Source organism: Acromyrmex echinatior, chromosome 9 (assembly GCF_024713525.1).
Source record: "Acromyrmex echinatior isolate Ae372 chromosome 9, ASM2471352v2, whole genome shotgun sequence".
Lineage (NCBI taxonomy): Eukaryota > Metazoa > Arthropoda > Insecta > Hymenoptera > Formicidae > Acromyrmex > Acromyrmex echinatior.
In genome coordinates this window covers 2,133,548-2,205,636 of record NC_141860.1, presented here as the reverse complement: position 1 = coordinate 2,205,636, position 72,089 = coordinate 2,133,548, and the positions used below count along the sequence as shown (strand labels likewise).

At 33.8% G+C, this 72,089-nt stretch overlaps 3 protein-coding genes across 6 annotated transcripts; 2 read left to right on the top strand and 1 right to left on the bottom strand.

The window, feature by feature from the left end:
* Positions 1–3,772: 3,772 nt before the first annotated feature.
* LOC147908491 (histone-lysine N-methyltransferase SETMAR-like) lies at positions 3,773–4,222 on the bottom strand. Its single transcript, XM_087409447.1, has one exon. The coding sequence runs from the start codon at positions 4,220–4,222 to the stop codon at positions 3,773–3,775; it is 450 nt and encodes a 149-aa protein (XP_087265573.1).
* A 12,408-nt stretch (positions 4,223–16,630) lies between these two features.
* Positions 16,631–20,500, top strand: LOC105146295 (DNA replication complex GINS protein PSF1). Of its 4 annotated transcripts, none has more exons than XM_087409448.1 (5): positions 16,631–16,927; positions 17,200–17,270; positions 19,405–19,469; positions 19,699–20,005; positions 20,329–20,500. In XM_087409448.1, exons 1-5 carry the CDS (start codon positions 16,681–16,683, stop codon positions 20,470–20,472), a joined length of 834 nt encoding a protein of 277 aa, XP_087265574.1. In that variant the 5' UTR covers positions 16,631–16,680; the 3' UTR covers positions 20,473–20,500. The 4 variants fall into 4 exon arrangements, with proteins under 4 accessions (XP_087265574.1, XP_011054753.2, XP_087265576.1 ...); XM_011056451.2 differs by having other exon boundaries at positions 16,633–16,873; XM_087409450.1 differs by lacking the exon at positions 16,631–16,927 and adding an exon at positions 16,933–17,052.
* Positions 20,501–32,650: 12,150 nt separating this feature from the next.
* Positions 32,651–44,216, top strand: LOC105146294 (NF-kappa-B inhibitor cactus). The gene is made up of 3 exons (XM_011056450.2): positions 32,651–34,326; positions 36,017–36,369; positions 42,038–44,216. The coding sequence occupies exons 1-3, from the start codon at positions 33,710–33,712 to the stop codon at positions 42,454–42,456; spliced, it is 1,389 nt and encodes a 462-aa protein (XP_011054752.1). The 5' UTR covers positions 32,651–33,709; the 3' UTR covers positions 42,457–44,216.
* Positions 44,217–72,089: the final 27,873 nt, after the last annotated feature.

Sequence of the window (72,089 nt, the reverse complement as noted above, 5' to 3'; positions counted from 1 at the left end):
CCCGTAAAAATTGCCGTACTCGCGCGATACAAAGTAAGTGACTCAGTATGCGTGAGCAAATTCAAGACAGTCTTTGATAAAGGTTACACGCCGAATTGGAGCACGGAGGTGTTTAAAATTATCAAAGTACAATAAATCCAATGACGTATCTTCTGGAAGATTCTCGCGAAGAGCCTATTGCTAGAGGATTCTATGAATACGAAGTGCATAGCGTCGCTAATCCTGACGTGCATCTCGTAGAAAAGATATTGCGCAAGAGGGGGAACGAGATTTACGTGAAATGATTGGGATTTGACAATTCACATAATTCGTGGATATATAAAGATAATGTGTTGTAAAACTTATGTTTATTATAAAAATATAAATACGTATTATACATATTATAAATATCATATCCATATTGTATTTACATATTGTATATATTATATTATACATATTATATATATTATACATATTATACATATTATATTATATTATACGTACTATATACATAGCATACATATTATACATATTTTACATATTAAACATACTATACAAATATGTTTTATTTACACCGATAATGTCCCCATGGCAGCGTGTCGGTAGAACCTGGCACGATATACCGCTTATCGTGCGGATTTTGAACGATTTTTGTTTCTGATATCGTGTACATCTCGTGCAATGTGGATCTTATGCATGACTGCCTGCGTGTCATTTCGATTGCGTCATTCAAGCACCGCGTGTAATCCTTGAACGTTATAGACTTCGCTACAACGTTGCTCTTGACACCCTTTGACGTATGACATAACGCTGTTTATCGCATAATGTTGCGAGGAGCTTGTCATCGCGCTTGTCAGATGGTTTCTCGCGGATAGAATAGTAGATCAGTGTGTGCGTCATGAAGATGTTGCGGGTACTCCACGTCCTCCTCGAGAATATAGTCTGTTGCCGAATCTAACGCGATGGTCGTAAAGTCAAAATTTTGTACGTTGTCGATCCATCGAAAATCGACGTAAGGTAATTGACACATTGCCCAGTCGTACAGATTTTTGATGTCACAGACACGATGACGGTTTCGATAAATCGTACGACGGCATGTATTTGTTGTTGGCTCGCGCGTACCTGTTTGAACATTGACTCAGACCACCGCGTATACCACGCTTGATAAACATGACCATGTCAATGTCTGTGAGCAGTTCAAATCTGACACTCGTATGCTTTGACATGACGTCCCACGTAAAACCCGGTAAGGTGTAATAATATGCGGGTGTAATAATATAACTCGCGACGCAACTGTCACGGAAATTTTCAAAGACGTCGGCCAACAACAATATGTCCGTTTTCAGATATAAGTCACTATATTCATCGAGTGTCTGGATGGAAAACCGCTGCCATACGTTGATGGCGTACGCGTAAGTGTTCTTAGATACCGTCGTCAATGAACTGTAAAACGATTCGCGAGACGGTAAACACAGCTCCTCCAATTTTTCGACACAGTTAATGTATTTATATGAAAAGACTCCCTTTCGTGTCAAAAGATTAAAATTTTCTTCTGATAAATTGCAAAATTCGTGTTGTAGTATCCGTAGCTTATCTTTACTGAGAAAAGATGCCAATTTGTTCACAATTAGATGCGAGAAATCTGAATGAATCTATAAACTGTAATTTTACACAATTTTTTTTATCAATTTTAGTACAATACTATCGACATGTTTACTAAACGAGATATATTTTTCTTTAATTATCGGTAAAAGATCAATGCATCCTTCGTACGCAGTGGAAATTTCCTTGATAATGAAATGCGCGTCGTAGCCTGATAAGTTATGGAAAATATACGGGTATGCGAATCCCTATAATTTAAATTACAATTTGGCCTCTGTATCGCTCACTTAAGTGATCGCGTACTCGCGTATCGTCTAGCGCAAACGGTTTCTCGTACATGTGACAATGAGCTGTTAAATGTTTGCCAATCGTTTTGTGTGAAATCCATCATGAGTACGTTAGCCGACATAGACTGTATACTATGCGCTAAATTTCTGAGTTCTTCCGTGAACTATACAATCTTTATCACGGCGAAAACGATAGCCCGACAGTGAGCTATCGTAACAGTGTAGTATCCGATATTAAATACATTATGATGATAATACGTGTACGTAGCTGATTCAGGATCCCATCCGTCTTTTCCAATGCACACACTAGGTCGGCGTAGACAACGAATGGGACGTGTTCCTTCTTGCAATGGATGTCGAAACTTAGCCATTTATCGTTCTCGCTTGGCAGCCTTATCGCACAATCATTCAGTTTCCTCACTGTGGATTTTCAATTTTGCATTTGAGCTAAAATAATAGAAGCATCTGAAAAAAAGTATATATATGTTATATATTATATTATATATAATATATATATATATATATATATATATACATATATATATATATATATATATTAGGTGTATAACTTTGCTTATACCTTTTTCGTATAGATGACTTTAGCGGTAAATGGTGATCGAAATAAATAGATCATAGACGTCACACAATAAACTTGGGCATCTGTCAACATAACTCCATAGAAACATTAGTTGATTTGTGTCTGAATCATAAAGTTATTCTCAATTGAAAATGTCAGTTTACGAGGCAAATTCTTGTCATTTGCGGGAGGTTTTAATTTTCTGCTTCAATATGAAGAAATCTGCGGCTGAGGCTCATCGAATGCTCTCAAATACGTATGGTGAGGCCACTATTAATGAAAGAACGTGTCGTAAGTCGTTTCAACGCTTCAAGAACGGTGATTTTCACGTCGAAGACCAGCATAGCGGTGGAAGAGAGAAGGTTTTCGAAGATGCAGAATTGGAGGCATTACTTGATCAAGACTCGTGTCAAAATCAAAAAGAAATGGCACGATCATTGGAAGTGACTCAACCAGCCATTTCAAAACGCCTCAAAGCTATGGGAATGATTCAGAAGCAAGGAAATTAGGTGCCGTACGAGTTGAAGCCGAGAGATGTTGAATGGCATTTGTTTGCTTGTGAATAGCTGCTTGAAAGGCAAAGACAGAAGGGATTTCTGAATCGCATTATGACTGGGGACGAAAAATGGGTTCATTACGATAACCCCAAGCGCAGAAAATCATAGGAAGTTCCCGGCCATGCTTCCACATCGACAGCCAAACCGAATATTCACGGCTCCAAGGTCATAATTAGAATGATCCGATTTAGGTCATAATTAGAATGATCCGATTTATGCACCGTTTTGTTCGATAACTTGTTGCCATTTTGAAGATAATTCCATTATGCCTCTCTCATAGAAACCCTCGTCCCTATTGGCAAAAAACTGGGACAGTCGATTTTCACAAGCTTCTCTTGAGGCGAATTTTTCACCAGCAAAATCATTCGCCATAGACAGGAACAGGTGCTAATCACTTGAAGCCAGGTCCGGACTATAAGATGGATGCATAAGAACCTTCCAACCAAGCTCCCAGAGCTTCTGGCGAATCACTATTGATATGTGGTCTTGCGTTGTCCTGATGGAACACAATTCCTCTCCTATTGGCCAACGCTGGCCGCTTCTGAGCGATTGCTTCCTTCAGACGGTCCAATTCTTGACAGTACAGATCCAAATTAAGAGTTTGGCCGTAGGGGAGCAGCTCATAGTAGATGATTCCCTGCCAATCCCACCAAACACACAGCAAAACCTTCCTGACCATTAATCCTGGCTTGGTCACCGTTTGCGCCGGCTCACCGCGATTCGACCACGACCGTTTTCACTTGACATTATCATAAGTGACCCACTTTTCATCACCAGTCACCATCCGCTTCAGAAATGAGTTGATTTTGTTGCGATTCAGCAACGATTCGCAGGAAATTCGGTCCATGAGGTTTTTTTGCATTAACTCGTATCCTTACATCGAGCTTCTTTTTGTATCCGGCCTTATTCAAGTGGTTCCAATTGGTTTTTTGTGCAATGTTTAGCTCCTGGGCAATCGAAACAGTGCTTACATGACGGTCGGACTCGACGATTTCCATTATTTTATCGACATTTTCGACAATTGGCCTTCCAGAGTGTGGTGCATCTTTGACATCAAAATTATCGGAACGGAATCGACGAAACCAAAATTGCGCGTGATTGGCTGTTACAGTATCAGGACCATAAACACTATTCACATTTTCAGCCGCCTGGCTTGCGTTTTCGCCTTTATCGAAGAAAAACTGTAAAATATGGCGTATTTTCTCTTTGCTGATGTCCATCTTTGACGCGCGTTCAAACAATACTGAGTCAAGCAATCACAAAACTGTCTGAAAAATTTTTTTAGTACGAAATCTTATCTGTCTAACGCCATCTAGCGTAACCCGATCGCACTTATACAACGCGAGATACAGATTACTAAAGCCATCTATTGGAAAAATAATGGATTTCTTTTTACTATACCTTATATTATAATATATTATCATTATTATTATTATGTACCTATCGCAGAAATATTTCTTTTTTGATAAGTTATGAGCTGACTAATCGAGATAGATTCTTGATGAGCGCAAAATGTCCCGCGTTGTCATCCTCCATGTACAAGAGATTTACATGCTTGCTCCTCTTTCGGTCGGCGTATCGGCACAATCCCCTTCTCATTGGTGTAGACATTGATGGAAATGTCATTCAAAGTTTCAAATTTCTTAATTTGACTCAACATCATTGGAAATTCGACGCGAGATTTAGATCCGACGTATAATGTGGATACGAGGATTCCCGTTCCACATTTTTTTGAGCCGAGTGTAGAGCGGCAACAACTGATCATGCGAAACACGCATTGTCCACGGTTTGCACGTTGATTACTCTCTTTAGCATAATTTCTCGAGAGTTTGATATGACATCCTGCGTGCAGAGGATTGTGCTTGTTCATGTTCACCGTTAAATTTAATGTCCGCGACAATGCTCATCCGCATATCGTGTTCCTGAAACTCTTCCAGCGATGCTAGGGTAGGCTCGACAACGCGCGACACGTATCACTCGTGCAAATTGGTGCATTAATATAGTTCATAGTTCTGGATGGCAATACTTTTGTCGCGTGTTTATTACCCGCCAGGAACTCGCCATTAAAAACAATGTTTATTTTTATAGAGTCATATCGTTGTATTACACTATGCAAATGCTCAAGCACAATTTCGCTCGCGTCTTCGAGGAATCGGCGAGGCTCGATATGTTTAGAGTTTATCACCGCGCCCGTCAGAATACAACTTTCGAACGTCGTTTCGATGACAACGGAGTCCGTATTCGGACTCCACGCCCACATGTACGAATCTTCCACGCACAGATTCCTTCAGACTCTCGAGTCACGCGATACATACGATTGTCTATTACCAATTGATAATCGCGGATTTGATATGGTTTGGCTCCTCCAATGATTCGATAAACTATTGGCATTGCTGTTCCCAAACGCTCGTCTATAATACTAAAACAGGATAATTTGCTCAATCAAATCACGCTCCATGTTGTCACTTGCGCTGTCGAATTGACTAATGACGTTATTTGACTAAATCTTATTATTTTTATATCATTATGTGCGGGAATGCACCGCGCGGAAAGATTCGAGTGAGAGAACGGCACAAGGTTGATGTGATACACGACAGTAGAGAGAACTCCGTTTCTTTGTAATTTAACAAAAGAATTTTCTTTAATATGCTCAGTTACAAATTCAGAAAATATAATTAATTAAATATTAGATTAACAGAATATTAAATGCGGTCACCTTTTCCAAATTGTATTTGGAATCGCGGTGATGGAAAATCTCGGCGATTTTCTCGGCACTTCTCGAAAAGATTCGTTTTATAGCGGTTTTCACTAAGCGGTTAGCACGACGGTTTTACAAAGCGATATAGTAGCGAGACTATGACTCTAAGAACTCTAAGAAATCTAAAACTCTAAGAACTAAGCAATCTAAGCACTAAGGAACGGCGAGATCGAAGCATTTATTGCTTTCGGCCTGGGCTTTCTTCTTGGGAGAAATCCAATGAAATTTTGCCACAATCGTAATTATTACGTGGCATTAGTTGTATAAAATTGATTGGCGCTTTGGATTCTTTTCTAACGACGTTCAACGTAACAGTCATGAGCGACAGAAAATCCGTACGTGGGATTGGTGACAGCGCGTGACGTATTCGTCGGAGCGCGGCGCTCGCGAATTGAATTGTTCTAGAACTTTCGATTGTCCGTTGCCGGAGCTTGTTTGCGTGTACCGAATTGGTTTAAAAAGAACAAAGAATGCCAAATCGATGATTTTAACGAGGATTAAGATCATGCTCGAGATGAAATCACGAGCTCACTTTATGCGTGCGTTCAATGACAATTACTGTCGGTCGACTGAAAGAATTCTTGCTTTTCCCGAATTAACGATCTCAAACACATTATGTGTGCTATTTTTATTAATGATATTATCGCCTAGACATCTCATGAAAAAAATCTTAAAATTGCTAACAAAGCAGCTATAGTTTGATGAAATTGCAAATGTTGCATTTTTGCAGGTGTTGTATCAAATTACATTAATGATGTTATCGCCAAAATATTATATGTTAATGTCCTTGAAAAGATTTCTTATATTACGCTGACAAAGCAACTGTATATTAGTTGATATTGCACTATTTGATAACGCCGCATTTCAATTATTTCATATTATATATATACACACACACACACACACACACACACACACACACACGAGGGCAAGTCAATAAGTTCTTAGAAAATCTGTTAAAGGACACTCGCAGTGTCATGTCACATTACTTTTGACAAGTAGCATCTTTCAGCTGATTACTATCAAATTTTCAGCGGAATTCATCGCGTGGTTTCATTTCTGTAGACGATTAAAGCGAACAACTTTCGTATTTTTTAGAAAATGGAAAAAAACGAGTTTCGTGCGGTAATCAAACATCTACATATAAAAGGTTTAACGCCAAAAGAAATCAAAGCCGAGTTGGATAATGTTCATAGCACATCTACACCAGCGTTTGCGACTATATACAATTGGGTGAATGAATTTAAACGTGGTCGTACATTCACATGTGATGCACTTCGTTCGGGACATCCACATGTGATGCACCTTCAATTGAGACCGCCAGAAATTATCGATAAAGTCCATGATATTGTTTTGACTGATCGACTAGTGAAAGCGCGAGCTTGTTGAGGCCATAAGCATATCACATGGCACAGTGATTTCAATTTTGCACGAACAATTGGATATGAAAAAGCTATCGGCAAGATGGGTGCCGCGTTTATTCACTGTGAATCATAAGTGCGACCGTGTGACGATTTCAAAACAATGTTTGGAGATTTTTTAACATAATCCAGATAAATTTCTGATTCATTACTGTGGACGAAACATGGATCCATTACTTCACACCTGAGAACAAAGGAACAGTCAAAACAGTGGACTTCATCGAGTGAACCAGAAGGCTCCAAAGAAGGCGAAAACCGTGAAGTCGGCCGAAAAGGTGATGACCACAATTTTTTGGCCGGATGCACGCGGTATAATTCATATCGATTATCTTCTGTCGAAGCAAATGATCAATGGCGATTACTACGCAGCCTCATTGAACTGTTTCAACAAACTGTTTTTTAAAGAAAAAACGTTCACATTTGGCGAAGAAGAAAGTGCTTTTTCATTAAGACAATGCACGGATTTACACGTGTCCGGCATCGATGACCAAATTCAATGAATTCCGCTACGAATTGCTTCCCCATCCAACATATTCGCCAGATTTAGTGCACTGTGACTATTTCCAAACCTAAAGAAATGGTTCGTAGGAAAGAGATTTATCACCAGAGAGGTCATCGCCGAAACAGAGGCTTATTTTGAAGGGTTGGACAAATCATATTATTTGGACGGCTTGAAAAAGTTGGAGAATCGTTGGATCAAGTGTATCGAACTGAAAGGAGATTATATTGAGAAATAAAAATGAATCGATAAAAAAAAATGTGTTTTATTATGTTTTTCTAAAAACTTATTGACTTGCCCTCGTATGTATAAAGATTATGCGTTTCGTAGGTTTCCTCCGTGTTCAGATCCATTCTTGGAATGCCAACATTTCGTGAACCTTGCAGCCCACTTCATAAGGGCGAGGAGCAGTCTGATACTGTATCAGCTCCCTCTCAGAGGACTCGAGTTAGAATCGGACTTACTTACCTATTATATTGAATACAAGCATTTTAATCAATAAATTCCGTTAAAAATTAATAATTTATAATTTCCCGTTCCATTTTTCCGCTCAAATTGTGCTCCATGTAATATTAGGAATTATTTTCCCAAATAAAGTATGTATATACAAATCTATTAATTTGAAATGGCCGTGTTATGCGTCAAAATAGATGCGAGTTTACAGTACTTTATATATCTAGTTATTTTAGTATACACCATTTATACAATCCTTTACATTGTTTTGAGCGAGTTTTTCATATGTCAGAATTGAATTGTTTGCTGGTCATTTTATTCGACAAGTCATTCAAATTGAGAGGGAGACGTGAGTGGCGAATAGATTGCAGTGGAATTATATATATTCTTTTAATAAAATAAGAACATGAATTTTTTGTGTAGTTATTATAACTTAACCTGTTTGTTGACACATTAGAGTTACAATGCCTGGCTGTATAAGGGTGCGGGTTGACGTTATACGCTCTACCAATAGGAGAGCACGAAACATCATTACTTCAATCCAGGTTAGTACAAACTTGGTCAAGCCGAAAACACTATAAAATTGGTGGAATAGAATGTGCGGAGAGGCGGAAAATGTAGTAAAATTTAGTTAATTTTGTCTTCCGCGTTTCCGCATTTCCGCACTCTATGTAATCGCAAAAACTCGCTCGAAACAGTGTAAATAGTTGTGTGGGGAATTCTTAATGCCTCACTAGCGCAGCGAGCGTAGTAAGCTTAAAGATTGTGTTGGTAACGAGTTGCCTAGCAGCGTAAAAAAATAATAAAAAAAGAAATATTATATTAATAGATCAATAGAGGTGTTCGTCCTGTACGGTCATATAAAATTGTGCTCGTGAAATAAATATTATATTTACAGTTACAAATTAAGTCTCGATTATTATTTTCTTTATCACATCACACGACAAGCGTGGGCTTGTCAAGAGAACTCTGACTTATCCATTGAGTCACATATTCCCACATTGGTGACCCCGACGTGATTGTGATACGAAAGGCCGTTGTGATACGAAAGGCCATCGTGATACAAAAGGCCGATGTGATCGAGAGGAAGAAGCGATTAACTGGTAACTGTCGTTCGAGCAACATCGAGACGAACTTGGTTTCGAACCGAGCAGAAGTGCACATTGCCGACGTCGTAGCCGATAAGGAAGCTTGTCGCCGACGTAGTAGCCGTCAAGGAGGCCCATCGCCGACATCGTAAGCAGCAGCAGGCTCATCGCCGATATTGTGACCTGTCGCAAGGCCCCACCGTTAAGGCCAGGGCCAGTGGAAAATTCTCGCCGTTGGAAAACCGCAGAGACATATCCAACGACAGGCGCTCAGCATTCCGCCAACGTGGGAACTGCACGAATCAGCCCAGGAGCCGGCGTTCAGGACGTCATCGCCGTCGCCACCATTCGCCATTGTGATCTGTCAAGGACGACCTCGCCGCTATTGTGACCTGTGAAGGACGACTTCGCCGCATAGCAGTCGGGCAAGTTGTGTATGCAGCGCGTTAGTTTTTAAGCGTGCGTAATCCGGTAAACAAGAAAGTAGATCCTCCGCGCTTTTCTTCACGAGGTCAATTATACGAACGTCAATTAACAATTTCTCCATTATTGACAAATTAGCATTGAGCGATCGAAATTTTTATAGTGCGCGCGTAAGCGATTAATATTTAAGGTTGTTAGGAAGTACTGATTGTTCACGAGCTTCGTCACGTATAGTCATGGCTCCTCCCACCAACGAGGAATTGCAGGAGCAAGTGATGCAACTGCAAGCGATGCTTCAGCAGATGCAGGGCAAGGTGGCAAGCAATGTCGCGCGCGTGGATTCATATAGGGTTCCGAAAATTCCGCCGTTCTTAATTAAAGATCCGGTGACATGGTTCATTCAAGTCGAGGCCACTTTCGAGGCCGCTCGAATCACAGAGCAAAAGACTAAGGCGCATCACGTGATTATGTCTCTGGACGCAGAAGCTATCGCATGCTGCAGAGATCTCATCGCGGAACCCGATATTAATGAACCATACACCAAATTAAAACAGCGTATCATTGAAAATTTTTCAGCGTCAGCAGAAAGTCAACTGCGACAATTAATAAAAGGCCAAGTGCTTACGTCAGGGAAACCGTCGCAGATTCTCAGTCGACTTCGTAACTTAAACTCTGACAAACGATGTGACGACGCCATAATAAAAACTGTGTTCTTTGAATATTTATCACCGCACATTAGAAGCATTCTTGCGACTACCGAAAGTACGGATCTGGATAAATTAGCCAAAATGGCGGATAAAATAGTTGAGACCGTGGGTGATTCTGCGCAGTGTGCCGCCGTATCGTCGTCAGAGTCTAAACCGTCCGACTTAGAAGCTAGGATTGACGGTTTGGCCGCTGATATTGCTACCCTCGCTGCTGAGGTCAAGCGATACAGCAGATCTCAGACGAGAGACAAGGCAAATAAAAATCGTAAGCGTTCCAAAAGCAGAAACTCTCGTGTCTGCTGGCCGCATCGTACTTTTGGGAAACAAGCGCGAGTCTGTAAGGGAACTGAAAAATTCCCGTGCCCTTGGCCAAAGCCCAAAATTTTAACGAACGAAAAGGCGGGGAAATAGAATCGTCTGCCACCGAGGAGACAGGTATGGCGGGCGTCGATTCTTCTGTCCGTCTCCACATTCGCGATCGAGTCACCGGAGAGTTATTCCTTGTAGATACGGGGGCGGAAATTTCGCTGCTTCCCAGCACTTACACGAAGAACAAAACTCCGACCAATTTCAAACTTTACGCGGCAAACAATACGTGTATAGATACATATGGGGAGTCGTTCCGAACGCTACATTTAGGGATACGCCCGATCACATGGAATTTCTGCGTAGCATCAGTTCCGATTATTGGGGCTGACCTGATTGCACATTATGGTCTCCTTCCGGATCTTAAAGGTCATAGACTCATCGATTCATAAAATAATGTGTACGTGTCGGGCATTGTTAAATCGGTACCACAGCTTGCCATTAGCACAGTTAAACCCAGTACGAAATTCGCGAGTATCTTATCTGAATTTCCGGAGGTCACCGGTTTAGAACAGGTAACTCCGAATTGCAATAGCGATGTTCGTCATCATATCATTACCACGGGCCCGCCGGTTGCTGAGCGCCCCAGGCGGTTAAGTCCGGAAAAATTAAAAGCGGCAAAGGCTGAATTTCAACGGCTAGTCAAAGCCAGTATTTGCCGTCCGTCCAGTAGTCCATGGGCAAGTCCCATTCACATGGTACCGAAAAAAGACGGATTATGGAGGATCTGCGGCGATTACCGTCGTCTTAACGCAATTACCGTGCCGGATAAATTTCACGTACCGCATTTGCACGATTGCTCCTCCAATTTGCGTGGGAAAGTCATTTTTTCTAAGCTAGATCTGTATCAGGCATACAATCAAATTCCAGTGGCGCCGGAAGATATTCCGAAAACGGCTGTCATTACGCCTTTCGGGTTGTTCGAATATAAATTCATACATTTGGTCTTAGAAACGCGAGTCAAACATTTCAGCGTCAAATCTTCCGCGCTCTAGGCGATCTGGAATTTGTGTTTGCATTCATCGACGACATACTCATAGCGTCGACGTCTCTTGAAGAGCACGAAGCTCATTTACGCATAGTGTTACAGCGATTAAAAAAATTTTATTTACGACTCAATGTAAATAAATGCGAGTTCGGCAAGCAGGAATTAGAATTCCTCGGATTTACGATTAACAGCGAAGGATGTAAACCACTCGATAAAATTCAGGCTATTCGCGAGTTTCCAAGGCCTAACACTATAGTCGAATTGCGTCGTTTTCTTGGGCTTGTCAATTTCTATCGTAAATTACTACATAATGCAGCTATCGGTCAGGCACCATTGAATGAGTACCTTCGCGATTCACGCAAAAATGACAAACGGCCAATCGTATGGACGCCGGTGGCTGAAGAAGCGTTCAATGAGTGCAAGGAGAGTCTGGCCAACGCGACTATACTCTCTCACCCCTCCGACGCAGCCGAGACGCGCCTCGTTTGTGACGCGTCAGATTTCGCCATCGGGGCCGCCTTCGAACAACGTTTAGACGATTTGTGGAAACTGCTCGCATTCTTTTCGCGCAAATTAAATTCGGCACAACAGAACTACGGCGCGTACGATCGGGAGCTTACGGCGATCGCCGAGGCAATCAAATATTTTCGATATTTCCTCGAGGGGCGAAATTTCAAAATTGTGACCGATCATCTACGCGTTTATGCAACGTTCTGAAAAAGCATCACCTCGGCAACAGAGGCAACTTTCGTTCATCTCGCAGTTCACTACGCGTATCGAATACCTATCGGGTAAAGATAATATTGTGGCGGATTCCCTTTCCCGCATCGAAGCCATTCGTTTACCTGTCGAGATCGAACTTAATGAGCTTGCACAGAAACAAGAACAAGACAAGGAACTACGGTCTATTCGCGAATCTCCTGATTTTCCGCTTTCTAAGCGAATTCAATGGGGGCCGACGCATACTACACTGTACTGCGAAATGACTGGCGAGGCAATCCGTTCCTATATACCGGCATCTTTACGAGATCGCGTTTTTCATTTATTCCATGATGCGGCTCATCCGGGCCCTAAAGTCACGGATCGGGTAATTCGTCAACGATATGTGTGGCCCAACATGCATCGCGATATTACAAAATGGTGTAAGAATTGTCTTGACTGTCAGCAATCAAAAATATTCAGACACGTTTAATTACATCCTGAAAAATTTGTCGCACCCGACGGGCATTTCGAGCACGTTCATATGGATTTAATAGGTCCCTTGCCTGAGTCGGACGGGTACAGATATTGTGTGACGATGATTGATAGATTTTCGCGTTGGCCAGTAGCAATACCTGTGAAAGATATTGAAGCCATTAAGTGGCACGCGCGTTTTATGACAACTGGGTAGCAAATTTTGGAGCACCCAAAACAATAACTACTGATCAAGGTACTCAGTTTGAAGCGCAACTGTTTACGGCATTTCTTCAGCTGATCGGCTGTCAACGAATTTGTACCACGGCGTATCATCCCGCTTCGAACGGTATGATTGAGCGGTGGCATAGAAGCTTAAAAGCTGCTATTATGTGTCATGCTAATAAAGGTTGGTCACGAGTACTTTCGACCGTATTATTAGGTCTGCGTACTCATGTCCGCCTTGACACCGGCGCATCGCCTGCGGAATTTGTCTATGGAACGACACTACGCGTCCCCGGAGAATTTATACTGCCGGACGACTTCACTCCTAGTCCGCAAATTTTCATAGAGGAATTCCGCGAGCATATGCGCAAAGTTAAGCCAATCTCAATAAAGCATAAGCACAAGAAACGCGCATTCGTATTTAAAAATTTATATTCTTGTTCCCATGTTTTTCTACGGGTGGGCGGTACCAAGAGAGCATAGAGCGTCCTTACACCGGCCCTCACAAGATTATAAATCGTGTTTCGGATCGAGTTTTCGATATTGAAGTTAATGGTGCACAGTGTATCAGTCGAGAATTTGAAGCCAGCGTATGGCATACGCGATGATTTGTGTAGTGCGATTCTAGAAACAGGGCAAACAGCTAATTCGTCTAGCAACGAGCGACCAACTTTGAGAACGTATGCGCGCCCGAAGAGGAAGGTGACTTTCGCCTTATAATTGTAATAGATCTTCCAAAAATGTAATTAATTTTTGTCAGATACTTTTAAGATATTCTATATGACACGTTGTATATATTTTATAAGGTAGACCTAAGTGCCGGATTCGTTGTCACTCGGGGGGGAGTATGTAGGGAATTCTTAATGCCTCACTAGCGCAGCGAGCGTAGTAAGCTTAAAGATTGTGTTGGTAACGAGTTGCCTAGCAGCGTAAAAAAATAATAAAAAAAGAAATATTATATTAATAGATCAATAGAGGTGTTCGTCCTGTACGGTCATATAAAATTGTGCTCGTGAAATAAATATTATATTTACAGTTACAAATTAAGTCTCGATTATTATTTTCTTTATCACATCACACGACAAGCATGGGCTTGTCAAGAGAACTCTGACTTATCCATTGAGTCACATATTCCCACAGTTGTATAAATGGTGTACACTAAAATCACTAGATATATAAAGTACTGTAAACTCGCATCCATTTTGACGCATAACGCGGCCATTTCAAATTAATAGATTTGTATTGTATATATTGGGTCATTTAAAAAGTATCCGCGGTTTTTTGTCACTAGATGTGTTGACCATCAATACCATCTAGTGACAAAAAACCGCGGATACTTTTTAGATGACCCAATACATACTTTATTTGGGAAAATGATTCCGTCAAGCATTTAAATCAATGTTTTTGATTATAATTAGTTTATTTATGACCAAAAGAATATATACGGTTGTTTAATTTATGTGTTTTTTAATTTAATACGAATTTATTTGCTGTAAAAATTTAATGCATAAAAGTGCACAAAGGGTACATGTAAGTACAGTTCAGAACACGGAAGTACACATCACATGTAAAGTTAGTGGCATCCAATTGTACTCACAATGTATTGATTTTAAATCGTATACTATATGCACTTTGGCCATTTTGACACATTAGTTCTGAAATCAATTGCAGTACTTTATAGATGACTTTAATGACTTTAATGTACACTGTATGCATGTACAATGATAATACACACGGGTATGCAACTTTCGCTCTTGTCTCAATTTAGCGGACCAATCACCGATCGTTATCTTATTGGCCATATTTTTATAAGTATTCTACATCAAGTGAATTCTTTTCTAAATGAGGGCTATCTCTCTCTTTCCTCGAATCGATCTAGAGATACTATGTTTATGATGTAAACTAGATCGATCTAGAGATACTATATTTATGGTGTAAACTAGGTCATACAATCTACGTATATGAATCTATAGCACAGTATAATCATATCCAATAGCGACAGTGAATTTTTTTGAGGTCTGCAATTTTTAGTGTGCATGTGTAAGTTTGTACACTTAGGAATATAGCGGACGTATTAGGAGCTTAACAGAAATTCAAATTTAAGAGCCTGTCCTATCATAGTTCTACTGTGTACAACATGGCGGTGAATGTGATCTAAGAACATCTACATCAAAAGTGCCGACACAGTGTCGCTACTGTGTATGATTATATTGTGTTTATAGTTTATACAGACATATTGAGTCAGTCGGTAACAATCGTCGGCAAACATCAAGTGTGATCGATCAATTAGAATCGGCAGTCAAAGTCAACAGTCGGGTCGGTCTACAGAATCGATAGTCTGATATGGCCTTTAGAGAAAGACGCTTACAAACTAAGTACTCTATATTATCCCTTCCACCATATATCCTACCCGCCTAAAGCGGGGAGCACAAGCCTAGTTTCCACCGAGGGTGGAAACAGATCAGAATGTAAGGGTGAAATCACACGGTCCGCAATAGGACTGCGGAATACAGAATGCGTCATTGAAGCAACCAATCAGCGCTATTCCGCACTTTTTCATCATGCAAGTTTTGTGCTATGTTTACATGATACGTCAAAGATGTATCCAGCATGAATATAATTTAAAAATTACTAACTTCATATTAATAATTTGCTTATTAAAATAAAATATAATTTTTCAAATTGTAAAAACAATTATCACTGATGTAATATTTAATGTTTTACAATTAACATTTACAATCTCATAATAATTTTTTGAACTGCTTTAACACATTTACTATTATTTTTCGCATCGTGTAAACATAACACATAAAACTAGCGTGATGGGAAAGTGCAAAAAAGGGCATATTGAAATCGCACGTAATGCATCATTATTTTTTTTGGTATCTATATGTATGCTTAGATTTTGTCATTTTGCTTCATTCATCTCGACATTATGCAATTCTATCATATCATTCAGCATCAAATTATTTTAACCTCTCAAAATATGACGATTTATTATAAGAACAATGAAGCTAGGTTTTCATTTGACGCTACGACTCATTTTCAGCATCAAAACAAGTCATGTGATCAAAATTGACGCTTGATATTCATCTATTGGGTCATCTAAAAAGTATCCGCGGTTTTTTGTCACTAGATGGTGTTGATGGTCAATACTTTTTAGATGACCCATATTTTGATCACGTGACCTGTTTTGATGTTGAAAATGAACGTAGCGTCAAATAAAAATCCAGCCTTACTCGCTATTCCGCAACATTAAATGGAATAGCGCTGATTGGTCGCTTCAATGACGCATTCTGTATTCCGTAGTCTTATTCCGGACCGTGTGATTTTACCCTACGAACCGACCAACTATAGTCGAATATTCCCCTGTTACAGTCGAACAAGAGAATGCTCGACTGTAGTTGATTGGTTCTTACATTCTGATCCAATTTACATCTTTGGTGGAAACTAGGTCACAGATTCTTGTTTAAAGCGGGGAGCACAGACTTTTGCGTAACACATAAAGCCGGTTTTACATTAGTGTAAGCCGATCGCAAGTTTGTTGCGACAGCCAATATGAAGTGTTGATTTCAAAATGCAAGCTTCAGATTGGCTGTCGCAACAAACTTATGATCGGCTTGCAACTAATGCAGAACCGGTTTTACGTAATAACACTTTAGTTAACTTTAATGCTCAATTTTATTTCGCAGAAGAGTCCCGGATTTTTTCAAATTCTTTCATTTTATGCAAAAACACGTTGAATGAGCCTAATTTCATCGAAATCGGAGGTAGCTCTTCCGAAGAATTACCCTCATTTTGTTTCTGTGACAGATTTCCTAACCGTAATAGTTGTCAACTTTAACGCTTAATATCTCAGTTTGCGGGGCAGAGCGACACTTTTTTTTATCAGATTCTTTCATTTCATGTAAAAAAGCGTCGAATAAGCCTAATTTTATTGATTTTTGAGGTGGTTGGTGCTAAACTGTATAATTACCAGAATGGCTAATTAAGTGTCTTTTCACTTAAATAAAGACAAGTTGAAAGTTGTGACGTCGAAATATTAAATAGTGGTAAACATAAATTTTATAATGAATATTTTTTCTTTATTTTACAGATATGTTTGGAAAAGAAGTTGTTAAGCTCATAACGGAGCTCGATATGCATGAAGATATTCGACCATTTAATGTAAGCATTACAAATATTATCCCGGATAGCAAAATGTTAGCAGGATGTCAACAGACTGGTAGCAGATTTGATAGAAAATGTTAGCAGACTAAGCACAACTGATGTCGCATTCTATTCCTGCTCTGCTGTTCTACTGTTCTGTTAACATTCTATGCAAGAAGACAGACTGGCAGCAGACATCAAACAGAATCCGCTGATAGAATCTGATAGCAGATTGTGAGCAAAAACTGAACAAGATCTGTCATTTTCATTTAAATCTATCTGGTTTCTTATAAGAAATTTTGCGTACATATATAAATGGTTATATATAATTATACATAATTATATATTTATGTAATAATTATATATTTATGTATATTGTGAAAACTATAAGATATATAGTATAGAAACAATACAATTTTATTGCTAAAAAATAAATATTTTAAACAAGGGCTCTCTCTCTTTAAAATAACAAAAAAAATTAATCTAGACTGAGAGTCAGCATGAGAAGAGGTGCGCAATAAAATTTTAATAAATAGTTACTTTATTTGATGTCTTCTTTATTTAAAGTCTTAAGAAATAATTGAACTTACTGAACTCATTGAACTCATTGAATGTTTCGATTCCCTTTGGAATCTTCTTCAACAATATGCCTAATCCATATTAGATTTTGTGAGTAGACAAGGTAGAGTCACTCACAAGTTGCCAAAACTATAGTGGAATCTGCTTAAATTCACATACTTGAGAGATTTAAAAAATCAATCAAATAAATAATAAAAACAGTACCCAGCAAGTTACCTACACGATCACAAAATCTTGTCATGAAGCTTTGAATGCTATTAATATTCACAAATAATTTTTTAATATATTTTACATGAATTTGATTGAACTCACAAGACAAAGGTCGGATTTCGAAGGAAAAAAGTCATAATAAATATAAAGACATTAAGTTGCTGATTTTACGATATATAACATATTTAACATATGTAATGTCAAGTCATAAATATAATAAGAACGGAAAATTATTGTAATAGTTTCAAATATAATTTAATATAAGAATTGAAGAGTTAAAAAGAAAATCTAAAATAACGAATCAAATTTTAAACGCCGCATTAACATTGTGTAAAATTATGTAATAAAATTATTATCGCTTATTGTAATAGTTACAAATATAATTTAATACAAGAATTGAAGAGTAAAGAGGAAAATCTAAAACAAGTCAAATTAATAGCATCCAAAGCTTCATGACAAGATCGTGTGGATGAGTTACTTATACTCGCTACTTATTTGATTGATTTTAAGTCTCTAAAGTAAGTGAATTTAAACAGATTCTACTATAGTTTTGGTAACCTTTGACCTGTGAGTGACTCTATCTTGTCCGCTCGCGAAATCTAATATAGATTAAGAATATTGCTGAAGAAGATTCCAAAGAGAATTGAAACGTTTAATGAGTTCAATGAGTTCAATGATTTCTCAAGACTTTAAATAAAGAAGAATCAAATGGAGTAACAAATTTATTTGTTAAAATTGTATTGCACACCTCTCCCGCTAACTTTCATTAGCCCAGATTAATTTTGCTTTTGTTATTTTATTGCTAAAATATTATTGATTAGCTTCACATTTCAAAATGCACATGAGAAAGTTATAAAATAATAAAAAAAAAATTGGAGATTAGAAAACACACTAAGAAATTAGCCTCTCTAAGAGATTAGCCTGTTTGATTCACATACACCAATTCTTATAGGATTCCTGGACGTTTTCTTTTTACGAGAAGCAAATCCATCTCGTAGCGAGGCCGTATATGAAAATAGCAGATCTTGCTCGATTTCTGTTGCCAATTTGCCGTCAGATTATGTCAGTAGATTCAACTCGGTTTCTATCCGCAATCTGCTGTCAAGTTATACAGCAGACTCTGTTTCTGTTACCAACTTGCTGGCATAGCATATCATCAGGCTTTGTCATATTTTTGATAACAGTTTTGCTGACATTGTCTGATAGTACAAACTATGTATAATTTGTTGTCTTTCTGCAATCAGAAACTGATAGCAGACTTTGCTCAAAATTTGTCTCTTCGAATTTGGATAGGAGATTATAGATGGATCTGAGATTATAGGTTATTATTAAAATTAGGTATAAAGTTTCTCCTAATTTACAGGAACAGGTGATGCGACAAGTTTTTGAAGAGATGCAAACACTTTATAAAGCCAATTTAATGGACAGGTATAGTATATGTTCATTAAAGTCTTTACAAAAAATATGAAAAGTAAAATCATAAAGAAAGTAAAATATTGTATATAAACAATGTATGATAACAATATAATTTAATGAAATAACATTAGCTGTCTTGTAATTTAACAGGAAAAGCTACATTTCACTAGTGATTAGATATCAATCTTAATAAGTTTTCTTTACTTTTTGCAAATGTTTCAGACTTTCCGAAATGTTTCAGTAACGCAATACAGAATGAAAGAAACAATGCATTGTTACCGTCGGTACATTTTCGCCATACGGCTCTGCTCAGGAATAAAAGATGCATACTGGCGTATCTATATCATCGGATCAGACGATTACGGCAGATGCGCTGGGAATTGGGCAGCATCCTACCAACCGAGATAACCGCTAATTTATTGAATGCAGAGATGCAATGGTTTCAGAATTATAATAAATCTCTGGCCACCTACATGAGATCAATAGGTGATGATCATGGATTAAATCTGACTGTGAATATGAGTCCTCCAAAGACGCTATATGTTGAGGTAAATATTTCTCTTCTAGTCTCTCGTATATGTGGCAGAACATTCATTGTGTAAGAATATTTTTTCATTTTTTTTTTTTCGTTTGAATTTGCAATTTTGCTTCTTGCTTTATAAGTATTTTTATTTATAAATCATGGATTGTACAATTTTGAATGTTTTATAGATATAAATTTTTATTTAAAAAATTTATTTAATAGAAGAAAACAAGCTTTCTTTTGGATATATGTAATATATATGTAATATAAATTATGGATTTTATATATGTACGTATGTATTATACTAAAATAATTGAATGATACTAATAGTTAGATGATTTCTTTTAGGTGAAGTGTTTAAGTGATTTCGGCAAACTAGAACTCGACGATGGTGAGATCATTACATTAAAAAAAAATACATATCATCTGTTACCAAGAGCTATATGCGAACCACTTATCAGACAAGGCATACTCGAACACCATAATGCATAATTGTATAATTAAAAAAAGTTTCTCCCTATTTCTATCATTTCTTTTTTACATTTATTTTTGCATACATTTATTGTGTATTTTAGTGCTGCAAACACTATCCTCACTGTGTGTGCAGCTCAACGTAAAAATGAATACATACGCACGCGCGATTATCGCATTTAAGAAGTAAAACAAACATTTTTTACTGCAAATGAAACATAAATGCAAATTTTATGTTTTACTATTAGTTTCATATTCTTAGTTTGTTCTTTTTTAACTTTTTCCATTATTCTTTAATCTCTGATAAATAATCTTTATTGTTACTGCACATATTCTGAATGTATATATATATATATATATATATATATATATATATCATGTAAATAATAATAATAATAATAATAATAACATAATTCCTCTACTTAAGTTCGAATGCTTAATGATAAGGTATTGGAGTGTATTTGCAACTGATTTTGTCATTGATCATGACTTTCTCATCTTTTATTACATATTTTAATATTTATATGAACTATTATTTAAAACCAAATATACTTGAAATTAATTAGAAAATATAATAATTGTGATACATTATAGAAACTTGAAAAGATATTTATCATATTTTTAATTACCACGGTTATTATTGTCAAAACATTTTTATGAATATTTAAACATGGATGATTCCTGTGAGGGACTGGATCACTATATAATATGTTAAACAACAACAAAACAATATTTATTCCAAAAAGGTATTGCACAGATATAATAATTATGATAACTCTTTCTCTTTATCTCATCTACAAACGTTCAAACTTCTAAAACAAAGTAAAAATGTTCTATTTATCTTCTCTTTTCCTTTTATCAAGTTACTTAAAAATACAGTTTATATTCGAGAGCAGATAATCCGAAACAGTTCCTAAGTTAATGGCATACAAGTACACGTCCACAATATATGCGTATGTACTTGCGTATGTAATAGCCTACTTTAGGCCCAGTTTTACAACTCATGGTTAACTCTTAACCGAGGTCCAACTTATTCATTATCTCTTTTCAATTCTAGAATTGGAAAGAAATGAGAAACAAGTTGAACCTCATTAATTACTTTGCGAGTTATAAAGCTTGAAAGATATAGTACCACCAGCATTAGCATTACATAAGGTGTCCGATCGACAGTTAAAACCTCTTGAATGTTGTTCAGGATCATGTCCTGAATAACATTTGTTAAGATCACGGTCACTGGAGATTGTTTCTTTTATTTTCATTTTTGCACTGAAAATTCATTTTATGTAAAAATCCTGAATAATATTCAAGACGTTTTAGCCGTCGGTCGAACACCTTGCATATTGCTAATGTCGGTGGTACTGTAATTTTCAAGTCTTATAACTCGCAAAGTACTTAATGAACTTAATTATAATGTTTTGAAAAGCTCTCGAGGCAAGCTACAAGAATATGCAATGAAAAATTAAGGGTTCCATTTAAAAAATTCAAAGTAATCTTGCCTTGATCTTGACAACGCCACCCAAAGTCAACCAATAATATCATTTTATCTCCCTCAAAGTTACAAAACTTTTGTCTGAAACACTTTTCGATTTAATGCAGTGTTTTTGACATATTTGAGTGGATCTTTTAAAATGGAACATCCTGTGGGTGTGCGTGCGTTAGCTTGCAAATTATCCATCAATCAAACATTTAATGATAACTTCACAAAAATATATTTAGATATTTAAAATTTAGAGCATTATATACTGTATATATATATTAGGTGCGCAACTAAGTTCTCGCTGTTATTTTGATGCAAATGCCATCAAAATAACAGCGAGAACTTAGTTGCGCACCTAATATATATATATATAGGCTTTGTCACATTTTTGATATACCTGCAGTTTGCTAGTATTGTCTGATAGTACAAATTCTGTCTCTTCAAATTTGTATATTATATACATATACATTCCTGCTGAAAAAGTTCCGCTAAAATTATTTCGTTTTGGAACATTTTAGAGAAATTGCTGAAAATTTGCTGAAAGTGAATTTCAGCTAACATATTGAAAAATCACTGAAATTCAACCGAAATTTCTCTGAAATTTTCTGAAATTTCTCTGAAATTCTTGCTGAAATTACACACACACACACATATATATATATATATATATATATATATGCAATCATATAGTAAATACCTATATATAATATTATACATATAAAAGTATTAAGGTAACATCGAAAGGTAGTATCGAAAAAACCAATAGTTTACGAGATATTTTATATTTTATTCTGGCACATATTGACATAAAATGTTAAATAAACTATTAACTTTTTAATAATCGTATCTTAATACTTTTATGAACAGAATAATGAGATGAATCAATTGGTGTAAAGAAACACCATATAATTGCTTTAAAATAATATGTATGCAAAATGGATAATTTTTTAAATAAACAACTATGTGTTTTTTTTCCACCAACTAATTCATTTCATTATTCTGTTCATAAAAGTATTAAGATACGATTATTAAAAAGTTAATAGTTTACGAGTTATTTAACATTTTATGTCAATATGTGCCAAAATAAAGTATAAAATATCTCATAAACCATTGGTTTTTCGGTCATTATCTTATCATTAATACTTTTATATGCAGAATAGTTAGAGGAATTATATTATGTAAAAAAATTCACATATTTCCATTTAAAAAAACGAAGGTAACCTTCAAATCTCCTAAGCACTTCCATTTGGAAAAAAATGTTCATCATCACAAGATGCCCCTCTCGAGACCGAATAACTTTATTTCATGCATTTTTTTCTATCTTCAAAACTGCGGATGTTATTCGGGTGACTGGTCTTAAGTGAGACACTCTGTATATGTGTATACATTATATTGTATATGTGTATTGGCAACTATTTTTATCAACATGAAAAAATTTGAAAAAATTCTCAGAACTTTATGATAAAAAAATAAGCAACTTTTGTCTCTTGATATTTTTCTGTAAAATTGATAGTATTTGAGTAAAAAATTATTGAAGACCAATATTCGGAATTTTTAGTAATTAATACCTCGTTAATCATTGCGAAAATTCCAAAATGGTACAACACTTTTCGATTCATGGTCAGTTTAGTCCGCTCTATCTACAAAAAGCGTTTGGTAGAAATCTCACCTTATATGTATACATATACATATAGTACCTGTCCTGATAAAAAGCTAAATTCATTTATTAAAGTACTAATGATTCTGCCATACATATACATACAGTGAATACAGAAAGTATTCATACAAAGAAAATATTTTTTTTTAATTTTATTTTTTAAAAGTAAATATTATCTAGCGAGAAATGAGTTATCGAATTGATATTGAATCGATATAAATATGATGATTTCAACATCAATTTGACGTCGATTCGATGTTTAATTGACGATCATTTCTTGTTGAATAACAATTTATTCATAAAGAATAAAATAGACTATATGTTTCTTAAAATTATATATACCAAAAAGATATGTATTAATTATACAAAATATATCATCTGAAAAATAAGAAAAATTCAAAATTGTATTGTTTGATGTTCGAAAACTATTCGTACAAGAAATTTAGTTTCTAAAATCAAGAATACATGCGAAACTCGTTTGTTTATGTTAGAACAGAATGTATTTATTGTATAAAATTGCTAATTAATGTTTATTTTCTACAAATAAGGCTTTTTATATAACAGATTTCCTTGTACGAATACTTTTTGCTCTCACTGTATGTATATTTATGCGCAAATTGAGTTTTTTAAATTATGATATTGCCTTATAAATCCCTTTTTTCTATTCTGTTAAAATATGCGATATGTTTTAAATATATATTTTGTTACGTTATACAAGGAATTCGATTGAATGTAATAGCGTTTTGTAATTGAATGTAATAGCATTTTGCAAGTGCATTTTGATGCATATTAAAACCATTATACACTGATTAGATCTAAACACAAAAGTGAAATACAAATATAATATAATGCTGGAGGTAATATTAATTTATAGTATATATCTTTTATCAGTTAATATTTAATTTTTAGACACGTTATTGAACATTAATAATTTCCCACTGAAGATGATCATTAAAAGTCGGAACATATGGTTATTGTCATATTTTTAATGTTTAATCTTTTAATTTTTAATTGATGTAATTACATATATCGTTTTCACAATAAGAACATCCAGCGTTTGACTCTTATTTATTTTGAATATTTGCATTGTTATTTCAATTGAGCCGTTTGTTATATTTATTGGTAATTGAAATACAAATATTTCAATATTATAAAATACATTTTACTTAACAGCACATTGAAATTTATTTAATGTTTTATGGTTTAATCTATTTATTACGTCATTTAAAAAGTATCCGCGGTTTTTTGTTTAATTTTTGAATGAAAAAACCGCGGATACTTTTAAATGACCCAATATATTAAACATACTTACATTTTTACCAATTTGTGTACGATGATTTAAGTGCACTAGGTGTATCAGAGTATGTCTAATTAAATTCACTATCATATAACATATTGGGTCACCTAAAAAGTATCCGCGGTACTTTGTCACTAGATATATGACCATTAACACGCATCTAGTGACAAAAAACCGCGGATACTTTTTAGATGACCCAATATATACCTTTTAATCGGAAGCTACTTCTTCGTATTTGCGAAATAATTCTGAATGTAATGTGCGGGAGAGGGGGGAGTTGATTAAATAAATTTGACGAAATTTGTTTTATTGTTTTATTATGAATTTTTAATATTTTTTGTTTTATTTCTAAGAAAAATCTTGGAAAAAAACTGCACTTTTAGGGATTAAGATCTTACAAGTTAATTGTTAAGATATTTCACGGTATGTTACGTTAATTCCGATGAGCAACAATATCATTATTTACATTTTCTATCGTTATCGTAGGTTTTTCCCAGATAATCGGGGCATTGACGTCGGCAAGGTCTACCTGCATTAAGGTACTCACACACCGAAAAAGTCGTCATCTTTGTTCCTTTATAATTATAATTATTCGCCATTATTTTATTTTAATACCATTATAATGCATAGTAATGTTAAATGATAGTAAATTTCATATACGGAGATATTTTATCGCATCAATTGAGAATTTGAGAAGCTTTTACAGGAATACATTTGCACGTCAAATTCTTCGATTGCTGATTGTATTTACGATTGATTTCTCATTCTTCGAAAAAAATCGAAGCATTAAAATAACTTGTGAATTACATAAGATTTGAAATATGAAGAGTTTATTTTTCAATTTTCATACAAAATAATTTAAATATTATTTATGAATGTTTAATTAAATTATTAATTACAAATAAAATTGCAAAAAAAATCCAATTCAATATCATTTACTAACAATAAGATAAACTCTGATAAATCCTAAATTTTCCAAGAAACCGTATTAATTTCAGAATATATGATTCTTTCGAAAATATATTGCCTTTTCATTATCTTAACAAACACTAATTAACAGTAGTGTAACTGTTAGTTATAATTTCCCATTCAATAATATTACTATTAAGTATAACATACAGAGTGAGAGCAAAAAGTATTCGTACAAGGAAATTTTTTTATAAAAAAAGTCTTATTTGTAGAAAATAAACATTAATTAGCAATTTTATACAATGAATACATTCCATTCTAACATAAACAAATGAGCTTCGCATGTATTTCTAATATATTAGAAGCTAAATTTCTCGATTGAATACTTTTTAAGTATCCAAACAATGGAATTTTTAATTTTCGCTTATTTTTCAGATGATATATTTTTTATAATTAATATACATCTTTTTGGTATATATAATTTTTAAGAAACATATAGTCTATTTTATTCTTTATGAATAAATTGTTAATTACAGCAAGAAATGAGTCATCGAAATAATATCGAATCGATATCGATATAATGATTTCAACACCGCGTCGATTCGATGACGAATAATTGATTGATGATCGTTGACTACGTTTAATTGATGATAATTTTTTGCTGGATAATATTTAATTTTTTTAAATAAAATTTTTTAAAAAAATATTCTCTGTACGAATACTTTTTGTACTCACTGTATGTTATATTACAATTAAATTGTTGAATGGGAAACTATATGATGTTATTAACAATTATAGTACTATTTCTTATAGTATTTACTGGGCAGAAATCTAATGCACAAATGTTGGAAAAAATAATTATTTAAAAAAATGTTCATTAGCAACTACTTATGACTGATTTCTCTATATGTCTATTATATCAGTAAGTTTAAACAATTTTTAAAAAAATAAGAGTAAGAAAAAGAGGATAGTGTATTTGTTTGAATTATGATTTAAAAATAATAGGTAATGAACACCGTATTTTCTTAAATTCTAACGCGTGGCCTCTATAATAACGGGAAAACCCATGTGAAACCTTTGTGATAGGAGAGTTCTTTTGTACGCATTGAGGTCATACATTTGATGGTAGTGGCGGTGGCGACGACGAATCGATTTCCTGGTACGTGCAGTAAACGATCGTAGAACGTTTACTGTTATGTATCGCCCGAGTCGCAAAGACTCTTTCGGATAGGAAATGCCGCTGGAATTTCCGGTGAGTTCGTCGCGTCGCGTCGTGATGCTCTTCCCCAGAGGAACCGCGAAGAAAGTAGTCCACCATGTGGCATACATGAAAGTCATATCGATTGGCATGTGATAAATCACGCGTAGTGCGAGTCTGCTCACCCATGAGAGAAATCTTTAGAAAATCTGCGAGATAAAGGTACATACACGCGTGCGCAAAACGCGTTAAGTTAATTTAATTTAATTTTTCTTTTTATTATCATTACGAGATTATAATATTCAATTATTACAATTATAAACTAATTAGCAATAATTAATAATTATAATATATATATTATAATATATATATTATATATATATTATATATATATATATATATATATATATATATATATATAATAGTGTTTACAATAATTAGAAATAATATGTAATAATATTAAATAATTCTTAATTTAAATATTGAATGTTTTATTGAAATATTATTATAAAAAATTGCAAAATATTTCATCAACATCTTTGCTAAGATAAATTTTGCTCAAACTTTTTTAAAAAATCAAATTTCAATACATGTGTTTTTTTTTAAGAATATTGCTTTACTTTTCATTTATCACAACTTTAATAATTGTTGTAAACTTATAATTAGTAATAATTGAGAGGATGGGCAGAATAAAGGCTTAATTATAAAATTTTGATTTTAATAAAAGTTAAAATAACTTCAAACTTATTATTTTTTTATTACACAATGGACACAGTATGAAATGAACCCGGATAGCAATGTGTCTGTCTTGTTGCTGACATGTTGCTTGCTAAGTATGCATTGCTAAGTATAGGTTGCTATCAGAAGTGCAGCAACTGAGTTCTCAGTTGTTGACAACTTGATGTCTTTACGATATGATAACGTTAAGTAGCAAATTGTTAGCAATTTGCCGACAACTTTAAAATCGTCATTATCAAAATTCGTATTGCCATCATATTGCCATAATAATATGCAGGGGATAATGTTGCCGACAACGCAAGCTAACATTGACACAGCTATCTCGCTGTTAAATTGCTGATAATACTTATACATATTGTTGTTTGCATGATATTACAATGTTGGTATGTTCGAAATAATTAAAGACAAATCTATGGCAAGTTATCAGCATCATAAACAATAACAGATTTACACGATTTTGCTTTTTCTGGGAATTTATGCAATGTCTTTAAGAAATTACATATTACAATACTTTTCTATTACGATCAATATTATATAAAAAAAAGCTAACCTCCGGAAAAAGGAAACATAGAATTATGCCTTTATTCATGTTTATTCTGCCCATTTCTTAATTAATAACTATATTGTTAGTTTACAATTGAGGGTGCATGTGCGCGCGCGCGCGCGCGCGTGTGTGTGTGTGTGTGTGTGTGTGGGCGGAATAAAGGCACAATTCTACTTAGACTTTCTTCCGGAGATTAGTTTTTTATATAATATTGATCGTAGAGAAGAAAGTATTGTAATATATAATTTCTTAAAGACATTGTATAAATTCATTTAATGCTACATCCATTGTGTATAATAAAAAAGTAGCAAGTTATTTAAATTTTTATTAAATCAAGATTTTGTAATTAGGCCTTTATTCCGCCCATCCTCTCAATTATAATTTATAATGGTAACATTCATTATTATATATTGTATTATCATGTAATTCTTTCGATGTTGTTATTTGTTTGAGCAATTTGTTTCCCAAATTTCTTTTATCTAAGTATTTTTAAATTCCCCTTGGTTATCATTGTTTTTGGAGCAATTTTTTTTCGAAAATTTCGGACTTAAAAACATTTTTTTAAGATGGTTGTATCGCAAAATGACTTTTCTTAAAATTTGTTTGAAGCTTTTATTATTTGAAAATAATAATATTTTCTCTCTCTCTCTCTCTCTCTCTCTCTCTCTCTCTCTCTCTCTCTCTCTCTCTATATATATATATATATATATATATATATATATATATATATATATCATTTTGAGTAGAGGAGGGGTAATCAAGTTCAAAAGATAATTACATTTAAAGTTAGTACTTTTAACATGAATAAGAAGAAGCACACAGCCACATACGTAAGTTGTTTTTCGTACAAGTTATATATTTAAAATTAATTACATGTAAACATTTCGGTCTAGTTATGACTCATCATCAGAATGCAAATGTTAAATATTTAGTACATTAGGATATCGCAGTACAAAAATTCAAAAATTAATCCTGTCTTCGTAATCTCTTTTATGAATGAAATTAAGAATTTATTCTTGATAACTTATGTTATTATAAAACACAGTTAGTATTTAACATTTGCATTCTCTTGATTGTACTGATGATGGTCACGACTCGTTGGAAATGGACCGAAATGTTTGTAATTAATTTTAAATATATGACTTGTAAAAATAACTTGCATATGTTATTGTATGCTCCTTCTTATTTATGTTTTATGTTATCGAGCTATTTCTAATAACTTTATTTAAATTTTATTTAGTACTTTTAATATGTGCTAAACAAGGAGGTCCCTGTGCTAGACAAGGAGATCCCTGTGCCAGACAAGAAGCGACAGTACATTTTCAATTATAGCGCAAAAACGATATTTACAAATTCTAAAGACTAAAAGACTATAGATAAATGTAATCTCCTAAACCGGATCTCCTAAACCGAATAAAATAGAGGGGGGGGGGGGAGTAACCAGGCAAATATTAGTATAAAACTTTAGAAAGTTGCTTTGTTATTTCATTATAATATTCACTTCGCTTATCAATTCATTCTCAAATATCGGCTCACAGCAGCTCGGGGAAATAAAAATTACTATTGCGAAATAAAAATTATTGTTCAAAAATTGTGATTTACAGCAATTTTTGAACAGTAATATTTTTTTTCACTGCTGAATGGTGCCCTTATGCGCTGGCATTTCAAATGATTATCTTTCCTTTCCTCCCCTCCCCTCCCCCACAAATCGCTCCCATGCGATACAACCACTTTAAATATATGATTCATTTTTGCAATAAAAGAATAACAAAAAATAAGAGATGAAAAATTTATCATATGGAAAAGAATCTCTCACTTATACATTCATCGATTCTTATAGGAACGAAAATCAAAGCTTGATAGATATTATGGTACTTTGTACTTGATAGCTTACAATCTAATTTGTGAGATAACGCTTGTACACGGATTTCAACTTAAAGCGTTACAATTTGATCGACATAAGATCACGTCGACAAAAAATGATTCCTTAAATCTGTAAGTGGAAGAGGGCGGGTGGATTTTATTTATGAGTATATTTTTTTTAAAAGTCTAGTTATCGGATATTGTATTATCGGAGATTGGAGAATGTGAATTGAAGATTAGAATTCAATTAGGTAAGTTTATAATTTTAATCTGTTTCGTTTTAGTTTTCTGATTGGTCGAATTTTAATTTTCAATTCATAATATTCAATCTCTGATACGTAGTGACGTAACACGCGGGATTTTAGGATTTTACGGAGCTTCTACAGAATTGATCGATGCTCCATATGTGCGTATTCGTTCAAAATAATTATCTCTGATTAATCTAATGTGCTCTCCGAGTAATAGCAAGAGACGCACTACACAACAGCACTTACGTATGAATTACTACGAAAGAAACAAGTATTGGCGATAATGGAACATGAGATATGTGCGCGTGTGACGAAAAATATTATTACATAAGAGTAAGAGTTCACGCACATTAAGCGCGCAAAGATGAAACTCTCGACTGTTTTCAGGTTTTTCAAAAAATCACAGGAGTATTATAATTAATATACATATAAGTATACATACTATAATCCCTCATTTCGCGCCATTCTTTGACAGTCCGTCACTATCCTTTCGCTTAAGCTTGTAATTAAAGATAGATCTTCTAGAAAGATTTTAGAAAAGAAAATTAAAAAATAGATCTTTTTATCTACTTTTTATTCGTTTTTGCAAATTAATGAATTGTAATTGACTATTATAGCGGATTTCAACGAATGTTCTCAATTTATTATTAAAATCATGGTGAAGTAGAAACAATTAGCTTTCCTATAAAGTTATCTAAGAAATTTAAAAAAAATCGGTAAACTAGCCGATATTCATAGTTTATAATCCGTTATTCTTATTTCAATTAGTCTATCTTAAGTAACGTAAATAAAGTATAGATAGAATAATAGAAGTCGATTATGTGTGAGTACCGGCCTCTGATTAATTCTCTTTTACTTTAAAAAAAAACGCGCCTAATCGCAGTTTGAATATAAGATCAGATCACTATAAATACTATCCTTAAGATATGATTAATTCAATGTTAAGGCTCAACACATGCAACGTGCTATTTCATTCGCGTTTCACGCGAATTGTATAAGTGGGATGTTCCCTCATGTCATTTTCTTCGCAGTCCATTTTATCTGCGGTAAAAACCTAATGTCATAAAAGATACAGAAGAATTTCACGCAACCGCAAAGGATGTAAACACTCAGTGGATATTCCCTTTACTCCGGATCTACAATAGATTTTTAACTCTTAAGTCATAAGGAATGGATAAATCACAATCACTTATTCTCCTCGCATTCGACTGTAGTTGGTCAATTTCTTATGGTTTAAAGCTTAAAACACCTATTGTAGATCCGAACTTAAATACCTGAGTCTTCGACACTATTCGACTCTATCTTATCAACTGCGATTACAATAAGAGTGCGTTCTAAATAACAATGAAAGAGTAATCAGAGAGAGGTTGCGCATTTCTTTTTCTAAAAAGACATAGGTATTTCAAAAAGTGTTATCGTCAGCATTATAATATTATCGTTAATATTATTACGATAATGAATTAAATATCGGAAATTTTTATAGAAACGCTCGATGCTACATACGTTAAATTTCACGCGAAATATCGTTACGCAAGTCGTTTTCTTTGCCGCCTTATCTATAGAATGAGAATCCGTATCGTATCGGTTATACTGCATATACAGATACATCAGCCACGCAGCTGCTCTGCCCTGCCCGATGGGTTTTCCCATTCCGCCCCTACTTCATTCGCTCAGAAATTACCACTCCGCGCTAGCATTCACGTTTAATGGCCATCTTTCTTGCGCATGCGCATCCGAATGCGATCTCAGTCAAGTGTCTAGTTCAAGCAATTACAGATACCGTCTGGGCCTCTCTTCCTCGAATCAATTTCTAGCATTGTAGATACAAGATCTTATTCTTCGATGTCCAATTATATGCATATTTCATTTTAAATGCAGAAGGTAATACCCAGTGTAACAATCATAAACTATCATATACAATATTTAAAGAATCAGTTAATTTTATTATTAGTCTTTATAAAAAAAAAGAATCAATATAATCTATGATAATTGCATTGGGTATTACATTTTCTGCATTTAAAATGAAATATGCATATATTGGACATCGAAGAGTAAAATATATATCCAAAATATTAGAAATCGATCTTGGACAGAGAAAGAATTGACCAATCGCATTGGTCATGTAATTAAATTGTTCATATGTGATTTGTTCATTCTTTTTCCAAGATCTCAATTTCTAATGTGGATACAAGTTTTAAAAAAGAAACAATTTAGGATTCGATTGTAAAAAAAAAAGCTCCATGTACGTCCCTTCGCATGTCCTCTTTGATGATGTCGCGCATGCGCCAAAAACATGGTTTGGCAACAACGCGAATCTCTCTGTCTACTGTTCACTGATCAGTTCGTTCTGAGATCACGAGATGGTAGGATTCGTTCATTTGCGATCACTCGCATGAAACTCATCGCGTCGCACAAATCACGTATCGTACGATAAAGGTGAACATTTTCCATCTGTTTCCCTTGATGGCGAGATAGAATAAAAGGATTCCCCTGAAGTCGAGAACGGCGGTTTTGTGACTCGGTGAAAGGCGCTGGGAATGAAATAGAACGAGGTAGAATTTGTAGAAAGTCGGATGTGCGAGAGTTGAGAGTACGCGAGCGAACGCCATTCAAGAAAGTGACGTGGGTGGGAGAGGGGAGCGGATCAAAGTGCGGCACAGCTGTTCCGTGAAAAGAAAGAGGAGGAAGAGGAGTAAGAAAAGGATCGCGTCGAATATATACGTCAACGTGACGAACGAACGAACGAACGAACGAACGATCGGACGAACGGACGGACGAACTGGACATCGTCGCGGTCGGGGTCTCTGGGGACTCGACCGGTAGTATATGGAAGTTGAACAAGTGCATTATCGAAGATGCTTGTTGCTTGACGCACCTTGACGCATACTATAGTGCAGTAGCAAAGGTTACACGAGAAAGTGAAGGTCGCATAACGAGACATCGCACTTTGCGAACGAGAACTATCGTGCGTGGGAATTCTTCAAAACTCTTCCTGCGCGATCGAATCGAGCGCGTCGACGAGGCGAGAACACCTAGCCATATAGGTTCGGTTGAGCTAATATAAACGGTCTGGTTTTTAAAATTCGCCCATTCGTTAGAATCCCGTTAGTGTCACTCGCAACTTCGTCGTATACGGGTATTGCTTTTTTCTTCCCTTCGTTTCACTGATTGGAAATCATTGATTCGAGATAGATATTTAATAAAAGTTTTGGTAAGAGAAAAGAAAGATAAGAAAGAGGAGAGTAGTGCTATTCTTTCGCAAAAGAGATCGAGTGAAAGCTAGGAGACGACTCTTTGGATCTTGAAGGCACGACTTGAAAGAAAAAAATGTGGCATCCCAAAAGCACCCAGATGGAAGAACGTGTTACAGAGGACGATAAGGAGCACGGGCGGCGAAAGTACAATAACAACGACGACGACGACAACGACAACGACGACGACGACGACGACAACGTCGTCGGCGGTTGTAAGTACGAAGACGAAGCGGGCAACATCGATTCCGGATTCCTATCGGGCGGCAACCTGCAGTTCAGCGGCGAGATTAGCGGCGATTCGGGGTTGCTGCACTCGCAGGAAGAGTGGGAGGAGGGGGAGGGAGAGAGGCAGGAGAAACAGGTCACGGCGACGACAACGGCATCATCATCATCGATAACGACGGCGGCAATCGCCATTGAGGAATCAATGAAGGCGATCGATAGTGGCGTAGACCTCGACCTCACCGAAACCCTGAACCAGCTCAGCCTGAAGCAGGTCAACCTAAACCCGCTTGCTGCCAAGGGCAAACTGATCCAGACTGAGTTGTCGACCCCCAAATTATTGCCTGTGACGCAGGATAACAAGGATGACACCAAGTTCGAGCAGCATCACCAGCAGACCAGCGATGAAGAACATACAAACGAGGAACCCTGGCAGCTGTATTACATGCAAGATGATGACGGTGACACGTAAGTAGCAATTATTTCATCTCTTTCATTTATTAACTTTTTGGAATGAGTGACCTATCGACCAAGGGATCGATTCTCTCCTTGAAACGAGGTGAAAATTATAAAAGTGAACGAATTTACTAGAATACTGATAATTTCACCTAGTATAATTGGTCACCACCTAGTAAATTTGCTCACTTTTGTAATTTTTACCTCATTTCAAGATACAGAATTGATTCCCAGGATTGGTTTTCTTCAATGTGAAATAACGTAAAATCATGCCTCTTAGGTCAAAGGTATTCTCTGCCTCTCCTGGATATATTGCCTGATTTTTTTCAAAATTAAAATAAATTAAACTAATATACTTAATAGCATTACTATACTAATTAATAGCTCACTATAGATATTATGGTTGCATTGCATTCCAATTCACTGTCAATGCTGAAAATTTATAGTACTTGTGCATTACGTGCACTAAATTTTCAGGCCTGACAGTAAATATTGCATTATACATTTATATATATTTGGATACATATGGATAATAAAAATAAATTACAATCTCTTCTTTTTATTTCATTAAATGTTCGTTCGATCGGTATTGTTTTTCTTTGATGAAATCAGTTAGTCGTATCTTCCGTATTTGAGAGTTGAGACTACGGTCACTTGATGCTAAAACAATACTTTTAAGTATTCTTTGACTTGACAATTAAAATTTTTTCTTCTGATTGGTCAATCAAATACTTGGAAGTATATTAATACTATATACATTTGGATAATCAAAACAAATAACATAAAATATCACTTTTTTTTGTTTAATTAAACATTCTGATAATTGTAGCTTAGACTCTCTGTCTCTTTGTCTTATACTTATTACCGATTTCGTCAAATCAAGGGATCTATTAGTCTGTGATTTTGCTAATGGCTTATTGCGGTTAGATCGAGATCAATGGGTCCAGAGTCGAATATGATGCTGCATGCTATGCTAACGTACGATCCAACGGTGGCGACAATATACTGTGGGGATATACTTAATTAAAATAACTTTCAAAAAACATAGGTATTGTTATAGAAATCCTACGACTACTATAACAATATCTACGCTTTTTGAGCGTAATATCTACTATTATATGCGAGTTATGGCATATAAATTCAAAATTTGTAATTCATATACCAACCGTCCGGTCCCAGCCAGAAATGATTGATCGATCAACATCGAATCGATTTATTTTTGATCGGTTTCTCGTTACAAAATTGAGATGAGAAAATCATCTTTCTCTTTACTATCGCGATTTGCTCTTATTTTCGCTTTCTTTTTTACGAATATATAGTATACGTCAATTTGAGCACATATTATTGATGGCGTAAGTGGAATGACCTAAGTATACATACGTTTGACATGCGCTGTACGTGTGACTGACTCGGGCTCATTGACCATTTTAATGAAACGAGTTTCATTCTTTAATAGAATCGCTTTTCGGGAATGAGCAACAATAACAAGATAAATTGCACAGTGGCGCACGTTTTATATAAAAAAAAGGAGATACTTGCGGCAAAAAAAAGAGATATCGAGAAAAATATTTTCAAGAGTAAAATTAACGAATAAATACTAAATTCCAATATTAAAAATTAATAAATAATTCTATAGATATAAGTGCCAAGTAAAATCAAATTTGCCTCTTCTTCTTATGTAATGTATTTTCTATCTATACAGGCAACTGCACATCGCGATCGTGCAGGGCTTCATGGAAGCTGCGTTTTGTTTAATAAGGATGGCCCCTGATCCGTGTCTATTGGACACTATGAACTACGATTGGCAATCACCCTTGCATCTGGCTGTATTAACACATCAGCCGTTGATCATCAGGCGATTGATTTTAGCAGGCGCAGATCTATCCCTAAGGAATTTTCATGGAAACACAGCCCTTCATCTGGCATGCAAAAACGGAGATCTTGCTTGCGCTAAGGCCCTCACGGATCCATTATCCTCGATCGAAAGGAACAAATTGATATCTGGACAAATGATACCCGCCTTACCTCAGAATTTGGAGCAACGTAATTATCGCGGTAAGCATTCGATTAACTTTAGTTTTTCATTAGTTTCTCACTTGTTTTGAGAAGAAACGATCGTGCGATGAGAAATAAATATAATTGAAACTATGAACACGATTATTAATAAAATTGGAAAAGTGTTAAAGATGCGAAAGACATTCATAGCTAAAAAATGCCAAGCAAATGCAATAAAAAATTGTTGATCTCAGACATAAGTTACTTATCGCGATTATTCCTGCGATAGTTATTTGAAAGCTTGCAACATAATTATCACTAATCACCGTAACATTAATGCGAGAAAAGATGATCCATGCCCATGGCACAAAGAACGCCGAAGTAGCAGTGGAAAATCCCTGCTTTTACCGTGCAGAATAAATCATATATAAGATTTGCGTAGTGAGCGATGACATTACGATCTATGGACACGTGGAACTGCGCGGATTTCCTGTGATTTCATCGAGAGAGAGTCATATGTTCTTTACGCTCACGTTTGAAAGTTTCATCATCTTAAAAACGTATCAAGAATATATTTCTTCTGAAAAAAAAGATTATATAATTCTATTGAGGCAATTTGAATTTAACAAATTTCTCAGAATCATTATATATCAAATGTTCTGCGATCGCATAAATATTACAATGATAGATTTTATAGAATTGTTTGTCTGTTTACAATTATGCAAACATATTATTATATATATATTATTTGCATTTATGTGTGTGTAAACGCAAATAATTTTTTAAATCGTAAACAATTAAAAAACAAAAACGAATTCCTGTAATACTGAAGACAATAAAAAATATTAACCTTTACTTCATTTTCAAATAAAGTTTATTTTAATAAAAGTATGAAAATTACTTACAACAACAAATGGAAATTCAAATCATATGCATATAAAAAGTAATGTTCTTCAATATTTAATTTCATCAAGGAATTTGTGTCCTTCAGACATTTGTCAAGAGGGGGGGGGGGCACTAGCGAATTTATACATGTATTTTTGGGTTGATTTTTGAATTGCCGGATTTCTGCGAAATTTCATGCGCCAATTGTAACGAATTAACAAAGAAAGAAGGAAAATTTAATTATTTTACGTCATTCTCATTACATCTTTCCGTCTTTATTACTTATTAAATTTGTGCGCTGCAAGCGCCATTTTTTTCAAGATCAAATTCGAAAAGATAGACTATTTGAATGATCATTAACATTACATTTAAAAAGTACTATGTAAATATTAAATTTATAAAACATTTTATTTAAAATTATGCCAACAAAAAAAATAATATACATTGTATAGGCACAACATTTTATAATAAAATATTTAATTTACATTTTCTATTTTTGGTAAATCTATTCAACACTGTTTTTTTTTAACAATTTCTATGTCTTTATGTTCCAAACTTTCAAATGGCAAAGAGCTGAAAAACATCGTTTAATAGAAGCCACACTTATCGGCAGACACAGTAATATTTTATGTAGTCTTGCAATTAGTGACTTTAACATAACGCTGCATATCGCGATATTATAATAGAGCAGTAAGCCGCAAAAACCTATAAAAGTTTCTTAAATTAAAAAATATTTTTGAAACATCAAAATTGTGAATAGTAATAATGTAATCTCCTTATGGACTCTCCCAAATTCAACAACAAAAAATCTAAAAAAATCGGCGAATGAGAATCAGCGTGGTAGTTAATACGCAATCTTAAATCTTTATTTCAAAAAATAGAAAATAATATGTTTCAGTTCACTTTGGAACATCCTCAGCAATACAATTTCAAAATATCAATCCCTTCATATCCAAGAAAACAAATTACCATCAGATTAACACATTTGATATCTATTCGAAACATTAAAATAATTATCTTATAAATATTTCGAAACCATTCTGTCAACAAGTTACAAAATTAATATTAAAAAACTGGTGACTCATCCCAAGGCATAGAAGAAATTCATCTCGATATTGGATCAAAACCAATTAAAATTTATAATCACTAAAGAGTATCAAGTTAAAAAAACGCATGTTGATCGCAGTTTGAACGAAACATGACTAACACATTTAATATAATAAGAAAGATAGATTAACAAGGAAAATAAAAAGAAAAAAGAACAAAGTCAATACATAAACAATAATTTGTATAAACCGACAAAATGTAACTATTTAATGTCTTTTAATAATTATATATAAGTTTGATGTACACCTTCTGTATCTGAATATAAATTGAAACTATTTTGTTGCATGAGTATATGAAGGCACTTAGATATTTATTAAAAACATTTATTAAAAAAACGCTCTTCATCTAGTATCGCCACATTCTCCCAATTGAAGTCATATTCAAATTCAATCCGATGTTCTGTGAGCACCGATGGTTGTTACTATTCCGCTTAATATGATTATGATGCTCAGCCAATCTAATTTTAAGTTTTCTTCCTGTCTGTCCAGCATAAGAGGCATCGTAGGATTTACATGAGATTTTATACACGACATTTTTTCTCTTTTCTCTTGGGAAAATGTTTTTATGTCCCTTGATCAATTTAACTATTTAATTTATTTAAGCTAGTAAAAGCTAATTTAGTGTTAAAAGTTTTACTAATTCTTTTAAATTCGTCTGACATTTTTGGAATACAAAAAGTCAGAAGAAAACAATCCCTCTTGATTTCTTCATTTGATTCTTTCTGTTGTATCGTACCTTTATGAATGAGAAATTTTAATAGTGCATTAATAATATTAAAAATTAAATCAATCGAATAATCATTTTTTAGTAATGTACTGATAATATGTTCAAAATTTTTTTGGTAATACTTAGAGATAATAAAAACGTCTATCTGTCATATCTATTATTATATTTTTTTTTTGTGAGAGTGGATGTGATGATAAAAAATAAAGGTATCATTTGCCCTGATTTTTTTGGATTTTTTGTTATCAAAATTATGATTAAACATTTTAGAATATTAAAAATATATTGTAATATTTCATTGCAAAATATTTTTAAAAAGGAGACACTCTCCCCCTCCCTCACCAGTAAATTTCATACTAATAATAAACATAATATTTACCAAATGAATAACGCACTATTATTAAACATTGATTTTGCTCAAACTGGAATATTTAATATAATCAACTGCGTTATCCTTATAATATATTTGTTGCTGCTGTAGCTAATGGTGTCTTCGTGATTTGCATATTTGGTGTGATACATCTTGTGTTTCAAATCTTATATGTGATCAATTTATTGACTCATTAAATGCTGTTCTAGGCTATTTTCAATGAGCATATTTACTCAATGTTTGATAATAAATAACGCAGTCACTTATAATTGATAGCGATGGATACTCACATACATATACAATATCCCACATGAAGAATTCCTGCTACGGTGATGAAAAACATGTAAAAACAGATCGGAGGAAAAAAGATTGGTATAATAAAGTAGGCACAAATTTTTTTTTTTAAATTTATTTTGCGTTGTATCTCTTACAGATAATCATTAGTAACTTTTATCTATATACAATGCACAAGTCTACAAAATTTAATACTAAACTACATAATTACACTCCTTGAGCTAAATTTTATTATAAAATTTTATATAATTCCTACTTCTATACTACACACACACACGCACGCACGCACGCACGCACGCACGCACGCACGCACGCACGCACGCACGCACGCACGCACGCACGCACACGCACACGCACGCACGCACGCACGCACGCACGCACGCACGCACGCACGCACGCACGCACGCACGCACGCACGCACACGCACACGCACACGCACACGCACACGCACACGCACACGCACACGCACACGCACACGCACACGCACACGCACAGAGAGGCAGATAGAAAAAAAGAGTGAGAAAGAGAAAATCATTCTGGTCGGCGACATCATTCATCGCGAGATATTCGTTTCGGATTTTTTCAAAGCTTGGAAATTCCACATGAGCGTCATCGGCGTATTCCGCCACAAATTCGCGGATAACGACGCAAGTATGTGGAGCCGATTGTAAGCGATCGTTTCGGATTGTGATCAATTAATCGAAACCGATAACAAAATTGCAAATCTAACTTCTGTGCGAACATTAGATAACTCGTACAACATTCATCCAGACTTAAGGATTGATGAGTAATAAATTAAGTTCTTAGTACGGATTCTGTGACTGAGAAATCACTGATTCATTCGAAATAATCGTGTTTTAAAGTCCACTTATTTTCTTTGAAAACAAGTTGAAAACGATTAAGATTAAATGAGTGATAATTAGAAAAATAAGAAACGGACAATAAACGCGATCGGACACTTCTTGGTTGGAATTAGATGGAAATTGTAGAACTGAAATTAGAGGGAAACTGATAGAAACTGAAATTAGACGGAACTGTTTATGAAGACCATTTATAATTTCGATTTAATTTGCTAAAGAGGATATGGACTTGGAGGAGGTTGTTTCTTGTAATTAAAAGGAAGAAACGACTTCATGTAATCGTTTGTGATTCCATTGGCGAGAGAGCATCATATGTTTCCTGACGAACGGAAGCGGAATACTTTCGCGTGTACAATGGAATTCGACGTGACTCCTGCTTGCATGCGCGCGTTCGTCACATTGCGGCATGGCGCAGCACGTCGCGACGCCGCCACGCCGCGTCGCGTGACGGAGGGCAGGCACGGTCAGATGTTTTCAATATTTAAAAATACCTACAAGACTATTTGCGTGCCACGCGATTTCTTCACCTCGCCTCGTCCCGCTTCGCCTTAGCTGAGCTCGCTTGATCGGGAAACCCCACAGCGGCGTCGAAGCTAGTGGGTTTTGTCGGATTTTCATCCTTAAAAAATCGATCCCCTTTCGCGTCTGATTCGCGTCTGATGAAGGTATAGGGACCTCGCATCCTGTGCTCCAAATTTCGAATAATCGCGTAGCAATTTAATTAAGTCTTTCATATCGCGTACTTTATAGCAATGTGTAGAACACCTTTTTAGATACTTTTAAATATGACATCCTGAATCTAACAATAAGTTAAGAATCTCGTTGACACTTTCAATGTCACTGCGCAATCGACCGTACATACATGATTCTTACACGGTAAAAACAGGAGCTATACAGTAGATTTCTACGCGACTATACTTATGAATGTTCGCAATCTCCCAGGTTTATTTCTGTCATCAAGAGAAAGAGTACAATATCGACGCAAATGCGATGCACGTATAAGTTATGCCACATTAAATTCCGCCAATGCGACTGGTAATGCGGTGCAGTTAATTTTAGCAGTTTGATCGGTGCGAGCCTAGTTTGGATTGCGGGACTCTAGCCAAATCTCCGACGACAATGATTCACCGCGTCTTCCTAGTTCTATCTATGTCTCGCGAGTCGGAGACATATGATTCGATCGCATCACTCATTTTGACATGTGCATTCCTCCGTCTCTGACTTGCATCTGACATCATAGAGAATTCAAAGAGAGATAAATCTATAATAAATCAATTACGTATGTTAAGAATTCAACGTGACTCTATTGACATAAAATAGAGGAATAAATAGACATAGAATATCTGTGGCTGCTGTTATGAGATCGTGTGATCAGTCAATTGATTTACAATTTAAGATAATTCGTATTCTTCAAAATTCCAATAAAAAAGTATGTCGTTCTTGCTGTTGTTTATTATTGCATGATTCATTTCATTCTTTTTTATTTCAGGTGAGATGTGCCTGCACGTGGCTGCCACCAATGGATACGTGGATCTGGTACGACTTTTGTTGCGTTTAGGGGCTGATCTCAAGGCGAAGGAGGGTCTGGCGGGATACACGGCACTTCATCTCGCAGTGGAACATCAGTACTGGTCGTTGTTCGATTTTCTGTTACTGGAATGCCAACGAGCATCGTGTCTGAATGATCGAACATATGGCGGTAGAACGGCCTATCAATTGAGCTTGAATGTTAACACTGAGTTCACTAAGAAAGCACGCAAAGAGCTAATGCGATATGGCGCAATGCGGGAACCATTACCGGAAGAATCAGATTCCGAAAACAGCGAAGACGAAGAAATGACATCGTGGATGACGGATTACTTGCCCGCCATTGTTAAGACGCAAAATGCAATCGGAGTGACAGTCTAAAGTATCCATCGATATTTAATTTATCGATTAATTTGGGCGCTAGATAATTACCAAACAAAAAGAAAGATATCGCGTGCATATGCACGGAAAATGTATCTCGAATCACATTAACGTCTTTTAATCTATCGAATTGATACAATCGATGATGTGAGTAAAATTTGCCAGACGAGAAAAAGATTAAAATTATGTCTCATTTTCTATATGTATATGTTTGATAAGTATATTTTGAGCTTTAATTGTGCATTAGGAAATTATTTTGATTAAAATTTAAATGAATAATTATTACCTAAAAAGAACAATTAGATTTATTAAATTAAATAAAAATCATATTTCGCGTGGTTAACGCGTGGCTTAAATTTGATACGTTGGACGATGTGTTAATATTAAATGCATTAAGGCAAGTAATTAAAATAAAAGTATTACAATTTATTAAAAAAATAAAAATTATTTATAAATTTTGACACATTCGATATATAATGCACGAATAAACGTCAGTGTCTAGCTTTGAAGCTCCTGTCATCTTAATCTGCCGGTTGGATTAAGATCTACAGTAAAAAAAAATGAAAAGATTAGCAGTTAAGTAGATAAGAAATAGAATTTCTCAAAATTAGCTTCAATGTGTATTATATCTAATGTGCGATCAGAGATGCATCTTTTAGGTCGACAAGTATTACTATTGTAATACAATTCTAGACTGTTTATACCTTTTTCGAATCGATATCGGCAGCAAATGAGGAATGAATGATGAACGATTAATAGAGACGCATAGAAATCGAAGATCTCAGAAAGGAACTTATATTAACGAAGCATTTAATTACGAACAAGGCGACGCGTAGACGCGGGTTGTCTTAGCGGTCGTTCGTTTTTTCCTCTAGTAATCTTTCGCAGCGGATAGGCATGCAGCATTTCGAGAAGAGTGTTCCAAAAAAGGCTGTACAAGTATGATATAAAGGACAAATGTGTATATATATATATATATTTTGTGTGTGTGTGTGTGTGTGTGTGTGTGTGTGTGTGTGCGCGCGCGCGCGCGCATGTGTGTATATATATATATATTATATATATATTTTAACACGAGTGTTCTTGTAATGTTTGTCAGAGCGTCTATGAGTGAAAGTAGGTGCGGAACATGTGATGATGCAAGTGTGGAATACTTGTGCTTATATACTTTATAATGTAAATAGAAGAGTATGTTTAATCTGCGTTTAATGAATACTCGTGAAGAAGGGTCTTATTATAATCTTAAGTCATAGATTAAGGCGAAATCGATGCGTGGAGTAAGATACATATTAAAGTGAAGACAAATAATTAAATTTACATTTTTTGTTTAATAGTCAAATTCACATTCTTATACATATGGCTCGTGTAGCCGCATGCAATGTATTTATATAGCAGATTTATTGAGAAGAAAGATCCAGAATGATGCGATGTTTATCGCTGATGAACATTAACCGGATCAGTGTTCATTGTAGCAGCATACAATTGCTTCCATCAATATACAGTAACTTTTCTCCATTTCTTCGTGTACATTATAGATATTTTCTGTTAGTCATAAGTATGTCACTGTCGCGATATATTAATAATAACAACGATTTGACGATATCATATTCGTATAATAAAAGCTATAATTATTTTTAATAAAAAAACATGTCACACACACACACACACACACACACACACACACATGAATCTAGCGCTTCCTTTGTCTTTTTCTCTAACAAATACATATCGACACATATCGGTTTCTCTACAGAGAAAAACAGATGTGATTTATTTTCCACTTTATCCTTCTTTCTTTTTGAGCGAAATCTTTTTTTATGAAAATTTCGATGGAAAAGTTTAGAAAGAAAAAGAGTTAGATAATTAAATAATTGATCTGATAAGCAAATCATGTGCTTTGATGAATATATTACATCAAATGAAATTTGATGTGATTTTGTAACATAATTATGAAATCAAGTAAATGATAACAAAACATCTAAATAAAAACATTTAATGCATGAAAATTAAAATTAGCACTATTAGAATTTAAAATATTTAAATAATAAAACATTGCTTTATTTAATCTAAATATTAACCCACTATGATAATGAAACAAGCTTTGGATGTGTCGACAAATCTGCTTGTAATTTGTTAAGAGTAGCGAGAGGGATCAAAGAGATTTCTCTTTTACGTTGTTTTCTGATTTGTCTGTGATCATTGCATGCAGAATAAAAATGTTATCGTGCAAGTGTCATTTTGTCGAGTTTAAAATACGGAAGCTCCTCGAACGAATGATTTCAAAAAGAAGAAAGAGGTACGTTTCTTTTTCTCTAAAGATTCTAATGTAGATACAAAAGATTCATATGATTTATGATTCATATGATCTCTCGAAAGATATTGATAATAACGTAAATGTAACGGAATTTTTGAAGGCATAAGTACGCGACATTGTAAAATCCGACATAAAAATCTGAAGACGGAATCAACCGATTATTATTTCGAGTAATGACTACTAAGCATTTCAAGAAAAAAAATCTATCGCGCGAAAGAAAGAGGGAAAGTACGCAGGCTTCTTAGTGTTTAGATACTAGAAAAACTGCGTTTCATTGTCGGATTCCTCCCGACAATGTAAACGAAGTAACAATAACAGTTGTAAGAAATGTCGCTTTTTACGAAGTACACTTAATATTTGAAATTATGGAAGTATGGAAGATACGCGCGCATCGACGATGCCTTTGGTTCTGTTCGAGGTTGATGGGTTTTTCCCATCTCGCATTTGTAGTTTACCGCTAAATGTATTATTACCAATCGTTGGTGTAGTCATGCACCATGTCGGAGAGACATGGACGCGCATGGACTAGCAAACACTGTTAGACCTATATATATAAGTAGCGTACGTACTTGTATAAGTATATGTATAAGTACATACTTGACTGCAACAAGCGGTTTCAAAATTTTCAGATAGCTAGCTATAATGTCATTTATCAGCATTTTGACGTCAAAATAAGATAAGATTTATAAGATAATATTTGCGAAAATATTATTGGTATAGCATAATATTGGTATAGTAATGAATTGATCCTCCCTTTTCCCCGGTGATCTCAGTAAGCTCACCATCACGAATAGATGATATGGTAGCGTTAGAATATTGTATTGCTGATAAATTAAGTAAGTACAAAAATTTATTGCAATATTACATTAATATTTTCTTTTAATCAGTATTAATTTATTGAAAATATTGTGATTTTTTTTATTATCTATTAATCTCATATTGATTTAGATTTTATAGTACATATTATATGTATTCGAAAATCAGCTAATTATACTTCTATCTGATCTAAAAGACTCGATATATAATAATCTTTAAGGCTCCTAACTAGTCATGTTGGAATCATGACGTCAGAGGAATATGTTAACTTATGTTGCGTGTCATTTTTAAATAAAGACAATTTGGATGAAACGAAATGACAAGATCACTTTAAAACACTTGTAAAAATTGATAAAAATTATCCTTTCCTCTCTTGACAGTCAGTAAATGATCGTAAAAGGCACATAAAGTGAGCCTATATTCGGGCAGAAACACACAGTCCGACAGATGTTGAAACAAGTAAAATATACGCTTTTAGATATAAAATTCCAAGATAACTTTAGTTTTCATCGATAATTACGACTTTGAATAATTACGACTTAAGTACGAGACAAGTCACATTTTCACAATTAGGCAAATAATAACGAAATGGCACGCAACATAAATTTCGTCGTCAAAACGTCACTTTTCCACGCTTATAAGTTCGGCCATTTATCGTGGTGCGGCATTGTACATATAAACAAGCACGAACCCATATCCGTGTGCTTGCCTGTAGCGCGCCGAGAATAAACGAGACAGTTCCTTCTCCCACTAATAGCTTATTTCAAGCGATCGAAAATGTTTTCTTGGTAATCTCGGCCGCTCGGCGGCCCTAGGCATCAATAAGGGATGGAGGTCATCCTAAATAACATATAAGTTTTAATAAATTGTAATAATAGTGTACTCCTCCCCTTAATCCAAAATAGTATAAATCAACATTATGAGAATTAAAACGCAACAGTTTATGAGAGAGATATTTAATTGTTTAGGATTTTTCATTGTTATATATTGGGTCATCTAAAAACCGCGGATACTTTTTAGATGACCTAATAGATACTTCTCCTTCATAAACTTAGCAAGAATAGTTCAATAGAAGTAGAATTTTATTGGAAAAAAATTATAAACTAACATTTCTTTTCAAAAAAGAAAGTCTCGAAAGAGTCCATCAGAAAAGAAATGCTATGTTCGAGACTCGAGACTTGTGAAGAAAGTATGTGAAAAAAAATCGAATAGTTGCAAAAAGCATGTTTTTCGCTTATAAAATGAAAGTATTGATTGTATGGAAAAAAATTCGATATAAAAAATGTAGGTATTCGAAATACCTACAAAATAAGACATGGAATATTAAAATCGATCTATTAGTTGAGTAGAAAAAATAAATAAAAAAACACCGAAAGAGGCCTTTTTTCATTCACTCGTAAAAAATTCTCGTAAAATGTATTTAGTATTATAAATACGTAATGACGAACAAATCTAGCCCTGAACAAGTCTGAAAATGTTCATTAATTTTTGCAAAAAGCCATTTTGTTCACTAAAAACCTCTCCGCGGAAAATTTAATTTCTTTATCTTTGAGTAGTTGCACAGCAATTTACAGGAACTTTGCTTCTTCAAGAGTCGCACTATTACGTACGCTTAATAAAACGATTTTTTTGTAGTTAAATTATTATAAAACGATTTTAAAAAATGGGTATCTATTTCCATATAAAAAAATGAAAATAATTTCGTTAATATGCATCATATTAAATAGCTGTGTGAAGCATTCGTAATCTGACATTTTTCTACGAATTTAAAAAGAAAAGATTACCCTCTGATTATTAGAAGCCGAGATAACAATTTTTTTCAAAAAATACTGTGGCTCTAGTTTTTAAGATTAAGAATTCCGTCTGGTTCTAATTTGTCAAGGAAGAATTTGCTGTTAAAAAAATCTCGAATTGTAACCATGAAATTTTTAATTTAGAAAATTTTTTCATTCTTGAATTTTTATTTTTTCGGTTTATTATTAAAAAATCACGTTTGAGTATGGAAACGTACGTTTGATTAACAAATTTAAGTCACATTAGCTATATTTTTTTATTTAATATGCTGTAAAAAGTGTCCAATTGGACAATTAAAGGTACGGAATTATCAGTACAAAATTGTTTTTGTGAATTTAATTGTAGATGCAAATATGACATATGTATATAAATAATTAATAAGTAATTTGCTAAATGTTAGCGTAACTGTTAAAGATATAACACTAACTTTTGCAAATATAAAAGTAAATTAGTGTTACATGAAAAATATTTTGCAACTATATTCAACAGGTACATTAACATTTGACAAATTATTTATTATTTGTTTACATATGTCATATTTGCACCTGCAATTAAATTCATAAAAATGTACTGATAATTCAGTACATTTAATGTCCAAATACTTTTTACGGCATGTTAAATAAAGAAATATAACTAATATGACTTAAATTTATTAATCAAACATGCACTCCATACTTTAACATAATTTTTTAGTAATAAACCGAAAAAATAAAAAGAAACAAAATCAAGAAACAAAAAACTAAAATTTTCATGATTACAATTACTTTGCGAAACATTTGGTTAAGTTATTTGTTTATATCTTATCGAGCTACTCCAGATTAAAAAAAAAATCAGGTTTCCACGTCAATTTATTGCTGAGAAAATATAAATTTAGCAAATTTTAACATACGAAATCAAATATGCGTGAATCGCCGAGCGAACCAATCTTCTTCACTCGATTGCGCGCCGACTTCCCTCTAGAGTTATTTTGTTTAAAACTTTTTTTTAAACAAATATTTAAAACGTTATTTTTTTTAAATGTGTTTTTAATACTATTTAGTAGAGAAGAAGGTGATACTCCAGTTACATTTTAACTTGATTTACTTGGTTATAAAACATTAAAAACATATTTTAAACAAAAAAAATGAATGTTTTATTTTTTTTAAACACATTTTTTTATCAACCCTGTTTCTCTCATTTCGTCCGGCGCACTTCGCTCGCGTTTTTCAACTTTCCAATGGTTTTAAATAAATTTTTTCGGCAGCAAAAAATTCGAGAGTTTTTCAACAGCAAAAATTCAATTCTTCCTTGACAAATTGATACTAGAAGGAACTCTTAATCTTAAAAACTAGAGCAACAGTGATTTTTTGAAAAAAAATTGTTATTTCGGCTCCTAATAATCGGAGGATAATCTTTTTTTTTAAATTCATAGAAAAATCAGATTTCGAATGCTTCACACGGATTTGATATGATGCATATTAACGAAATTACTTTCATTTTTTTCTATGGAAATAGATATCCACTTTTTAAAATCGTTTTATAATAGTTTAACTGCAAAAAAATCGTTTTATTAAGTGCATGATAGTGCAAGAATTCTCTTGAAGAAGCAAAATCCCTGTGAATTGCTGTGTGACTGCTCAAAGATGAAGAAATTAAGTTTTCCGCAGACAGGTTTTTAGTGAACAAATTGCTTTTTGCAAAAATTAATGAATATTTTCAGGCTATTTCTTGTTCAGGGCTAGATTTGCTCGTCATTACGACGCTACATTTTACGAGAATTTCAAAGCTTTGCGTTTAAATCTCAATGAATACAGAATGAAAAAAAGCCTTTTTCAGTGTTTTTTTATTTTTTTTCTACTCAACTTATAGATCGATTTTAATATTCCATGTTTTATTTTGTAAGTATTTCGAATATCTACATTTTTTGTACCGAATTTTTTTTCCATATAATCAATATCTTTCGTTTTATAAGCGAAAAACATGCTTTTTGCAACTATTCGATTTTTTTTTCGCATAGTCTCTTTCTTCACAAGTCTCGAATCTCAAACATAGCATTTCTTTTCTGATGGTCTTTCGAGACTTTCTTTTTTGAAAAAAATACTGGTTTATAATTTTTTTCCGATAAAATTCTATTTCTATTGAACTATTCTTGCTACTCAAGTTTATAAAAGAGAGGTATACTATATAACGTGCATGAAAAATCGTAAACAATTAAATATCTCGTAAACTGTTGCGTTTTAACATGATTTATACTACTCTGGATTAAGAGAAGGGATACACTATTACTACAATTTATTAAAACTTATATGTTATTTAGGATGCCTCCCGCCCCTTATTGATGTCTAGGGCAAGCGGCCGAGATTGCTAAGAAAACATTTTCGGTCGCTTGAAACAAACTACTAGTGAGAGAAGCAGCTCACTGTCTCGCTTCACTCTCGGCGCCGCAGGTGAGCACACGGACATGGGCTCGTGCTTAAATACGTGACTACCGTTTCGCCAGACCGCCATCTGATTCTGTGTCGCCACTGTCAACGCAGAGTTCTTGATTGAATAGAGAGCCTATAAGAGTGATGCCATACGAGTATCACTTGCGATTGATCCGCCATGTTTTAGCCATTCCCTCCAGTTTTTTAAACGCATTATTTTCTAAATTTTGAATTCATGCTAAAAAATGCTCATGCTAAAAATTGTGACAAATTAAAAAATGATAATAAATAAATATTGTATATAAAATAATAATATATATAATATCGTATATAAAATAATAAAATTTTTACATATATTATTTATTATAAAATTTCATTTATTTTGTACTATTGCAATATTGTACATTTTGTAATATTGCACATTACTTTATACAAAACGCTACATTATTTGCGCTATTAAATGCGCTAGTTTATTATCCATTCTCCGTTCCTACATTTTAGGAGCAAAATGCATCTGTAATAATATAAAAGAATCAAAAATTCAGAAAAATATTATGTGTATACATTTCATAAAATATTATATATTAAATATCGTAATTATCATATTATTTGATTTAGACTCACAATGCAATGATATATAATTGAAAAGATTACGACAAAAAGAGAAAGAATTAAATTCGTACCAATGTGATAACTATACATATACTTAATGCCAAGACTACCGTGTCTTCAGATATTATAATTAATGTGTGTATATTTTATGTTACATTTTTATTTTAATATTTTAAATACATTATTTGTAAAGTATAAATTACTTTACCTCACATACAGATTTTTTAACGGTGTCCAATTTTTATATTTGCCATTTATACTTTTTAACCAATTCATTCGGCGTTCTGTGTCTTTCGGAATTATTTTCATAACATATCCTTTTTTTAATGAATTATTACAAAACGGTATTGTACATCCAATTATATTTCTAAAATAATTTCGATAATTTCATTTTTATCAATGTACTTTTACGTATCTATGTTGTTCAATGCTGTTGCACCTAACCCTAAAACTGACAGTCTTGATAGACTGAGACCATATATCTCTTTCTCTCTCGCAGAATTTCGCTAAAATATGACATCATCTCTCGTATGACGCCACTCTGATTATAGGCTCTCTAATACTGAAGCACAACTTAACTGGAAATGTGGAGGAGGCGAGGAGCGCGAAGGGAAAAAGTAGTGAGGAGTGCTCCAATATTCTGTCCTTAGCGCAAGGCGCATGATTGAGAGAGAAAGCATAATTGGACGTGATATCGGCTCGCGATGTCCTTTCAATGTCTCACATATTTGTTATTAGTACGAGTGAGATACCCCGATGTGTCTCGCTCGCTAATATTCATAATACTATTTTTATTATGCACAAAATGTTGTAATTATGCATAAAAATGTTTAATGCAAAAAAAATGTAAAAATGTAAAAAATTTCTGTCTATTAATTATAACATTACGTGTAATTTTGAGACTCATTGTAATAATTTTGCATGCATTTATAAATTTATAGTGTACAAATAAAATTAATATTTTGTCGCACGATCGCAAAATTAAATTTACAGTTAAATATAAAAATATGTATTAAAATAAATTTAAAAAAATTTGAATTTATAAAAAATATGTATACATTATATCATATTTTTTTTATTTATTTTATTATATTATATATTCTTATATTTAACTGTAAATTTAATTTTGCGATACCAATTAAAATCCTTCGTTTTCTTCCTTTCCTGAATTCTGATTGGTTGAATTGGTTTCTTATGCATTACGTGTTATGCGATATGCAAGAATCTGTGCTCCCAGTATTTATGGTATATCCACATAAATACATGCATAAAGAAAATTATTCAATCGCATTTCTCTTACAAAGTTGCATGTAAAATGTGATTGGATAATTTTCCTTATATATGTTTATGCGGCTATGCAAGTTTATGTGGATATACCCTTACTGTTAAGCGAGGAGCACAGACTCTTATATAACTCATAAAACATGAGACATAAGAAAATCAACCAATCAGATCATCATCTTTTATTTTTCAAGAAGGAAGGAAATAAAAGATTTTAATTGATTCATTTTCTTATGTCTCATGTGTTATGCATTTTGCAAGAGTCTGTGTTATCCGCTTTAGTTAGAAAGAAGACAATGTTAAGGGTCGACAGAAGTGATGGGCCAAGTCCGATTTGATTTTGGAGATCTCACGTGGTAGGACCTTGAAGCTCTGGATTCAGGATTGTCAACTTCAAATAATATAATCTCCATCTTCTTATGTGATTGTATTGGGTCATCTAAAAAGTATCCGCGGTTTTTTGTCACTAGATGTGTGTTGATGGTCATATATCTAGTGACAAAGTACCGCGGATACTTTTTAGATGATTCAATATATTCATATACGTACGCGACACTAATATGATTCCTGTCGAGAGAGAACGAGACAGGGAAAGAAAGCGAGAGCCCGAGTTCTCGGTCGCTGTACAAGCGAAGACCAAAAATGCTTTCTCAGCGATCTCGGCCGCTCGGTGTATATAAATCAAAGAAATGTTGGCGATTTGCTACGTGCAGGATGAATTTGTGGTGGCCATGCGATCACCGTTCTGCAAATACAATTTAAAGCGATAAATGTTTCAATGGGGGACACGAAATCAGACACTGCGTACTCCCTTGAATAATCGCAAATAATACGCTATGATGCGACATATTTTATTTAAATTGGAATACTTATTTAGCAAATCGTCGACGATGCAAGGATAGGAAATGGAAACGCGAATTTTCCTTTGTTGGGGAAGATCGTTGTCCAAACGTGTGAAGACACTGGCGGCCAGTGTTTTTCATGCCATTTTAGAAATTCGGGGTCATTCCACCACCTCTCAGCATTGATCACGTCGCACGGATTTAGCCCTCGCGACAATATATCGGAGGATGACGCCAGTATTTGATTTCTGTTAAGCGCTGAATTTCGCTCATCATTTGCCACAAAAACTGACCACCGCCGCGAGTGGGAGGTTATCCAGTTTAACGCGATCATCGAATTTTCAGTTGATTCAGATCACCCATCTGTGACCTGAAAGCGATCCAACGAATGTGGATGTCCTGAGGAACGGACTCGTCCCATTGGATGGCCAATTGCCACAAATCTTGCAGGATGAGTTTTGCGATCACAATGACCGGACCCAGAAGGCCCAGAGGATCGAATAATTTAGTGACCTCGGAAAGTATGACTCGTCTTGACACAAAGTTTGCAGAGAAACTGGAATGTATCCTGACACTGATTCCACTGCATGCCCAGAATCCACGAATCTGCAGTATTATCTCTGATAATGACTGACATACGGTCATGATTGTCTATTTCCAATAGTTCAGTATAAGGATATTCAAAATAACATATAAGTTTTAATAAATTTTAGTAATCATATACCTTTCCCATTAATATATAATAGCAAAATTTCAAAACGCGATAATTTACGAGATATTATTAGATGAACAAATGTTTCCGCCGTTTGACAAAAGACAGTGCCACTAGCAAGCTATGGTTAAAATTGTCTGATGTAAAACATTATATTGTAAGATTGGACATCTGTCAACAACATAATCTTGAAATACTAGCGATTTTGTATCAGCATCATATATTTTTTTTGTGCGAAAATGCCTAGTTTTGTGCCGAATAAGCGTCATTTGCGGGAACTTTTGATTTACTTCTTTAATTTGAAGAAATCTGCAGCTGAGGCTCATCGATTGCTTGTAGAAGCATATGGTGAGGCTGCCTTAAGTGAGAGAAGTTATCGAATATATGAATGGTTTCAAAAATTTAAGAACGGTGAATTTGACGTCGAAGACAAAGAACGTAGCGGAAGGCCGAAAGTGTACGAAGACGCGGAATTGGAAGCATTATTGAATGAAGATTCGTGCCAAACGCAAAAAGAACTTGCACTTACATTTTGATTTACATCAATAATACATTATGTATCGTCCTTTCACAATATATGCTTAATTTTTTATTAAAAACGGCGGAAACTTATTTGTACACCTAATAATTATTTACAATTTTCCATGCGTGTTATACGAGTGTGGCTATTAAATAACGAGACTGATGCTGCTACAGAAGAAGTACGCATGCGCCAAACGCCAGCGACCGACAGCTGTTTAGTGTGAAGCCTTCTCTTTCGAATGCAGTACCTCTCGCTTCTGTAAACAAATCCGTATAGCCGTAACCTTCTTTCGCATTAGAGTTGTTTTTTTGTTTCGCCGGAAAAATGATAAGTGTAACAATAGAGCAACGAATTGTTGTGAAATTTCACGTGAAACTTGGAAAAACCGCTATTGAAACTTATAATTTATTGAAAGAAGTGTATGGCCATGAATGTTTATCGCGTGCACGTATTTTTGAGTGGTTTAAGCGTTTCCAAGACGGCCGAGAAGACGTTGAAGATGATTCACGCCTGAGTCGCTCTTCCACGTCAAAAAACGGATGACAATATCGAAACAATCGGTAATCTGTAATTCGATCCGACCGTCGGTTAAGTATTCGTGCGATTGGTGAAACTGTAGGAATTGACAAAGAATGTGTACGGCAAATTTTACATAACAATTTTAACATGAAAAAAGTGTGCCAAAATGGTACCTAAAATTCTCACGTTTGAACAACAAGAAGCTCGCAAAAATCTTTGTACTGACACTTTGAATGCCATTGAAAATGACCCAAACTTATTGGAAAGGATAATAACATGTGATGAATCGTGGTTTTTTTACTCATGATCCCGAAATGAAGCGCCAATCCATGCACTGGAAGAGCCCAATTTCACCGAGAGCCAAAAAAGCTCGAATGAGCAAATCAAAATTCAAAGCAATGATGATTGTTTTTTTCGATATTCATGGGATTGTGTACCTTCACTGGATTCCTGGAGGTCAAACTATTAATCAACATTACTACCTTCACGTTCTTGCTGAACTCCGTGAAAGAATGAGGAAAAAACGACCCGAATTGTGGAAAGACAAGTCATGGGTTCTCCACCAAGACAATGCGCCGACTCATTCCGCATTGTCTGTCAAGAGGTTTCTAGCCAAGTATCCCAGTGTTAGACCATCCGCCTTATTCGCCGGATCTTCGTCGCACCGTGCAACTTCTATCTGTTTCCTAAGGTGAAATCTGCATTAAAAGGAACAAGATTTGAGTCCGTTGAAGCTGTGAAAGAGAAAGCGTCCTGAAGGAGCTGACAGAAGAAGACTTTCAGCACTGTTTCAAACAATGGAAGATTCGCATGGAGCGTTGTAGGGATAGAGGAGGGGTGTATATTGAAGGTAATAAGTAAATATGTATGAAATCAAAATAAAATGTTACAGCGTCAGCCTCGTTATTTAATAGCCACATCTCGTATACCACGTTCATAAACAACAATATGTGAGAACTTTGCGTGGTCGTGCGCATAAAGTGTGAGATTAATAAACTGGAGATTTCACATTCAAATCCTATGTTCTTTTTTCCTTTTTTTACATATTTTTTCTAAAATAAAGTTATTAATAAACATATTAGGGCAAACATATTTTTATATAATTATTGAATTTATACGTGCAGTTTAAAAATTTTAAACCAACAACCCAAATTTAGTCAAACAAAAACAAAATATAATCAAACGTTAGAATGAATATAAATAAAATTACTGAAATCATATCAGACATTGGACACAATATAAATAAATATTAGAAATAAATTAAATCTTCATTATGTCAGTTGAGTAGTAAAAAATTCAAACTAAAACTACTTTTTGTTCAAATGCAAAAAAAAATGGAATCATGAATTAAAGTTTTTATAATTATGTTATATAAAGTCAGATGACTGATATAGTCAAAATTGAATGTCCTGAAGTACATCTATGTATACATATAAAAAATAAATTAATTATAAGAAAATTCAATTTAATAATAGATTTTATGAAAAGATTATATTCAAATAGATCAAACAAAAAAATGCTTCGTGTCAGAGTAATTTCAAATTTAAAGCTCTTAGTAATAAAATAAGTAGAAGAAAACAGAGAGAGAGAGAAAGAGAGAGAGAGATAATATAAATTTTATAATGAAAATAAATTCATCAAATGGAATGCTCGTTTTTTTTTTCAATATAATAATTCTAGCCCTGATTTTTATATTTTGTATTGCAATAAAGCGTCGTGTATTTTCCTACAAGTGACACAGTGCAAGACAGTGATCATATTATCCTTGTCGAATAACAAGGATGTAATGATATGTTATGTCACACCGTGTATCTATTCAAGATTTGGTCTGAAAATCCTGTCTGGCCTTTTGTAACAGAAAGCAATAAGGAACAAGACGTCACTGCGAATTGTGAATTTTTGTATATGAACATATTTGCGTATAGGTAAATTTTATTTTATAACTACGCATACATTTTAAATACACATATACAAAAAATATTCTATATGAACAAATTAATATTTCTTGTAATAAATTAATAGTAGTAATATGATTTAATATTAATATTTTCAAGCAAATAGGATAGTGTATAATCAAGCTTTAAAAAAAAGGAAATTATAATTATAGAGTATTAAATGTTTATTTTAAAAGAATAAATGGACGTTTCAGATTCTTCTATAGCAAATAAATTACTTTTTCATGGCCATGATCTCTTCTGAATTATTAAAATATTAATATATTAAAATATATTGATATTTTAAATTTAATTCTTTATTTGTACTTTATTCTTTATTTTACAAGAAATTTAATGATTTTTAGATACATATGTATGTACACAAACGCACGCACGTACGCACACACACACACACACACACACACACACACACACACACACACACACACACACACACACACACACACACACACATTTTTTAATGAAAAATAAATATTAATATTAAAATAATAATAGAATTATTTTCTCTTTCTCTTGTGGTTTTTTCTTTAATTTTGATATAAAAATATAAATAAATATATTATTAAGGGTACAAATAAGTTCGTGCGGTTTTTTCTCGAAATTTGGGGCTTTATTGTGAAAAACCGGTTACAATGTAATCAGAGTCACTTCCAATGATAATGCAAGCTCTTCTTGCGTTTGACATGGATCTTCATCGAGTAATGCCTCTAATTCTGCGTCTTCAAACTTTCTTGGACATCCGGCACGCTCTTGGTCTTCCAAGTCAAAGTCACCACTCTTAAACCGTGCAAACCACTTCTGACACGTTCGCTCAGATAGAGCATGGTCACCATAAACTTCCACTAAAATACGATGACTTTCGGCAGCACTTTTCTTCATATTGAAGTAATGCAGTAAAACTCCCCGCAAAAACACTTTATTTGGTACAAAGTTCGACATATTTGACGAAGTAAAAATATTGTTGTTTACAATTCGAACAAATGACACATACTGAACTTAATACCTACTAATGACAGCTATCCAACGCATACTTAGAAATACGGAACGGTGGAATGAAACAGTAGTTACGCCATCTCTTTCAAAACCGCACGAACTTATTTGTACCCCTAATATATACATATATAAAGTAATAAAATTTTAAGATTAAATAAACTCTTTTTTAGTGCATTAATGCAAAAAATATTTTTAATTAAAATATTGTTTTAATAATTGTTTTATTATAATAATTTACTAATTTAATAATAACTTCCTTTAGACATTACATACTCAAATGTTGATTAATTAATTCAACGTTTAATTTAATTTATGTTCTTGTACTGTGCTTTCATTGTAAAATATTAGTTTTTTATCTCGCTACACGTGCTTTTATTTATGTGTTGAGATAAAAAGCCACTTTCCTGACACTGAAATTATTTTCACAAACAAAACAACTTTTAAATAAAAATTGAAATTACGAATGTGTTTGGGAATACATTATTGTTATTTCTGTTATCTTTGTTAGATGTAAAACTTTCTTATCTTATGTTATCTTTTGTTATTAGATGTAAAATAAGAATAGCATGCCGGGAAAGAGATAAAATAAAGTAGTTGATTTCATTATCTAACTTTCATTATCTAACTTCACGTAATTACAAATACTTTAACTCATGATTCCAAATTTTCTCGCTTTTCAACAAAGTGTAGGTTCGATTTGAACTTTTTACTACTCACTGATATAATGAAGATTTAATAAATTTATTAATTTATATTGTGTCCAACCTCTGATATGGTTTTAGTAATTTTATCTGTATATTCTTTCTAACGTTTGACTATATTTTGGGTGTTGGTTTAAAAGTATAAATTCAATAATTATATAAAAATATGTTTGCCCTAATATGTTTATTAATAATTTTTCAGAAAAAATATGTGAAAAGGAATATAAAGGATTAGATGGGATCTCCAGTATACTGATCTCAACCGCACACGACATGGAATTCTTACAGACTGTGTTTATAAACGCAATATATAACTTCCATAAAAAATCGCAAATAATTAATATCTCATAAACTATTGGGTTTTGAAATCATTTTTGCTATTATACGTTAATGAGAGGGGTATATGATTACTAAAATGTACTAAAACATATATGATATCTCGAATGCCCTCCGCTCCTTATACACGCCAAGCGACCGAAATCGATGAGAAATCATTTTCGATCTTCGGTCGTTTCTACCAAGACAGATCGAAAGAGGGTTTTTTTAACAGGTTGTCTCATGCTGTCTAGTTCGCTCTCGGCCACTCTCGACCGAAAATTGTCAATGCCATCAAAAAGACAAAGAAATCTATTACCTTCCTTTGTTCAAACTCAATGTGAAGAATTTCCCTATGATTAGCAATCAGCTGTAGCAGAATATGCAGTTTTAATAATCTAGGTTATGCTCATTTTTGCTTCTCGAAGAAATATTATTTCTTTATGGAACCTGTTGGAATTTCTTTTTTATATTACATTTACCGTACAAAGCCGGTTTTGTAAATTGATTTAAAAAAATTTTTTTAAATAAAATTATGTACACTTTAATTACATTATAGTACACATCGGGTGAGATATCAGAACAAATTATTATTATGCCTTTTTTACAAAAAAATAGTTTTGTACGAGCTTTCAGGAGCCTTTTCTAATTACGAACATCAATTAAAATGCGATTCATGTTATATTTTAGCCGTAATTTCAGCATAAAGATATGCATTTTATAAGATCTAGGTCACACAGTTATGCTCATATTTCTTCTCGAAGAAACAATATTTCTTTATGAAACCTGTTGGGATTTCTTTGTTATATTGCTGGGAAGGCTCGTATAGAGCCAGATTTTGTAAATTGATTTTTGAAAATTTTTATTAATAAGATCATATACATCTTAACTGTATTATAGTACACATCGAGATATCACATGAGATATCAGAACAAATTTTTATTTTTCTTTTTTTACAAAAAAAAATCGCTCTGGAGCTCACGAGCTTTCAGAAATTTTTCCTGATTACGAATATCGCAATTAAAACGCGATCCAGTTTTAGCCGTAATTTCGGTAAAAAATTCATAAAAAAATTCATCTTCGACTAGAGGTCTCTATGAGTCTCTCTTATCGACCCTTAAAGAAAGAAGAAATTAAAACGAGGAATTGCGTCATATAGATATCCTGTATGTGAAATGGCAACTTCTGGCTAATTGGCGTCATTCTCTTTATACTACTGAACTGTATACAGGGTATCTCTTAAGATGAGTCGGGGTCACATTGGGGGTGGAGAATGGATCAAAGGAAACAAAAAATTCTTATACCATTTTGAGATACTCGTAGTTTTCGAATTAAAAAAGGAAATATCTAAGCCAATATGCGGTTAAACCACGCCGTGCGAATTCGTAGGACAGCCCCCACTTGAGCGGCGGTGGCGGCGACGTACAAGGAGGGGGAAGGAGCACTTCGTCATACATACATACACAGGGTGTCTCTCAAGGTGGGTCAGGGCCACATTAGGATATATATATATATATATATATATATATATATATATATATCTATGTATGTTATGTAAATTATTTTAGTAAGTGTGAGCAGCATTTGATATTGGGAAATAAAAACAATTAAAATTTTAAAGATCTAATGCAGAGTAAGAATTAATACTTACTACTTTTGATTTACTATATCACGGTTTATTCAAACATGGTTTATTCAAACTCTTAAATCAAACGTTTTTAGATTATGAATACATATAATATTTATATATTATATATATATATATATATATATATATATATAATATATAAATATATATTATGTTACGTCCTACAAACGCCACTATTTTTTTTCTTCGACTCCACGTCGCGACTATGATTGGCGTCTGCGAAACTCGAGCGGAATCTTCTGATAATAGTCTGACAGAATTGAAAAGAGGGACTGGACAGGCTCCGCGAAAACTCGTAAATGCCAATCAATCCGGAAGGAATAACAAATGCAGGCCCGAAAAGAGACAAGATTGCAAAAGACATTATAAATGCACCGAAGTTACGCAAGTAAAAATCTAGGCTTTGTCATCCGAGACTGACTAACAATTTCATCTTAGAAAAACAGGCGCACGTCGCACTTCAAAAGAAGGTCATCTATTGGCAATGCAATGTTTACCGACATCAAATAAAATTATTGATGATCTTTGTATCAAAAATATAAATAATCTAAGTTCAGTACTGTCTATACAAGACCATACAGCTGTTTCAACTGAGAAACAAAGGTAAGCACTGGAGAATTTTTATTATAAAAAAATTACAGTAAAAGTTAGAAACGAAAAATAATAAGGTGTAAAGTTAAAATGCTTTATTATAACTACATAACATTAAGAAAGACATTTATTAAGTGAACGTTTCGACTTATTGAGTTTTCCTCAGTTATTATATAATTATTAATACAAAAAATCAATTGTCTAATGTATTTATATATAAGAATCAAAATATAACTCATTGTCAGTAAGTTAAAATGATTTCTTTATAAACATCTTTCTTAATATTGCAGTTATAATAAAACATTTTAACATTACACTTTATTATTTTGCTTGCTTTTGATCTTCGCAATAATTTTTCTATATATTATTTTACATATACGAGTTAGCCCCTCTCTTTCATTATTTTATTATTATATTATTACTTTTTAATAAAATATTTTTATATATTTTATTTTTATATTTTATTTTTTAAATAATTAAAAACTCTAACTTTCATTCCATTGAGATCTTAAATGTGCTGTTAAATAATTATTTATTTTAAACTAGCAATCTTTCATAAATAGTACTACGATTTATAAAATTTATAATATTAAGTTATATTACTTTTAGCTATGAAAATGAAATACTACAACTGAAGAAGGAATTACAGAAGAAAAAGAAAGAAAATAACTTACTCCATAAAAAAATTAAACGATTGCAAAGGGAAACGAAAGTTACTATTAATAAAAGAGTTTATGAGATGTTACAAAATGTATTCACACCAAAACAAATACATAGAATTATGAATCCGTATATAAAAAAAGTTAAATGGGGCATAGAAGACATTACTTCAGCTATTGCATTAAAAAGTGTGAGTCCGAAAGCATATAGATATCTTAAAAAAATAACTACCTTTATCCGGATTATTAACACTTTGTAACTGGGCATCTCATTTAGATTTAAGCGAAGGTATTTTAATAGAAATTTTGAAACTCTCTTATGGAACGCAAATCAGATTCATTCTCAGATTTTCAAAAACTAATTATACTGTGCTTCGAAATACAGGGTGGGCCATCTATTGGTACGTTTTTAAAAATGCGATCAAATGAGCATACATTGATATTTTTTATTAATTTTTTTTTTGTTGTGAAGCTAAAAGTATCCGCGTCAAGAATGAAAAACGATTTCGTTCATGTGGCTCCCTCTACTGGCCTTACAGTATGCCATTCGGTCACCCCAATTATTAATGACATTTTGGACTATTGTTTTTCAAAGCTGGAATTGTCTCACACTTTGGGCCACAGCCTCAATATTCTCGGGTGTGCGCACTGTCCGAGCTCTGGGACCACTTCTGTCATCCACTAACATCCCTTTCTCACGAACTTTCCTCACCAATTTGTGTATAGCTCCTTCGGTGCTCCATATTTCTTTTCAAAATTCGTACAGTTTCGGCGACACAGCACTGACTTTGAAAATAAGTTTTTAAAATTTCAAAACGCTCTTCAAGAGAAAACATGTTGTTTCGTGCCGCGGACGGTATGACTAATAAACTGTCAAAATTTCGGGTCTGTAGCTCGTTCGGTGTTGCCATACGACGAAATTCAAAAACGTACCAATAGATGGCCCACCCTGTATATATATCTCACAAAGCCGAAATTGACAGAAAAGCTGAACGAGTAGTGGGTCCTCATAAAACATGTCAGATTAGCATTGCTCGTGGCTTATTTAGCAAGTGGAAACAGATAATTTATTATGGTTACGATCAGCCTCTCACTTCATCTACCGTTATTGAAGTTTAAAAGATTATATGCTGCAAATTATATTGTAGTTGCAGTAATCACGGATTTAGGTTCAGGTAACAGTAAAACTTGGAAAGAAATGAATGTAGGAATAAACGAAAAAATCTTTTTTTACGCAGTAAAATGTCATTTTGATGTTATTGTGAGTTATTCTGCTTGGAAGAATATTTGTGATACATTTTTTCCTGAAACATTAATGTTATTATTTTTCTATTATGTTATTTAATAGGTATTTCTAAATTATATGAAGAAAGCATGCAAGAAATTATTAAGGTTGAAGGTTTGAAATATATTGCCAATTACGTTGCTAAATTTAGTAAATTTAAAATAAAATATCCGTTTCTGGTGATGAAACTAGAAAATTAGAAATTGCAAATAATGAATATGATTGGATTCAATTTCTTTCAAATGGTTATTTAATTTATCCAGATGAAGATTTAATTATAGCGTGTATAATGAAAAAGAGTTTATTCTTTTTCATGGAACTTCAAGTTTAAGCAAAGAAACGAGTATATTACAAAAAGTCAAAGATAAAGCTAGTCAAAGAAAAAATAAATAATAGTTTTAATATACCTGAAGATGTGATACTACGCTTAGTTTGCACACGTACTTATATTAGATTAAGAAAAATTAATAAAAAAATAGTGTGTGATGTAAATAATAGACATAAGAAGAAAAAAATTATAAAATTTGTTCGCTGAGATTTTATTCAAATGTTTTTTTTAACAAAGTATCTTATTTACTGTTATTAATTGATTTTTAATATCTTCATACATATTTTGTAAAATGTTTTTTATAATAAATTTTAATAAAGTATTTTATTTATTTATTCTTACCCTTTTCATATGTACAAATAATTTAATAGTGTATATTATTATTAACTAAAGGGGATTTAATAATTATTAATAATAAAATGTCATAACTAGAAGACTAGAAGAACTTTAAAGACTTGTTTTCTGTAGCTAAACTAGTATACACTTTTGGAACTTAAAGTGAGACAGACATATGTTTAATAATGTGTGTCTAATAATTTAATATTTTAATTTCGAAAGTGAGAGAGTTCTAATACAGGAACAAAAAATAGATCACATTTTGAGTATCGCGAAAAAAACGCTGATTGGCTGATATATTAACATGGCGGGCCACTTGTTCCACTATCGTCATTAGTTAATCTCCTTGCGCAACAGCACACCTCTACTTTTATTCCACCATGGATATCGTTGCATGTTTAGTAATTTTACTTTTTACAAATCCTTCATGACCACTCGGAAAAGTTCACGCGGAATCTGAATGAGCGGAATTATGAAAAGTGAAATTTTCTGTTCGAAATTACATGATCGCTGCCCAGCTTTCCATTCCCATATATTTGATCTCTTCCTTTTCATTCTGTGGACATTAAAAACTACCTTGGTAAATTAGTGGTCCGTATTCAAAACACGCTTTTCTTGATAAAAACGCACTTTTATCTCTAAAATTCTAGTATGCGTAACGTAAATTATAACATGTTAGCGCGCTAACATCGTAAGTGCATTCTGAATACGGGCCAGTATCTTTAAATTGCGCATTCGAGGAATAGTCTTCATTTAGAAAAGAACGCATTGATTTGGCTTAAAATACGTTCGGAGAGACACTATTAACGCTATTTTTGTCATTCTGTTCTTGTTTTACATCTAATAAATAACAAAGATTGAATGACAGAAGTAGAGCTAATAGCATCTTTCCGAACGCATCACCAAAGTACCTATAATAAGAGTACGATCAATAGAGCACGAATGAGGCAAACATATCAAAACCCACGCGCATTTTCAAATGTGAAGTGTAAAACTTCACTAAGGGTGCGATCCAATATTCACTGTTGGTGCTGAAAATTTATAGCGCACGTAACATATACTGTATAATTTTACTTTATAATTTTATTCTATGTCCCAAAATTTACTGCCTGTACTGAAAATCTATAGTGCACGTAATGTAAACTATAAATTTTCAATATATATATATATATTTCAGTTTATAACGTCTTTCGCCGTTGTCCGATTCTTAAACTCCATTCCTTTTGGTTTTGTGTTTGTTTCTCATTCGGGTTTCTAGCGCTGATTGCTTTTGTCACTCCTAGCCTCCAGCTTTGTCTTGGCCTGTCACGCTTTCTTCTTTCTGTTCGTTGCCATCTCATTATTTGTTTAGGCAGTCTCTTCTATATGGTTTATGTGTACGAACCAGATCAGCTGTTTTCTTTCTATGTTTCTGTTAATATATACCTTATATGCCCATTCGTTTGATCCACTTCGTTTCTAATTTTGTCTCTCCTAGATATTCTCAATGATCGTCTAATAGCATTTATTTCGATCGCTTCTATTTTTCCCTGATATTTTTGTGTTAGGGCAAAGTCGTCTATTATGGTATAAGTTCCTAATATGATATAGCGGGGTTTCTGTTAAACTAACAAGCACATGTGTTTGATTCTATCATGAATTATTTATTCTTAGCGTGAAACCTGTTTAGTAGAAAATTCATTATTAGATCTTGCATGTAGTCGTTGCAAAAAAAGATTTATGAAATTGAATGTTGTCAAATTTTATTGAGGTTAATCTTTAAATCTTGTTTTATAATACAAAAATAAATATTGAGTAATAAAATCTGCATGCAGTGATAGAATCGATTGTATTCATAGGAAAACACGTAATATAATGATTTTTTTTAATTGTAAAGATTAGATTTGGTGATTGTGAAACTGCATGGCATGAAAGTCGTAATATGAAATACTCAAGATATTTCTAGTTAATATGAGAACATCTAAACAATTTTATGTCTTAAAGCATGCCATCGAACACGAAATGTTAAAAATGACGATTCTATTGTTAAGATTACTCACACACGTATACACACATACTTACATACATCGAAAAATGATATAATTATTATGTATAACATTTAAATTCTTTGTTCCTACTTATATGTAATATAATAAAAGCATGTATAAAAAGCTTATCTTTATTTTTTTCTTAGTTTCCCGTTATGATATACCACCTCATACAAAAAAATCCTTATGTCTCATATTAGGAATCCTTTTTTTTAATGATCAAAATCTTTTTTTTGATAAAAACTTTCACATACAACAAAGTATAATTATTATCGACTGCTAACTTTTGGCGATAAAACTTAAATATATTTCCCATAAATTTGACGTGAAACTAGAAATTCAGGTTATAAATTAAATAAATTACAAGCCATTAAAAAAATGTATCTCGTAATAGTCGACTTTACCCTATTCTTCAAGTTTCTACTCCATATAATAGATTATTCTTAATTAGTGTTTCATATATATTAAACTTTCTTTTCTTTGAAATCTCCTTATTCCACAGTATCTCATTTAGATAAGATATGATTCTTTTTGCCTGTGTAATTATAAATTGGATTTCCTATTCGTCCGTTTCTAAATTGTTAAATACGTAGGCTGCTAGAAAAGTTTCTGCAATCTAATACTTTCAGTGACGCCAATGTTCTGCTACTATCATATCCATAAAATTAGATGTTTTTAACCTATAATTCAGTTGACAGTTTGTATCCAAACCAACTAGTTTTGTTTGCATAGTATTTTAAAAGAAGTTATTTTGTGAGAACATGAAAATTTCGCATGAAAATTTTCGGACAATGATTTTTTACAAATGTAATCTAACTCCAAAACAATGCATCGATCGACTTCATTTGGGTTTTGGGGATGAAGCATTCCATCCAATAGGACCAATAGGACTTTATAATTGGTTTGCCGAATTTCAGTGTGGACATACCTTTCTTTGTGACGAATTCTGTGAAGATCGTCCATCCATGTCTGTTGTTGCCACTAATGTTGATGCTATGCGTAAAATGATTGAGCGAGACCGGCATATGACATACCGCGAGATTCAGGCATCCTTAGGCATTGACATGAAAGCAATACGATTTTGCATGATCATTTGAGCGTACGGAAACATTGCAGTCATTGGATTCCGCACAATTTGACAGAAGCTCAAAAACAGGCTCGTGTTAAATGGAGCAAAGAAATGCTCAAGAAATTCAACCGAAGTCGGTCAAATTCTACAAATCGTTACTGGGGACGAAACATGGATCTATTCTCTATGAGCCCGAAAGTAAACAACAATCCACTGTTTGGGTATTTCAAAATGAACCGAAACCAACAAAAGTTGTTCGTTCACGCAGTGCTGCCAAGCAAATGATTGCTTATTTCTTCAGTTATACCGGACACTTGGCAACCGTGGCTTTAGAAGATCGAAGAACTGTAAATACTGATTCGTATACAACAATTTGTTTGCCAGAAGTCATAAATGAATTACGTAAAATAAAAACGAAATCGTCGCATCATCCTTCATCATGATAACGCCAGCTGTCACGCAGCTCGTCAATCGTTGATTTTTTATCCAGTAAAAATGTCGAATTGATGACTCATTGTCCGTATTCACCTGATTTATCACCTAATGACTTCTTTTTGTTCCCAAACATTAAAAAGAAGATGCGTGGTGAGCGATTTGAGTCACTTGAAGTAGTGTTGAAACATTTCGTACACTGATTTCTAAGGTTACAGCCTCAGAGTGAAAAAATGCTTCGAAAATTGGTTCGAGCGTATGCAAAAATGTATCGATCTTAAAGGCGAATACTTCGAAAAATAATAAAGCCATTTACCGAATTTTACATAAATACATGTTTTTTTTCATATTATTTGCAGAAACTTTTCCAGCAGCCTACGTATTACTCCTACTTGTATTCATTGCATGAAGTGATTTCTTGTTATTTTCCAATTCTAGTTGAGATGCTTTTGATCCTATTGTAGCTACCACAAGTAAGCCTTGCATTTCGGCATGGCAACGAGCTGCGGAAATGCAAGACTGCAGATTTGGCGATCGACGCGCGAACGATATTCGTCGCCGGGCATGACCAAATATGGTCATATCAATCATCAAAAAACGCGATAATAAGATACCGCGCACTTTCTTAAATTCGACCGCTTAATTGCCGGCCGGAGAATTTCGCACGAAAAACAAATACAACAGACACGTTAAGCCGGTTCTACATTAGTTGCAAGCTGATCGCAAGTTCGTTGCGACAGCCAATCTGAAGCTTGCATTTTGAAATCAACATTTCATATTAGCTGTCGCAATAAACTTGTAATCAGCTTGCAACTAATGTAGAACCGGCTTTACGCGCGTTGCGAATGGTGAGTGTCTTATTACATACGCAATACCAACCGCCTCAAGTCATCGCGAGCACGAACAACAAGATAAGTGATCATTATTAAACGAGTGATCATAATTATTAACAAAGTTAAATTAACATTGTTACACTAAATCAACGCCTCGATTGTAAATAAGTATAAGCCAAAAGGGAAAAGTATTTCAATGAACGTAATTAAAAAGGGGAATTATTTTGAATACAATCTGTGAAAAGTAATGAAGTGTTGTTCTTTCTATCTTTCTCTGCGCTCATCCCATGGGTCCCAATTCTTAAGGCAAATCGAATCCCTAAATTTCTCATTGTTGCGCCGAAAGGCGCATAACACTACCAGGTGTATGCATAAGTTTTTTCCGGTTTTTTGGTAAAAAAAAACACGTAATTTTCAAGGGAAATTAATTTTTTTTTTATTCAAAGTATTGGCCATCGGCTTCTACACATTTCGCCCATCTTTCAGATAATTTATGAATACCAGAAAAACTGCTTGTCTTTTGCGGCAAATCATTCGTCGAGTCATTTTCCAACTTCCTCGAAATTGCTGAAGTGCTGCTCTGCGAGCGCGTGCCCCATTGATGCGAAGAGGTGATAGTCAGATGGCGCCAGGTCTGGGGAGTACGGCGGGTGCGGAAGGATGTCCCATCCAAGCGATTTCAAGGTGTCTTTCACTGATTTTGCTGTGTGAGACGGCGCATTGTCGTGTAACAAAATCACTTTGCCATGTCTTCTGGCCCATTCCGGTCGTCTTTCGATTAATGCGTGGTTTAAATTAATCATTTGTTGGCGATAGCGTTGTGTATTAACGGTTTCGCTGGGCTTCAAGAGTTCATAATACACAATACCGCTCTGGTCCCACCAGACACAGAGCATGGTCTTCTTGCCGAAGCGATTTGGCCTTAGTATTGATGGACCGGCTTCGCCAGGTGAAAACCACGATTTTTTCCGCTTCGGGTTTTCAAAATAAATCCATTTTTCGTCACCCATCACAATTCGATGCAAAAATTTTCCTTTCGTAGCGTTGAAGCAGCATTTCACAAGTGACTTTGCGATTTTCCATTTGATGTTCATTCAAATTGTGTGGGACCCATTTACCGAGTTTATTGATCTTTCCTATTGCTCGTAAACGTCTGCTGATTGTTTCTTGTGATATATGTAATGCTTCTGCTAATTGCCGTTGAGTTTGAGTTGAGTCTTCATCCAATAACTCCTGCAATTGCTCGTCTTCGCATTTTTGTGGTCTACCAGAGCGTTCACTGTCTTTCACATTGAAATCACCATTTTTAAATTGTCGAAACCATGTCTCACATGTTCTAATCGATGGAGCGTGTTCATATGTTTCTACCAGCAAACGATGACTTTCAACAGCCTTTTTCTTTTGATTAAATAAAAAAAGCAATGAGTGCCGCAAATGTTCTTTTTCAGGCACAAAACTCGACATGATCACTGAACGATAAAACAAAGACGCTAGTTTTTGGCGGACTCAACTTGTGTGTGTTTGTAGTTAAATGTCAGACGAACAAAATGGCATATGTGTCAAATTAATACGTACTGCGTACTTTTCGCTGGCTACTTTCGCGCCATCTCTTAGTTAAACCGGAAAAAATTTATGCATACACCTGGTATACATAGATATTTCGTTCTTTGGATATTCACTGAAAGTTCCTATTTATTATATTCTTCGATGAGTTTTCTCATTATGTATTCTATATCTTCCTTGTCATTAATAATCACTGCCTAATCATTGACAAAGTAAAGTATATATATATACAAGTATATATATATATATATATATATATATATATATATATATAGATAGTTCTTATTTATTTTTATCTCCATGTCTTTTACTTTCCTTTTTCACTGTTTGTGTGCTTTCTGCGATATATATTTTGAATATTGTTCGTGAAATATAGCATTCCTGCCTTAATTCCTTCATCACTTTAAATCTTTCCGTTAGCTGATTTCCTATTTTGATGAGAGAATTTGATTCCTCGTATAAATTTTGTAGAAGAAAGGACGCAGTTCATATGACGATATAATTTTTTTTTCTTATTATTATATATAGAAAATAAAATTTAATCATTTTCCCGATGTTATGCTGTACTTATTATATAGAAAATAAAATTTAATCATTTTCCCGATGTTAAGATAAAAACATCTTATTAAATACCTAAATAATTATATCAGCATTATGTTTTACGTACAGCATTTAAATATAAATATAAAAATATAAGTAAATTATTTTGCAAAGATAATTCAATGGAATAGAGAATGAGATATTTTATATACATATATTAATAATATTTTAACATTCAATATCTATTTAAAATGTTTGAGCATATCTAAACAGTTTGAATATAAAACATTTCGCATTCGAATTTTTCCACACGCTACCATGATTACATTTGCCAATCAAATTAAATCAAACAACGCAGACAATGCGTCTAAACGCGATTGCGCCAAACAAGAATAACAAAAGTCCCATGTTTCGGTATTCCAGATTGCTCGAAACACGTGCAATGTATAGCAGCTATCGCGTCGAAAGAACGTAATTAACTCTGTCATCGTCCGAACGCAATCTCGTGTAGCAACCATATCGATCGTTGGCTGTGATGAAATTATTGAAGACCGCGTGACGAATCCACGAATCGTGCGCGAATACAGGCTGGTTTCAAAAACAGATCTCCATCGAAATCATATATATATATATCATATGATTTCCATAATTTACAATATTTTAATATCATTGTAACTTTTTTTATCATTATAGTTATTGAAGAAAATATAATTAATTTCAGTAAAAAGACAAAGAGCTTGAAAAAAATTTTAATTTCCAAGATTAATCAATGTATAAATTTTACATCAAATTTCAATTTTATTATGTTATCGAAAGCATATGTAGTTGTCTGTATCATAATTGCATAATTTATGCTTACTGAAAATACACAGTATCGAAATACGAATATGTGATACGGTAAGTTAGATTAGATAATGTTCAATCAATAAATATTAGGAATGCATTTCGTATCAGCTTGATTTAATTATCTCGTTTAACGGTATTTACGTATGATGTGGGCTACAATATCGTAAATAAGATTTCTCTATTCACGTGAGTACAAGCAATTAATCGATGACAATTAATAGGTTATTATGAAATTACTATCGTCAATCAGATATGTGACTTGTAAACAATGTTAAATGCAAAAGAGATTGTAAGCACACAAAGAATATTTCAATAAAATTATGCAAATATTATCTAAAAATCTCTCCTTTACCGCTTTTGAATTTTATAAGTTTACGCATAATAATTGTATGAATTACTATTAAATAAAAAAGCAGTAATTCTTTTTTTTAACAAGAGGTAATGAGATTTAATTTTTTATTCAATGTAATAAATGAATTACAATTATTAATAAAATCAATTATGATAAGAATATAGGACCTTAAGGCCGAGATGAGATTAATAGGGCATAAAAATAGTTACACAACCTGTGGTGTCGTCGTGGGCAAGCGTGCTTAACAGCTCGGCTTGAGAGCGAAGGATCACAAGTTCGAATCCTGGCAGGGCTTCATCTCAGTTTTTCTGTCTCCAGTTCCAGAGGAAAGAAGAGGGGATTTTTTGGGCGCCCCGCTCCGATTTCGCAAGTGGGATCGTGTTATTATACCTGACGACGTTTAACGGCTCCCTAGTCAGAGGGAGAAAGGCAGGCATACTTCAGAGAAGAATATATCGGTAACAAAAGACGTAAGCACTAGGGAAGATGCGTTCGGAGAGATGATGCTGTGTGCTCCGAGTACGGTGGTAACGAGTTCCTAGGCAGCATGTTGTGAGCTATGACATTACCAAGAAGGGCCGATAATTCGTACATGGCTCCGGCCGGCATTGGTGGGCATTCGCACTTCAGTACGAGAATAAGTAAAGTAGTAGTGCATGTCCATTGGCCGAGCCAAGAAGAGAAGGGCCCCCGATGGCCAACGCCGGTATTAACAGGAGATCGAAAATAGTAAAAAAAAAAGTCTGTTAAGTGGATGAAAGCGGCGAAGGATCCCGAATTCAATCCCGGTCGGCACCTTTAATTTTTATCTCCCACGTTACATAAAAATTATTATTAATTTAAAATTCTAAAATATTCAAAATTATTAATTTAATAATAATTTTTCTGTTTCTAACAATTTTTTTGTGATAATGTATTCTGTGCTGTAAAATTTATCGTACAATAATTATTAATCATTAGAAATTCTTATTATATAATAATTCTTATTATATAATAATTAATATTTTCATTAATATATATACACACTCCCTAATAAAAAAATAGCTTAAAATTTTAGCTTCACTAAAATAGTAATCGTAAATATAGCTGTAATCATTAAAAAATTGTTGAATTGTTAAATAATATTTGTATGATATATATATGTATATATTTTTTATGATAGTTTAAAAGATAATTTGAAGAAGAAAATCTATATTTGAAAATTATATTGTATAATTTTATTTTTAATTTTACAATGGGGCTATCTATTCCATTTCAGCTTTTTTTTTTAAATGCCAAGTTAATTATTCATGTGCATTCACGTGATTGGTGATATTAACATAAGAATTTCTTGTTCCCTCCA

Coding starts and splice junctions, on each gene's coding strand:
- LOC105146294 (XM_011056450.2), top strand. CDS start 33,710: ATGTGGCATCCCAAAAGCACCCAGATGGAAGAACGTGTTACAGAGGAC. Junction 34,327..36,016: donor CAAGATGATGACGGTGACAC/GTAAGTAGCAAT, acceptor CTATCTATACAG/GCAACTGCACATCGCGATCG. Junction 36,370..42,037: donor GGAGCAACGTAATTATCGCG/GTAAGCATTCGA, acceptor TTTTTATTTCAG/GTGAGATGTGCCTGCACGTG.
- LOC147908491 (XM_087409447.1), bottom strand. CDS start 4,222: ATGGACATCAGCAAAGAGAAAATACGCCATATTTTACAGTTTTTCTTC.
- LOC105146295 (XM_087409448.1), top strand. CDS start 16,681: ATGCAAGCTTCAGATTGGCTGTCGCAACAAACTTATGATCGGCTTGCA. Junction 16,928..17,199: donor CTGTGACAGATTTCCTAACC/GTAATAGTTGTC, acceptor TTTATTTTACAG/ATATGTTTGGAAAAGAAGTT. Junction 20,006..20,328: donor CAAAGACGCTATATGTTGAG/GTAAATATTTCT, acceptor GATTTCTTTTAG/GTGAAGTGTTTAAGTGATTT.